Source organism: Nicotiana sylvestris, chromosome 9 (assembly GCF_000393655.2).
Source record: "Nicotiana sylvestris chromosome 9, ASM39365v2, whole genome shotgun sequence".
In the NCBI taxonomy this organism is placed as follows: Eukaryota; Viridiplantae; Streptophyta; class Magnoliopsida; order Solanales; family Solanaceae; genus Nicotiana; species Nicotiana sylvestris.
Window position 1 is genome coordinate 156,262,397 of NC_091065.1, and position 72,089 is coordinate 156,334,485.

Here is a 72,089-nt window from a genome sequence, read left to right on the forward strand (position 1 = left end):
AAAACAAAAGAAAAAATATCAGGAATGATAAAGAAAGGGAAACTGCATTTGATTGAATAATGAAAGATAACAAGGTTTGCACACTTCAAACAGACTGAAAGATAAAAATCTGGATTACAACCCTGGAATAACCCAGACAAACTGAAGGAAAATCAAAATAAACTACCAAGACTCCTTTCAAATGGGGAGAGGGGTGGCTTCCCAATTATTAAGCTTTGTTTCTAGCCCAACGAATTGAATTTCTGCGTTGCTAGGACCTTCACCACTTTCCACCATGTTCACAACGTCAAACAACTTCTCAAATTGAAAAAGACTTTCAATTAACTCTTTATCCAGCTCAATCATAGGACTGGGAATTGTTGTTACTGGGTGACTTTTGGTACCGGACTTGACAAATGATTTGGAAAGACGTGGGACTGGATTTGGAAGGACCCATGCCTTCTGTTTTAGCTTTCTGGCCCTTCTTATGTCTGCGACAGTGGGCTTGAATCGTAGACCAAATGTTCCCAAATTTTCAGGAAGGGACACCGGTTGTATGATGCCTTGCAAAGATGAGCCCAAACCTTTACCGAGTACAAAACCATTCTTCAATATCTCATAGGCTACCATGAACGATGCGGCGGTTATCTTCGAATTTGGAATGTATTTCCCCTCCAAAACTTTCTCTACCAACATCGTGTCAGAAACCTGGTAGACCCATGGTCATCTTCCACCTCAATGACCGGTACAATAGCATTGCTGTGAGCGCATAAACTGTATTCCCCATGCACAACTATTTCTTGTCTATCCCATTCAAATTTGACTACCTGTTGTAGTGTTGATGGGACTGCTTTAGCGGCGTGGATCCATGGTCTACCTAATAGCAAATTATAGGAAACAACTATATCCAGCACCTGAAACTCCATTGTGAACTCGACTGGCCCTATCGTCAGCTCCAGCACTATGTCCCCAACTGAATCTTTACCTCCGCCGTCAAATCCCCACACACAAATACTGTTCTTATGGATCCTCTCATCTTCTATTTTCAACTTTCTTAAAGTGGAGAGAGGACAGATGTTTGTGCTTGACCCGTTGTCAACCAATACCCGAGTCACCACAGAGTTCTCACACTTCACTATAAGGTAAAGGGCTCTGTTATGCTCAGTACCCTCTACAGGCAATTCATCATCGGAAAAAGTAACTCTGTTTACTTCGAAATTTTTGTTGGCTATTTTTTCCAAATGATTCACGGAGATCGTATCGGGAACGTGCGCCTCATTCAAGATTTTCATTAAAGCTTGACGGTGCTCATCCGAATGGATCAATAATGACAATAGGGAAATTTGAGCAGGCGTCTTTCTTAATTGTTCCACGATAGAGTAGTCCTGTAGCTTCATCTTCCTCAAGAATTCTTCTGCTTCTTCTTCAGTTACGGCTTTCTTTACCAGCGCCGGATTGTATTTTGTTCTTCTTAACTCCTCGGGAGTGAAACACCTTCCCGAGCGAGTCAAACCCTGGGCTTCACAAACTTCTTCTTTGACCTCCTTCCCTTTGTACATCATTGTTACCCGTTTATAATTCCATGGAATAGCCTTGTTGTTGATTATTGGTAACTGGGTTACCGGCTTGATAATAACTCGATCTGCGTGGGCACCGTCCACAATTATGATGGGTTTGCTGGCCGCTCCTGGTACGATTACCTTCACCCCTTCCTGTTTTGTTGCAACCTTGCTTGAAGATCCCTTCTCAACTGCCACAGATGGCTCAACACTCTTTCTGCTCGACTTGAGCACCGACTTCTCACCCTCTGATTGTTCAACTACTTTGACTCCACTGGACCAAATCATCATGACGGTCTGTGATGGCTTCCTGGGCTCTCCCTCCATATGCACTATTTCAATCATATTTGCCTCTTGGTGGGTTGGCATAGGATTCCTGCTAATATTCGGTGCCACGGGAGCTTGAACTTCAATTCTATTGGTATCAATGAGTTCCTGTATCGCACTTTTTAAGTGCCAGCAATTCTCTATGTCATAACCTGGAGTACCAGAATAATACTCATAGTTGATAGTATAATCAAGATTTTTTGGAGGAGGATTTGGCAGTTTGGACTGTATCAGCCTTAGTATATCCAGTTGTATTAGCATGTGGAACAGACTAGTGTATGATTCTCCCAACGGAGTAAAGGTTTTCTTTTTCTGCAACCTTTCACCCTTGAATGCTTGACTAGGCCGGAAACTTGGTCCGGGAGTGTTTTGGTAGGCTCGTGGATGTGGGTAAGTATTTTGTGGAACGGGAGCACGCCATTGCGTGTGGGCGGGAGGTTGGTTGTATGCTTGTACATGATGGACGGAAAAATGAGGTTCTGGTAGGGGATAGTAGTGTTGTGGTGGATTGTGGTGGTAAGTTTTTTGGTGGGATCGAGGTTGATTATAGTGGTAAGGTGAGCCTCTGGGTCCGGACCAAGTTCCTGAATCAACCATTGTCGCATCCTCTCTCTTCTTTTTCCCAATCCCTCATATTCTTCCCTGAATAGCCTGAGTAGTTGTTTTGATAGTCGAATAGCTCATTATTTTATTCGACTTGAGGTCTTCTTCTACCATGCCCCCCATCTTTACCACTTCGTTGAATGACTTCCCCACAGTTGAGACTAGATGGCCATATTAGGTAGGTTCTAAAGCCTGTAGGAAGTAATCCAGCATCTCACTTTCCTTCATTGGGGGATCTACTCTTGCTGCTTTCTCCCTCTATCGAAAACCATATTTCCTGAAACTTTCGTTGTGCTTTTTCTCCAGTTTAGTCAAGGATGGTCGATCTGGAATGATCACAAGATTGTACTGGAAGTGACAAGCAAACGCTTATGCCAGATCATCCCATGTGTACCATCTTCCGTGATCTTGGCGGTTATACCATTCCAATGCTGATCCACTCAAACTCTGACTGAAGTAAGCCATTAACAATTCATCTTTTCCTCTTACTCCCCTCGTCTTGCTGCAAAAACCTCTCAAGTGGGCTACTTGATCACCGTGCCCGTTGTATAGATCAAACTTGGGCATCTTAAAACCTGCCGGCAATTGCACATTCGAAAACAGACATAGGTCCTTGTAGGTCATACTTACTTAACCTCCCAATCCCCGCATGTCCCTGAAAGATTGCTCTAAGCTTTTAACTTTCCTGAACATTTCTTCTTGTTTGGGATTTTTGGATTGTTTATCAGCTTCTATCGGAAAGTCAAAGCGAGGAGTATAGGAATGGGTTTCTGGAGCTTTGAAAGTGGGCTCCGAGGGGTAGTATTGGTTGTCCTGGGCCTGGAACATTGGCTCGCTAGGAGATTTGTGGAGTGTAGCTGGTGGAGGTGCTACGAAGATAGGAGTTACTGGTGGAGGAGGGAATTGGTTTAGGGGGTGGTGACTGTGGCATATGAGAAGTGGCGCCCCGGTAGTGTTGGTAAATGGGAAAGCTCAGGGATAGATCGGTAGCAGGATGATCCTGAGGTTGAGCCGGTGGTGGAGTGAAGGTAAGATTAGTCGGGTAAGCTGATGGTGGTTGTCCTTTAGCCCAGGCCTAATACATTTCCTTCATTTGTTGTTTCAATTTGTACATCTCTTCTTTTATGGTATTGACATCCAACTCTTTCCCTTCTCTCGAAGGATCGATGTCACTGGTGTCTACATCTGGGATGGACATGATTATTTCACCTTTGGATCTGGTTTGGTATGGGTGGGTTGCCAGTATGCTGCTTGAATTCTGATATCAACAACAAAACTTGTTAGTGATTAGAGCTTTAACAAATAGGCAACCGCACATAGGAATGCAATGCACATAGGCAATTAGTCATTTCTATCATGCATTTGCTTGGTTGCTTGTGTCATCCTGGCTTTTCCTATTTATGACCTTTCCCTTTTATTGTTAGTCACGCCTATCCTTTATTCCTCCCCTTTTTTCCATTTTATTCTTTTCTTTTGGTTGTGGTCTAATCCTATGGAGATTGCCTACGTATTATGACCCCGCATGAATCAGACCGAGCGTAGTTCTGGCGCAATAAAGTGTAAAAATGAATAACAAAATATTTTCAATTCTTCTCATAAAAAGGAAACTCTTTGCAATACAACGATTCAAAGCTAAGAGACTCAAAAAGGAAAACAACAGACTCCAACAGAAAAAGAAAGGTACAGACTCAAGTAAAATCAAGAATACATTAATGCTCCTGATGCCCGCGGGACATCATTCGGTCTCTCCGCGAGCCTAAATGTGAGATCCCCTTGCAGTCGCTCCAAATCACTCATAACTTGGCGGACGAAAGTTATCACTGCAACAAAAAAGGTGGTACGAGTCATGTCCTCGCACGCTTGTCACTTCATGCTAATGTAGTCAGCGATGGTTCTGATCCTTTCTCTAATTTTGCCTTTTTCCTGAAGCAACCGCCCTATCTGCTGATTCCGGGCTTCTAACATTTGAGAGTCATGAAGGTGTTGATTTTGCAACTGCTGCATTCCTTCCTCCATTTGAGCCATCAGATCATAACAGTGCTCCCTATCAGCTTTGAAATCTTTAGCCTGCTTGACTGCCTCATTCTCGAGAGTGGCTATCTTTCTTCTTAGGATAGTGATGGTCTCTTCATAGTTCCTCTTCATTTATTGCATAAACCGTGCCCGCTCTTCTTCCTTCTTTGTCCACTTTGCCCGAATTTTTGCTAGACTAGCTTCAGATTTTTCCAGGTCTTCTTGACACTCGAGGGCTTTCTTTTTCAGACCGCTTATGAGTCTTTTATCAGCCCGGCTTCTTTCCGGGTTTCTGGCCGCTATTTTCATCTTCTGGATCCGAGCTTTGAGGGCCTCATTTTCCTGAGCTAGTTTTTTCTTTTCTCTCTTGTCTGCAGTGGCTTGAACACCATTTTCAAACTGAAGCTCCATGACTCGCCTTTCCAACTGGCTTATTTTGGCCTTGTAATTGTTTTCTTTGGTCAACCAGTCCTATTGCACCTATGCCCCATCGATGAATTGTTGGACATGGGGTCTCTTTGCGGGCCTCTCGGGAATCTGGAATCTTTTGCCGAACCAGGCAATGTACTTAGGGTCCACTTCACCTCTAGCTAAATCTCGCACCATGGTCTTAGGTTCAAGAAACCTACATTCATTCCATATCTGGTGAATTTTCCCTTTTGGAAATGCGGTTTTTGTGCCCAGTTCAATGGCATATTTACTCAAATCTTCATCATTGGGGACAGTTTGAAATCTTCCTAATTGGTGCAAAACCCTGAAGGGAGCATAAGGCTGGATGATCTGGATGCCCATCAAGACGATATAACATACTTCAGCTGACGTGTACACTGCTACGGTGACAGGAAGCCATCCAAATGCCCACTAAATTTTATCAGCAGTCAAGGATCTCAAATGTGTAAGCCAAGCTTTAGTATCTTTGGAGAATTCAATACCTGCCACTCGGCTTCCGAATTCTTCAATGCAGCTCAAACCGGTAAAACTGTAATTCATATACCCAACTCGGTGGCAGAGATGTTCTTGCATCCATAATTGTAGCAACAGATTGCAGCCTTGGAAGAACTTTCCCTTCCCGACAGATAGTCAAGGCTCGGTAGATTTCAGATAAGATTAGAGGAACCACAGTGCTGTTGACTTTCTTGATTGCAACATCGATCATTCCCATAAGACCTATCTCTATATTACCATCTTTTCGCGGACAAACCACAACACCCAAAAAGGCTACCATAAAAGCTAAATCTCGCCTTGCCTCCTATTTGTCTTTATTTCCGACATGGGTTAGACCAGTGTTCGGCTCTTCAAAACCTTGGGGGTTACCATATCGATGATACAAGAACTGGAGCGTGCAATACCCTTTAGATAAATTTCCGTCCTGAATATCCCGACTAATACTCAGCAAATCCAGAAATCTATGGGGGGATACCGGTCTTGGTGCCAATGGATATCGACTTCTAAGGTTTCCGTTAAGGCCCGTATAACCCGCAACTTCCTCCAATGTAGGTGTGAGCTTAAAGTCAGAGAAACGGAACACATTGCGAGTCGGGTCCCAAAAAGGTATTAAAGCTTCAATTATGTCCAACCTTGGCTTGACATTCAATAGTCCGACGAGGCCTCCCAGATCCTTTACCGCTGTTTCTCTATTGCCTTTTCCTAGATCATTCCACCATATGTGGAGCTTTAAGGGGATCTCATTAAGGACTGCGAAGGGTTCAATTTCATTTGTGCTCATCCTGCACATTTATTAAGGTGATTTAATAACTCATTTTGACCTAAAAAAAAAGTAACACCATTTTTCAAAATTTTCATTTCAAAAACAAAGCCTAGTTTTGCAGATACGGCCTTTCAGCACTCCGGGGAAGAAGATTTTAAGGTTGTGCCCACTAACCATTAAAAAATGACCCAAGGTGGTTGTTCTTGCAATAACAGCCTTCCGACGCCCTTTTGGGGACACTCGGCTTATTTTAAGCAAGAATGGCATCACCTGACTTATGTGTGACACAAATCAAATTTTTGTTGTTTTTGGGTTATTCTTGCAAAAAGGGAAAGTTGGACCCGATGAGGTTTGTCTACGTATCCCACATCCGGTGAGAATCAAACTGGTGTAGTTCGGGCAAATAAACTATTTTTGAAAACAAAACTCTTTTGTTTTTCTCAAAAAAAAAAATCGGCGGAGTTTTAGTACTATTTGGACATTGGTTTTTTCAAAACAGGTGATTAACTCACTCAACCCTTATACCGCTATTTTCTTTTCCAATTTTCTCCCATCATTCAAAAGTCGGTCAGCATGCAAACCCAAAGCAAATAAATGCACAAGTAGCACGTAAAATATGCATCAGTATGGTCTTTGATTATGGGTACACCTGTCCTAGACGGACCCAACCCCTGTGTTGAGTCCCCTAAGTCAAATGCACATGATACAATCAAACGTTCCTACTAGGGATCCGGCATGAGGCTGAGTTATTCTAGGTTTAAAACCTCGATTTATTGTTCTATACCTGGCTTACCCGAGCGGACAACTCGAGCCGAGGGGTGGCAGCGTACCGGGAATACAGAAGCTTCACCGGCTTTGCAACTTGTCCGAACCTCGTTCTAAAATAGGATAAGACTCTAGACAGAAGAGAATCCACACGAAGTGCACACTTCCCAGATGATTTAGAAGACTCAGAGAGGAGGGAATCGTAGCAATTTTATATACAGTTCAACAATATCAAAGCGGTAAAAAGCAACATTTAGCACATTAGGCCCAAACATGTGAATAAAACCAGATAATAAATAAAGCCAAATATAACAGTTATTCTAATCTCAAATTCTTGAACCCTGAACCAGAGATTCTGGGTTCGTTGGTCCCCAGCAGAGTCGCGAGAGCTGTCACACCTCCTTTTTACTAATCCCGGAAGGGATATAAGGGAGTTTTTTCAATTAAAGTGACAATCGAAACGAGATTATCTATTTTAAATTTAGTGTCACCACTTGGGATGATTTATTGTGTCCCAAGTCACCGATTTAAATCCCGAATCGAGGAAAGATTGACTCTGTTTTACAGTCCGCGAAATAAAGAAATCCGGGTAAGGAATTCTGTTAGCCCGGGAGAAGGTGTTAGGCATTCTCGAGTTCCGTGGTTTTAGCACGGTCGCTCAACTGCTATTATTGGCCTATTATCTGATTTTGGTACACTTTTAAACCTATGTGCATTTTTATTTTAAAACAGCTTTTATTTATTATTTTTTAGGAAGATTCAACGTTATTTAAAACACGCCTTGAACCATGCCACATGAAATGCACCCGTGGCCCAGGACATATTTTATTTAATGTTGTTGAGAATTGAAGTTGGGTCACATGAAATGCACACCTGAGTTTAGGAAGGTAATATTATTAAAATAACGCGCCTAAAGCAACTACGCGTTTTTAATTTTGCGAGGGCCATGGGAAATTTGCTAAATGGCACGCCTCAAGTTCTAAGGATTTAAAAGAAATAAATAAATGAGGGCCACGCATTTGAGATTTTATTTGGCGTGGCGCACCTCGACTTATTTTAAAGGAAAACTAAAAAATTTGAAGGGGCCATAAGCTATTTTCATTTTATAATATGGCTCGCCTTCACAAATTTAAGAGATTTGATTGCTTGAATATTAAAGGATTCTGGGTTCCATTCATCTATGAAATATTAATCTAAAACTTGATAATTAATGCAGTGACGAATGGCCCAAATGGTAAAATGTAAACAGTCTTGTTCGTTGCAGATGCCTTTGGGCCCAAAATCGGAATAAGCCCAAGTCTGATTCTAATCCTCTCACTGACTGAACTAACCGTAGAGCCCAAACCACAAGTCAATAAATTGTACCAAAATCATTTAAACACAGATTAATTGAAGTTTTAAACCACTGAAAGTTGAATTAATATTTGTAAACCAAACTTCCATCGAAATCCTAGTGCTATTAAACTAATCAGATTTTTCGAGCCCATGGGCAAATACTGAAACCCGGGGATCTGGCATCGAGCTCTCATGGAAGCAATATTTCATGGCTATGGGCTAATTTTCGTAGTCTTCAAATTAAACCCACCAGCCTCAAGCCTTGGCATTTAGCCTATGTCTGAAGACAAGGCAGCTGACCCTTTTTTGAAGATATTAGACCCCTAGCCTTTTAACTACATGACAAGCTTTTATGATAAAAAAGTAATAAGAAAATGCTCTGTCTTTCAATACAAGAATAAATCTCATGATTAAATACATTCAAACTACATAGATTTGAAAATCAGGAGCATCACCACTTATTACTGAAACTAGAAATGCTAAATAAAATTTCCATAGAGTCCTATAACCAATCATCCTAATAGCATTACTATCAAGACATGCCAACTTCTATTTTCAGATTCCATCAGAACACTTAATGGTATTTTAAATATGTCCATATGTCATGAAGATATGAAGACTACTCTAGATCCTAATACCAAGAGTACCATATTTTGCTCAACAGAAAAATCTTAAAGTTGTACGTGCTGATTCATATTAGTCTCATAACAGTACAGTGATCCAAATTCATGGGAAATGATTAAACAAAAACTAAATTAACAAGCACAAAGAAGAGTCCCATTATAGTCTTCACCATAGGTATCAAATGTTACTAGTGTGTCCTCATTTTACACATGCTAAAAGAAACAGAAGAAACAAATTAAGCATATTGAAAGAAAACAAAGAACATAAGACATCTAATAAGTGCAAGGATCTCCATTTCTTCAAATCACATGATCCATTTCTATATGTTCAGAATCAGTAATGCGTACCTGAATATAGCAAACAAACAACAAAAATCTGGAAGTTATGAAGCAGCAGCAAGATTAATTCAGCAAGGAAGAAATAGGCAACAGGAGCAGTAAAGCCTAGATTCAACCAGTTGAACAATGAAATCAATTCATGAAATCCAATGGAACAGTAACCAGGCAACAAAACTCAACCAGAACTTTCAAAAACCAGATTTAAACCATTTCTTCGATACCAAAGAGAAATCAGAAACTATTTTGAAATGTCAAAAACCTCCAGATTCAAAGGAAGATCAATGGAACAGTAGTTCCTTTGTAGTATACTGTATTTTCTAGGAATTTTAAACTGAGCGAGCTGTAAAGGTAGAAAAAAATAGATCAATCAAGAGATAGTGGTTCTAAGCAAGGACGGACGACTGAGGATTGGCCGGGGAGAGTCGTCTCAAATACTGATACCATTTTAGAAATAAGCCAATAAAAAAAATGGGGCCTTTTAATTTAACTAATTTGAACTTAATTAAACTAAAGAGTCACTCTCTTTAAACGCCCTATAAGAAAAGAAGAAGAAAGAGGCTTACCCAGCTTTTAAGGTGAGAACAGTGGATTCAATATCAATAAATACTATCCGAAATAGTGAAGGGTGCTTGATAATATTCCATTCCTTGAAAGCCTATGAATACTAGAGCCAGTGAAACGGTAGCTACTAAAGCGTCTCAAAATCTCTTCAGTATTTCTTTTAGTATTTTTCAGAAAATGTTCTTCTTCATTTCCAGTATTTTCAAAATCTCTCATGTCCTCTCTGTATCCTTCAGTATTAAGAGTACCAGACTGCTCTTGTGTCTTTATCCTCTAATTTTCATCCCCTTTAATAGGCATTCAGCTTAGTGCATTCACCATCATCACTTCATCTTTTTAATTTTTAATTATCCACTTTTAATGCAATTCTAACCCTACCATCCGTTAGAAGTTTCTTAAGTAGGTGAACACCCTTTTTATTAAACAATTCTCAAGCTACCCCTCACAACCACCTGTTAATTACTTCTTCTTCCTAAAACTAACAATGAGTCAATTTTGAACCAATAGTTCAGACCTAAAGTATGGGTCAATCTTGAACCCAAAGCCTAAACCAAGAATCAGAAACACAAACATGACTAATTCGAGTGAGAAGCAATCACAAAAGCCTAAAACACAAACTAATCATTGATTTCTTTTAAGCTAAATACCAAACTGGAATCAAACTAAATTAATCATATTAACAAAGGTCCAATTCAAGCTAATTAATCAGAAAGTGCCAATAATTTAAAATAACATTAAGAAAACGAAGAATATCAAATAGCAAACTTGAAAAAGAAGGACCGAAAAACTGACAAAAATGGACCCTAGATTAGTCTAAAGGGAATGACCAGGTTCAAAATTTTCAACAAATTTAGACGAAATTCATGCCATTCGAAGAATTATAGAAGAAGAAAAGGAGCAAAAGAATAAACGAACAAAAACTGGACGAAGAGAGAAAAAGAAACTTACCGATTCAAATCTTCTAACTTGACTGCTCTTATAATTCAATCCTCAAGTAACGTCATCCACTTGTTCTTGAGACGTTAGTTCAGGATTAAATGAATCTTGACCGCTAAGAAAACCTCAAGGGATGAACGAACTTGGCTATGATTTTTAGGGCTTGAAAACCTAGATTGAAGATTCGAAGAGCTCGGGCCATGTTTGAGGGAAACAGAGTAAGGTTTTGAGAAGAGGGGGTTGAGGTGGTTATACGGTGTGATTTTGGTGGTGAACGGAGCCGGCGCCACCACCCTAAGGCGGTGAGGGTACGGTAGTAGCGTCTCTAGGGTTTGGTTAGAGACGAAGGGGTTGAGGGGTTCTAGGGGGGGTGTAAAGGAATTGGGTATATTAAATGGGGGGATTAACACGAGCTGTTGGATGTGGGTGAAATCAATGGCTTAGATCAAAGGCCGTTTTAAACGGCATCGTTTGGTTTAAGTGGGAGACCGGACTAGGTCAGGGGACGGGTCGGGTTGTGGGTGAGACGGGTAATGGTTGAGAATCTGGACCATTTGATCAAACTAATTCAACGGTCCAGATTAAAATGCCTGAAACGGCATCGTTTGGATGAGGCTGGAGACGGACCGGGTTGGGGGCTAGTTTTGGGCTGGACTGGGGCGGGTTTCAGGTGTATTTGATTTGGGCCTCTTGAATTAAATTGAATTTGGCGCAAATTTGATTTCCTTCTCTTTTATTTAATTTTTTCCTTTTCTATTTATTTCCAAACTATTTTTTAAAACTAAAACTAAAATCCTAAATTAAATTATAAAAAACCCAAATTAACTTAAAAAATACTAATTAACTTTAAATAATACTTATCACAAATAATTAAATACCAAACTAAAAGAAAATCATAAAATTTTGACATTAAACACTAAAATTCAAAAATACGTTATTTTTTGTGATTTTTTCATTTTGTAAAACAACAATTTACTAAATTAACCCGAAAAATATAAAAAATCAAATCCTAAGTGCAGATGCTATATTTTTGCATTTTCTAATGCATTAATAAAATTAAACATGCACACAAAAACATGCAAACAATCAGGAAAATCACACAGTAATTCCTAGAATAACACATAATTAAAGAAAAGACCTAATTTTGGGAATTCTTTTGGAGTAATTCGTGTGAGGCAAAAATCACGTGCTCACACACTGCCCTCATGTTATGGATCCAAGGCCTTCCGAGCAGTGTGTTGTACCTCATATCACCCTCGATCACATGGAACTTCGTTTCTTGGATGGTCCCGGCCACATTTAGTGGCAAAACGATTTCTCCTTTGGTGGTCTCACTTGCCATGTTGAAGTTGTTAAGTACTCGAGTTGCGGGCACAATTTGATCTTATAGGTCGAGCTGCTCTACGACCCTTGATCGAATAATATTTACCGAGCTACCTCGATCAATCAACACATGTTTAACTTGATTTTTATTCATAAGGATAGATATTACCAGTGCGTCGCTGTGAGGTTGTTCGATCACTTCTGCATCCTCATCGTTGAAAGATAAGGTCTCTTCTGGTAAGTAGTCCCGGGTCCGTTTTTCTCTTGTGATCGTCACCTTGGTGCATTTGAATACCGGTCCTTGAGGAAATTGACCCCTCCAACGATCATATGGATCACATGTTGTGGCTCTTCTTGCTCGTTTGTTTTTAAAGCGGTTCTTGGCCCGATCACTTAAGAATTCTCAAAGGTGCCCCTCGTTGAACAACCGGGCCACTTCCTACCTTAGTTGTCTGCAATTTTCTATTTTGTGCCTATGGGTACCATGATACTTGCATATTTGATTTGGGTTTCTCTGGGCCGTATCGATTTGTAGAGGTCGAGGCCACCTGGTATCTTTGATGCACCCAATGGCTAATACTCTGGCAGAAGCATATATGCTGAAGTTATATTCTGAAAGTTGAGGCTCTTCTTTGGACCCGACATCCCTATCGAAGCCACTTTTGCTTATGAGCCCTCAGGATCTTTGTCCCCGATCATTCCTTCTATCATTACGAACGAGGTTGTGTCCAAACTCGCTATTTCTATTATCACTCCCGTATGGCTGATATCGGTCTCTGTTCGATCGTGGTTCTCGATCAACTTCCTTTTAACTCTATCCACATGACTGTTGGGATAAATCAAACCAATTGGAGCCCCCAGTTGATCGTTTTCGCCCTAATCTTTGACTGATACCGATTATGAACATTGGACCACGTGACGGCTGGAGATTCAATCAAATTCTGCTTTAATTATTGTGAAGCTATGGAACTCCATTCGTTGAGACATTGAGTGAAGGCTTGAACAGCCCAATCATCGGTGACCGGAGGCAAATCCATTTGTTCTATTTGAAAGCGAGATACGAATTCCCTAAGCATCTCGTTGTCATTTTGCCTTACCTTGAATAAGTCCGACTTTCTAGTTGCAACCTTAATGGCTCCAGCGTGTGCCTTTACAAAGGAATCTGCAAACATAGAAAATTAATCAATAGAGTTAGGTGGTAAATTATGATACCATATCATAGCACCATTTTTCTCTGAATTTCTTCAGTAACACAGATTCAATTTCTTCATCTTCCAAGTTATTTCCCTTAATGGGGCACGTATAAGAGGTGACATGTTCGTTTGAATCTGTCGCCCCATTATACTTCGGAATCTCGGGCATACGGAACTTCTTTGGGATTGGCTTCAGAGCCGCACTTGGGGGGAATTTTGGACAAACTTTTTGGAATCAAGTCATTTCAATACTAGTGGTGCCCCCGGGATTTGGTCGACCCTGGAGTTGTAGGTTTCCACCTTCTTATCATTTTTCTCGATCTTTTTTTCCGGCTGTCTCGATCCGCTTCGTCAGTTCTTCGAGCATTTTTACGATAGCGGAATTAGTCTCTGACTCTCCTTCATTTGATCTCTTTGGCACCGGTTCGGCTCTATGAACAACTTCTAGCGATGGTTCGACCCCGATCCTGCTTGGTGCACGATTCTGATTTTGGAGTTGTGCTATTGCGGCTTGTTGAGTCTGCAACATCTTGAATATCATTAAAGGCTAATTCTGCCGTCTTCACCGCTTTGCGCATTCTGATCGGTTGTTCGAGCATCTATGCGGACGCTATTTTCAGGGTCGGTGCACAAACTCCCATTAATGGAAATATGGGAGCTGACATCGACTAGGTCTACGGCCGTCGGTCCATTGGGGTTGATTGAGGGTACTTTGTTTCCCGGGGCAGCTATGTTTTCGTTCTCGCCATGAAGACCAAGGCTGTTGTTTGTGTGAGTGGGGTGTTATTCGAGAGTTTTACATGTTGATTCTTGAAATCAAAGACACTTATGAGAACAAACGTAAAGTAGTGTGTGTGTTATGAGAATTAATACCACACAATCACTATTATCCTTAGCCCCATGGTGGGCACCAAACTGTTTACCTTTAAAATCGGATAATAATTAAACTTATAAGTGGTTTTAAAGATATGTAATTTGACCTAGCACCAATTGATAAATATGGTGATTAATAGTAAAGATAAAACAACAAAATAAACCAAACTTGTATTGAAATGTAATTCAGCCCTCCAGCTAGGTTGCCCTCGAACTGAGTGAGTGAGAGTAGAGTTATGAAACCAAATTATGAACAAGAGAATATAGGAGAAAAGAGTATTGTATGGCTTTGATATGCGTGAATGTAAGGTGATTACAAAATAATTAGAGCCCTCTTTATATAGTAGAGGAATCCTATCAATGGTACCTTTCTAATTACATAAGTAAATCCCATGATTAGCTAAACAATCGCCCTTGATTTGATTTATTCCGAGATTTTTGCCTTGATCTTTGACAAGTCACGGATATCTCGCATTTTCGTTATTATGCTATCTTCGGTCTTGCTTGATGTTTGTCCCGTTCGACCTCGATCGTTACTGGTTTCGACCTTGCTAGGTATCTCGAATCGCGAACCCGATACATTATCCTCGTATCTCGATCTGCCAAGCTATGGGACTGATCCTCGATCCATCCTCCTAGTCTTGGTTAATTAATGAAATCGGCTGAGCCCAATTTTGACTGTATACAATGATTTAGATGACCAACCACTGTTGGGCGTGGAGTGAAAGTAGATTGGTATCTTCCATTCTTAATTATAGGTTTTGGATTCGTATAGTCAAAGGCGGATTGGATCGAGAGTTTATCGATATCGAATTCATCTAAACTCAGTACTTTCGGCATGAAGATAAATTTATGTGTAAAAATCCATTAAAATTTCAAAAAATAATAGATATGAACTTATAATTTTAGAAATATAATGAGTACAAGGCTAAGAACTTTAAAAATTAAACTCGTATAGCTTAAATTCTGGATCTGCCTTTGCGGATGTGATAGTCAACTTATAGCCTATAGGTACGAAACTTTCCGCCCCCTCCACTTTAGTGAACATATCTTGGGTAAATCTGGATTAGCCGAGCCACTTGACTACTTAGTGAACTTTACTATTAAGAAAAACCCTGCAAGAACAAAAAACATTTAGGGGATCGAACAATATAAAAATTATTATATACTGTCAAAGTTTTGAATTTAAACTAAAAACCAAGCACTTGGACTGCAAGCAGAACGTACCTGATCGCTCTTCGGGTTGACGAAGCTAAGCTCCTAATCTTGACAGTAAATCTTAGGGTAATTGAGGAAAAGGTCGGAGAAAGACACCATCCCCTTTTAATTAAAGAATTAATGAGCTTAAAAGTTTATCCTTCCTCACCGTAAAGATGGAGATTTTATGTTTGTAATGCCAGTACAAAACCAGGCAATCGTACTAGTACATTATTATTTGAAGAGTTAATACCTTAAAATTCCCCTAAACTATCATGTTTTTGTCCGTTTCCTACTTAAACTATTCAGTGTCCCCAAAACCCCATTGAACTATATTGCCCTTCATATTAAAACCTCTCATTGCATTCTTAGAGGTACGTGTAGTACAATCCTAATTATTTAAAAAACGTGTCATGTAGCACTACACATGGCTATTCAACACAGCCTAAAACCCGCCTAAACTTTCACCATTTTGTTAGTTACCTACTTAAACTATCTGATGTCCCCAAAACCCCCATGAACTATATTCCCCTATATATTAAAAGCCCATGTTGCGTTTGTCTAACTATATTAACTTATAGTTTTTAAAGAGTTTTTTATATAGTTTACTCATGATGTATTACTCTGGGATGATTGATTAATTTTATGAGTTTTGGCCAAAATAATATTTAATGCCCTGTGTTAATTTTAGATTTAGTTGTGATTGTGCTTTATGCTAAACTCCAATTGAATAAGTCATTTATATTCACTTTGTAGGACATAAAAATATAAATAAAGGCATATAGTGTTTCTTAAAAATCATCTTATATTACATAAAAAAGATTACGCAAAATAAAATTTCGAAAATAAAAAATTAATTGGCCAACAAATAAAATTACATTTTCTAATTCCACATTACATAAAGAAGGTTCAAAATATTCAACTTTATTCTCTACAAGGTGTTGAGTTTAATAAGAATATTTAAATTGGTATTCTTTCAATAATATGTGTAAGAAATGAACGAAGACTAAAACAAGAAAGAGAATAAATTATTTCAGAGGAAACAAGAGAGGGAGAAATTTTTTCAGAGGAAACCCATATGGCGAACTGAAGAAAAGAGGTTAAAAATGAAGAAGAAGGTGAAACATAAAGAAGAATGTAAAAAAATGGTAAATTGTTAAAAATGAGGAAAAAGGTGGATATAATTGAAATATGGAGAATATTTATTAAAAAAGATAAATGTGAAAGAGGGTTAGGCTAATTAGCCATTATTTTCTGTTATATGAGCCATTTATATGGCTTTTTTCAGCTGACACGCGCTCCCAAGCGAATGTTTTCATACGTTATGCCAGGTCAGCGACAAGGGAGTTTTAATACGAAGGACAATATAGTTCAAGGGGCTTCTGGGGACACCGAATAGTTTAAGTAGGAAACTGACAAAAATATTATAATTTAAGGGGGTTTTAGGGTATTAACTCATTATTTGAGAGATGGAAAGTACAAACAAAGGTAAATTTGGAGTTTGGATCCCACAATTTAATCAAAATTTAGTGATAGTGGTAGTTAAGTTTAGTTTATGATTAATAGCCTGCTTGGCCAAGCTTTTTTTTGTCCAAAAGTGTTTTTTTTTTTTGCCAAAAGTACTTTTGGCAAAAAATTGAGGTATTTGGCCAAGCTTTTGAAAGTAAAAAAAATGCTTTTGAGGGGAAGCAGAAGCAGTTTTGGAGAAGCAAAAAAAAGTAGCTTCTCTCCAAAAGCGCTTTTTTGAGAAGCACTTTTGAGAAAAATACACTTAGAAATAATTTTTTAAAGCTTGGCCAAACACTAATTGCTGCTCAGAAGTGCTTTTTCAAACTAATTAGTCAAACACAAACGGTTTCTCACCAAAAGTACTTTTGAAAAAAACACTTTTGAAAAAAACACTTTTTAAAAAAAACACTTCTCAAAATAAGCTGATTTTTGGAGCTTGACCAAACGGGCTATAAAACTTAAAAGAACTCTTAAACAATAGTAGTACCTTGATTTCTTTTTTAATTAATGACAACGATACTTCTAGGTAGGACTAGGCTGGTTTAAAATTTACAAATAGGTCTCCCCTAGATAGTTAGTAATGTACTTTTACATTTTTCTATTTTAGACCTGTCTTTGCGTGGGGACAGAGACTTGTAGGTTCAGTTTACAAAATCTGCAAGTTGAAGCTATGGCTTAGATTTCTATTCTTGACCTAATTAAGACTTTAAATACTCACCAAGTCTTTTCTACTAGGGCTAATAGTGCAAGTAAGAAATTGCATGGGGAAGATCTGAACTGGGGCTTGAAAATGACTGAATTTTTTTTTTGAGATTCTTGCTTGGACAAACTTATTAAAAATGTAACGAACGGGAGTCCATTTTACTAAAGTGAAACTCTATATTTAGAAGCAGATATAGCATGTTTGTAGTGGATTAAACGAAATTGGATAATTCAGACTAAAGAATACTATATGTTTTATGTAAAAATTATTAAAGCTTTAATAAATATTACATTTAAATCCATTATCTTTAAATTATGATGTGTTCGGTATTAGAAGTTGAATCCTTCAAGTTCAAATTTTGAATTTGCTTCTATATATTGAACTAGTCAAAATCTGTTTTGAAATAAGTCAAAGTTCTATTTTGCACCAAAACCACCGAAAAGAACGGGTTGGATTTATCTGAACTTCATTCAACCACCATAATGAGGCCATATTACTCGTAAAAATTTCACCCAGTATCTAGGGATGGCAATGGGGCAGTCCGAGTTTTGTTTGATGCGGAGCGAGACGGGTTTATTTTTATGCGGGTGTGGGACGATGCGGGGCAAATTAAACTAATTTTTAAAATTTTTAAAGCGGGGCGGATTGCAGGTTCAACGCGGAGCAGTATTTAGTATCGCTGAATTGATATTGGTTGCCGAACACGTACTGTGGCAATATTTAGTATTTGAGTTCTGTTGTTTAATTTTTCCCTTTGTGAATAATTGCTCTCCCTTATTTGTTTGTTCTACTTTTCATTGTTTTTTGCAAAAGCAGAACATACATATCCTTTTTAAAATTACCTTGTACAAAATACATATCCTTTTTAAAAATACATATTCGATGTTATACATATCCTTTGTAAATTTTTTCTTTGCTATAATAATATATTATGCATATAGAATTATACGTACATAAAAATTATAGAATAACTAAATGTATAGTTCGATTTTACTGCCGGCACTTTCTCAATTTCTCATGTTTTTCCTGACATGGACAACTAATTTATTTTTGAAAACCGGCATAATACTTTCTCAGTTTTATGGTTATGTGATTCTATTAAACTCTTCATTTTATAAAATAATAAAATATCAAACTAGTTTGTTGTAAAAAAATAAATTAAGTGGGGTATGGCGGGGCGGGGCGGGTTGAAATTTTTGTGGGTTTTGCCAAACTCGCCCCACCCCATTGTCATCCCTACCCGTATCCAATTCTTTCCCCTGCTATTTAAGTTGTATTTTATTTTTCAAAGTTATTTACCTGGTACCGGTAGTAATTAGAGTTGTCAAAATGGGCTTGACCTGTGAGACCAGCCCAACACAGCCCGCTATTTCGGTAGGATTGGGCTAAAAAATTTTAAGCCCATTTAAAACTGAGGCTTATAAGTCCGGCCCAAGTCAGCCCGTTGGCCCTTGAGGCTTGATCAAGGCTGGGCCTGGACCGGCACATGGGCAAAAAATTAATTAAATTAAAATTATTAACTATAATCTCCATTCCTCAAACGTTGACATGCATGTAATATGACAAAATTAATTTTTCTTTTACTTAATTAATAATGAACTTGAAAAGTTTTTGGTGGCTAATAATAATTCTTTTTTCAAAAGAAAGTATTACTTTAAGTGGCCAATGATCAGTTTGGATTACTTTAATATATTATTAATATTTAAAATGCTCATCAACATAGAAAAGATCAATTTTAAATCCACAAAAAAAAATTGACCACTAGCAAATTTCAGGAATTTTAAAATTTTATGGACTATAATGATAAAATCATCAAAATAATGTTAATCCTAAATTAAAAAACCTCAGCATATAAACTTATTGAAGCAATTCCTGAAAATGAAGAAAATGGAAGAAAAGTGTTAAGAAAATATTCATGTAACTTTAAAAAAGAAGAGCTAGAGATATAGAGAATTTGCATTTCAATTACGAGATTCCTCGTTAAATATCAAGCTTTTTGTACGCACTAAGCAAACAAAAGTTATTTACATGATTAATCGATTATATCACAAAAACATAATTAAGGATTTAAAGAAAAAAAAATTCTAAAAAAAAAATTGAAGGGCCGACCCGCTCTAGCCCGCAACCCTTTTAGGGCTGGGTTGAACTAGCCATTTTAAGACACATTCAAATGGCGGGCCAACTCGTCCTAGCCCATCAAATTTAAAAGCCCACAAGACTTGGGCTGGGCTGGCCCATTTGACACCTCTAACAGTAATACATTTCAGAAAAAGCCTCCTCCTTTATGTGAAACTCAAATGCCAAAAGAAAGGAGGAGGAGGAGTACAAATGTTCCAACACAGATGATTGTAGATGGTATTATTGTTTACCCCTAAAATGGTACAGTTGAATTCATGGCGTAGTCTATAGACAAGTCAATCGATTTGAATCAAAAATAGTAAATATTATAAGAACAAAAATAAATTTTATGAGATTAAATTAAAGAAAATACAAGTGTGGCTATGAAGTTAGCATCTTCGGTAGCTGTAAGAACGATATTCAAGAATAGAGACTGAGAATAGTGTAATAAAATGAGAGCAGAATGTAGCTTTTTTGTATACATAATGTTTCATTTCTACAATAGATGTTACTTCCCCTATATATACCTCTATTTAGGAAGACAAGATCTCCAAATCAAGCTCCTCTTGAATGAGAATAAAACTGTCACTATTGGCTGCATAATGGTTAGATATAGCTACTCTCTATAACAACTGCTTATTGAATGCTACCCGATGTCAATACTTTGAACCTTTGTCGTCAGCTAATCTGTCTTCGGAACTCATCTAGCATTGGTCACATGCTTACAACCAGTATTGATTATTTGTTGACTCACATCCTACATGTCTTCAGCTCCAGGTGTCATCCCTTCATTCGTCCAATTGTTGCTAACCAATTTTACCGTATACAGATAGTTCCCCTACTTTTTGGTGACAATACTATTGTCACTGGGAAGTAGAGAAAACCTCATATCTCCTTTTTGTTCTCCTTAAATTGTTTCCCTCCTGGCGTTGGGAATTTCAACACTTGATGCAGAGTCGAGGGTACTGCCCTCATATTATGGATCCATAGCCTTCCGAACAGAGCATTGTACCTCATATCTCCTTCGATTACATAGAACTTGACTTCTTAAACGGTCCCTGTGACATTCACTGGTAATGTTATCTCCCCTTTAGTGGTTTAAAATGCATGTTGAATCCGTTTAGAACTCGGACTACAGGCACGATTAGATCTTGTAGACCGAGCTGTTCTACGACCCTCGATATGATGATGTTGGCCGAGCTACCTGGATCAATTAACACACGCTTAACTTAAAATTTATTTATGAGTATAGATATTACCACTGAATCTTTATGGGGCTACACGATCCCTTCGGCATCCTTGTCGTTGAAAGACAAGGTCCCCTTCGGCACATAATCCCGATTCTATTTCTCCCTAGTGATGGATACTTTGGTGCGCTTTAGCATCGGCCCCTGGGGAACGTCGACCCCACCGATGATCATGTTAATGACGTGCTGAGGTTCTTCCTGCTTGATTTATTTATTAGAATCTCTATTCCTGAAATGATTCTTGGCTCGATCGCTCAGGAACTCTCAGAGATGTTTGTTGTTGAATAGTCGGGCTACTTCCACTCTTAATTGTCAGCAGTCCTCTGTTCTATGGTCGTGAGTGCCATGATATTTTCACATTAGATTAGGATCCTTTTGGGCTGGATCAGACTATAGAGGTCGAGGACATTTGGTGTCTTTGATGCGTCCAATGGCGGATATGATGGCGGTAGCATCGATGTTAAAGTTATACTCTGATAGCCTTGGCGCTTCCTTAAGCCTGATGGGCCTGTCGAAACTATTTTTGCTCATGAGTCCCCAATTGTTTTGACCTCGATCACTCCTCCTTTCACTTCTCACAGGGTTTCGCCTAGACCCACTACCTCTTCGGTCTCCATTGTACGGCTGATACTGATCCCTGTTCTATCTTGGTTCATGATCAACGTCTCTCTTGACTTTGTCGACGAATCTGACGGGATAAAAGGACCCGGAAGGGGCCCCAAGTTGATCATCATCGACCCTGATTTTTGATTGATACTGGTTATGCACGTTGGCCCAAGTGACAGCTGGATATTCTACCAGATTTTGTTTCAACTGTTGTTAAGCCAACTAGCTTCGAACATTGAGTCCTTGGGTGATGGCTTGACTGGACCAATTGTCCGCGACCAAAGCCAAGTCCATCCGTTCCATTTGAAATCGGGACATGAATTTCCTGATCATCTCTTTATCCCTTTGTTTTAGTTTGAAAAGGTCTGACTTCAGGATCTTGACCTTGATAGCCCAGGCGTGTGCTTTGACGAAGGAATCTGCAAGCATAGCAAATGAGTCAATAGAATTAGGAGGTAGGTTGTGATACCATATTATAGCTCTATTGGACAGAGTTTCCCCGAACTTTTTTAGCAGGACAGACTCGATCTCATCATCCTCCAAGTAGTTCCTTTTGATAGCGCATGTGTAAGAGGTCATATGCTCATTTGGGTCGGTCGTTCCATTGTACTCAAGAATTCCGGGCATGCGAAACTTCTTAGGGATCGGCTTTGGAGATGCGTTCGGAGGAAAAGGTTTTTTAGCAAACTTCTTGGAATCCAGGCTCTTTAATATTGGTGGCACTCTTGAGATTTGGTCGACCCTGGAATTGTAGGTTTCCACCTTTTGTTATTGGCTTCAATTTTATTCTCTCTCGATTCTATCCGTTTTGTAAGTTCTTTGAGCATCTTTATGATCTCGGGGATGGTCCCCAATTCATTTTCATTTAGCCTCTCCATGATCAGTTTATTTTTGCAGGTGACTTCCCGGGATGGATCGGGCTCAATTACGTTTGGCGCGCGGCTTTGATTCTGCAACTGGGCTATTGCTTCCTATTGAGCCTGTAACATTTCGAAGATCACCCGCAAATTGGTCCTGTCACTTTCACCGATGTGCGTATTCTGGGCGATCAATCGGACTTCCCTGCAGATGCTGTTCTCTGGATCGGTAAGCAAATTTGCATTGGTGGCCACATGCGAGCTAACGTCAATCGGGTCCGCGGTTGGATCTCTGCCGAGATTGACGGGGAACACCTTGTTACTGGGTGCTACATTGTTGTTCTCACCATGGTGGTCGGACTAGACATCTACGTTTAGAGGGGCAGACTGGGAGTTCGACATTTCAAACTTAACCTGGAATCAAAGATACTCCAAAGAACAAGTGTAAAATAGGGTATGTTATGGGAATTTGTACCAAATTTCTGCTATTATCCTTAGCTCCACGGTAGGCACCAAACTGTTTACCCTCAAATTCGGATAACAATTAAATTTGTAAGTAATTTTAAGGATATACAGATTGATTCGATACAAAGCAATAAATTAAGTCAATATTAAATAAAAAGAAAAATAAATTCAAACCACACGAGTAGGATAGTTCCAGCCTTAATGAAATATTTACTCTCGATTCGGGCTTAATATGGACAACACTGATGAACAAGAGAAAGAGATAATAACAGAGAAAATAATAATGTATTCTTTGGAATGCGTGTTACAATGTGTGCTATGAATTATTAGATCCCTTTTATATAGTAGGGAGTCCCACTCTAGGTACAACTCTGTAAAAGGTAAAATAATTTTCTGATTAACTGATTGTCGGTTCCCCATCGATACGTGCCGAGATCCCCGCCGTGATCTCCTGCCAGTCAAGGATATCACGGCTTTCTGTTGGCGCGCTTGATTGCCCGACAATGTTCGTAGTCGTTCAAGGCTAGGACCGATCCCGAACCATGACCCCGATATTCTCAAGGGTGGGCATCATGCCCTTGGACTCCGACTCGATGAAACCTTTGTCTCGATTTTGGCCCCTTGTTATCATGTCTCGAGCTCGGCTTCTCATACCAGGGACCGGGGTGTAACATGAGCCCGGTTTCACCCGTATACACAACTAAAAGAGTACTTATTCTCCTCGCCATACTGCTAATCTCCCAAATAAATGTAAATAAAATTGTATGCATAGTGTTGTATCTTTTGGTCTAAGAAAAATTCGGCCGCCCAAGTCATCGAATCGAAAGATAAATGTATCAGTTTCTGGTCGACAAGGTCCGAGTGTGTCTGTCATGACGAAAGTCATTTTTCATAAAAGATGTACTTTATAGCATTTGGTTGAGTGAAATTTTCAGAAATAGATGTAAACTAAAAATTAATTATGATATTAGTGATGGACAGTATGTAGACATATAAATTTTATTGGAATTAAATCCGTAAAATAATTGGTACTATATTTTAAATTCAAGATATATTAGTTCAAATAAATTTATTGGGCTAATATAATTTGATTAATTATATAAGTCCAATATATATAGACTAAATAATTAAGTCTCAATCCATTGGGCTAGTCCACTTAATTGGGCTACAAATGATAAGCCCATTTCATTAGGCCCAAGATTTCATTTTCCTAGAGGCCCAGTTTGGTGCCACATGTCAAATGACGTGGCACGCCAAGTCAAACGAAAGAGACAATAGGATTGTGCCATGTGTCAAAATGGCAAGGAATTCCAAGCCAAATTAAAAGGCCAATGAAAACGTTCCACGTGTGCAAGTAACATGTTCTGGCCAATCAAATGCGTCCTTGTCACAATTCAATTTGATTGGTCGTAAAGAGTTTGTTCTTATCACAACTCTTCCCTCCCACAACTATAAAAAGGGGTCTTCACAACTCAGAAAAGGCACCAAAAGTTATAACAAGAAGCAAGAGAGAGCTCCTGGATCAAACACTGTAAATTCCTCCGCAAGTTTCAAGTTTCAAGCAATCAAGCTCAAACTCAAGAACGAAGAACAAATCAAGTTCAAGCTCAAGAATGAAGAACAGATTAAGGTCAAGTTCAAGCAATCAAGCTAAAGCTCGAGAACAAGATCATCGTTCGTGGCGACAACTACATATTCAAGATCAAGCTCAAAAGCCCTTGAATTTATTTACTATTGGAAAAAAGAATCAGAGGAACCATAGAGATTGTAACACTCAAATATTTGAAATAAAATACTACGATTGTTGCAATATTTTTCGGTCTTGATTTTATTTTCTCGAAGCAATTTATTGTCTACAAATTCTGGCATGCCCAGTGGGACAATCTCTACCTCTCATCTCAACTTTTCAATCACCTAAGTTCAAGAACATCGAAATGGCTTCAAAGAAAACCAACTCCAGCTCAACTTTCACCGAGGCTGCTAATTCAAGGTTCTATGCTGATGCGGAAAACATACTCGAAGTTACCTTTGGAAGCTTTGGACCAGTTACGAGGAGCAAAGCAAGCTCTTTAGGACTACAAGCACCCTAAGTGTCGTCCGCATCTACCCCTATTTTCGGATCTTCATCCTCAAAAGGAGCAAGATCTTCCACAAACGCACTCGAAGGAGGAAGAGATGTTGCTAAAATGATCAAGAAAACTCTTGCTCTGCTTGACCTCTCCAGATCCAAGCACTCTGCTGTGAAGGAAGATGATGATGCTTCAAGTTATGGATACTCCCCACTTACACCACAAAGCATGAGCCAATCAAGGATCAATCTGTGTGACAATCCATGCTACTCTCCATCTCCACAACAATCATTCAAGCCATGGTGACAAACACTTCATCTGTGGATGAGCAGTTGGCAAACTTAATGGAAGCAATCGCTGGCTTGACCAAATTCATGCAAAATTAAGATGCTAGAATTGACAAGCTAATAGACAGGGTGGGAATCTTGATGGAAGAAGAATCCACCTATGCACCTGGAAAACTCCAAGAAGTTCAAGAGATTGATCCTCCCCTACGACAAGTTGCATCCACTAAGGAAATCCCAATCTCTACGGAAGGGATGATTCCAATCAATCAACTAAAGGAGTTCATTGAAGGGGCTATAAAAAACCAATATGAAGTTGCTTCCAAGTCCTCATTTACCTACGCAACTTCAAGCATTGATATGTTGAACATGCCTATTGGCTATCAACCTCCAAAATTTCAACAGTTTTATGGAAAAGGCAATCCAAAGCAATATGTGGTGTACTTCGTTGAGACATACAACAATGCTGGGACTTATGGATATTACCTCGTCAAGTAGTTTGTCCGCTCATTAAAAGAAAATACTTTTGATTGGTACACGGACCTCGAGGTTGGATCTGTTGATAGTTGGGATAAACTAGAGCAAGAATTCCTCAATCGCTTTAATAGCACGAGATGTACTATGAGTATGATAGAACTTACAAATACTCGTCAACGAAAGGGTGAACCAATTCTCGACTTTATCAATCATTGGAGGAATGCAAGCCTCAACTGCAAAGATAGGCTTAGTGAAGCTTCGAGCATAGAGATGTACATCCAAGGCATGCATTGGGGACTACGCTACATCTTGCAAGGTATCAAGTCTAGCATATTTGAAGAACTTGCGACTCGTGCCCATGACATAGAGTTGAGCATGGACTCCGCTAGAAATAAAAGGTTGCCTATCTGTGAGCCTCGCAAAGGCAACGACAAGCAAGAAGTCAGGAAATAGAGCAAGTTTGTACCCAAATCTGGAAAAAAGAAGCTATAAATGTCAATACATCACCTGTGAATTTCACAACGAAGGTGAGCAAGAAGCAGAGTACGAAATCAATTCTTTTCAAGATAAGCCAAGTGGAAAGTTGACTCTAAAACAAATGCAAGAGAAGGAGTACCCATTTTTGGATTCTGATGTGCCAGCCAATTTTGAAGAACTCCTCAAGTTAAATCTTATTGAGCTTCCGGAGATGAAGCGACCAAATAAAGTTGGGAAAACAAATGACCCAAATTACTGCAAATATCACCGACTTGTAAGCCACCCTCTAGAGAAGTGCTTTGTCTTCAAGGACAAAGTTATGGACTTGGCCCGTGAAAAGAAGATCGTGCTTGAAGATGGGAAGGCATGTGCGAACCAAGTCTCTATCACCTTTGGCTCATTCAGCCTCTTGTTGCTATGCTGACGAAGGGAAAGAAAAGAGTGATGACCTACCGTTGGCACCAACTTCGGAAAAGCTCATCGAGTCCACTCCTCAAGAAGTTAATCTTGTGAGGAAAAAGTCACATTCATAAATGACGATCTTCTGCTAGGTGACGCTGTTCATAACCGCCCATTGTACCTAGTTGGCTATATGCATGATGAAAGGGTAAATCGAATTTTGGTTGATGGAGGATCCTCATTGAACATTTTGCCAATTCGCACTGTGAAAGAACTTAGTATTCCCATGAACAAACTCTCAGAAAGTCGTGTGATGATCCAAGGATTCAACTAAGGGGGGCAAAGAGCCATAGGCGCGATCAGGCTGGAAATCATCATTGAAGATATACAATCAAGTGCATGGATGCATATGATCGATGCAAAGACTTCATACAACGTCTTGCTTGGAAGACATTGGATACATGAGAATAAAGTGGTTCCATCTACCTACCATCAATGTTTGAAATACTATGAAGGTGAAGTCGAGAAGAAGATAATTGCTGATAACGAGCCATTCACCGAGGCTGAGTCACACTTCGCCGATGCAAAGTTCTACTTGAAGAACCGCATTGTTTTCTAGTAAAGAACTTAGGTAGGTGGGTTTTGGTTCTTCATCAGTGCTAAGGTTAACTTCTTTTAAGGCGTCAATCGTTGCCTTCATCCCTTATTCAAGTTCCGGCGAAGCATCTTTTGCATCTTCATCTTCTTGAGGGTCCCCATCATTGAAGGATATGTGATAACATGGTGAAACATCCTCCAATTCTGCATTATCCTCCATTGAAGATGGAACACTATTCTCGCCTTGTATAGTAACACGATATGAGAAACCCACACTTTCTTCATCTTCGTCACGTTCCTTAGTGTAGACAATAGCATATGGATTTACCTTCAACACTTCTTTACATGAAACCACAAGTTTTGTTTGTCGCCTTAATGTAGAAGGAACCAAACTTTGGAAATCCTTAGAGATCTTCTGGATTTTGGGCGAAGCGGGTGTTCTTCTACTTTGAAAATTTCTCTGAAACTTGTTCCCCTTCTTTAATGAACCCAATCTCTCAAATACGAAAGTCCTCACAGTTGATTTTCCAAGTCGATCAAAGACAGAAGACTTGTTAGAAGTGGCAGATTCATCTTCTACAGTGATATAATTGCTGCTCGCTCTTCTTATGGAGATGTACGCTGGTGATGGTCTCTTGTATCCCAAACCTTCACGTGGTTGTCTCTTTGCAGCTTCTGATGGTAGCTTCCCTTACTTTGAAGGCTCATTAGGATTGTATCCAAATTTTGCAAATAGCCTGTAAGCGTTAGGATCAAAACCTTCATCTATTCGCTTTGTAGGGAGTGCCATATTCTGCAAACGATTTTGGGCCACAAACCTTGCAAGCGACATTGAGGACGACTTTACTACCTAATTCGTTTGACCGGAAGAGTTAACCCCTTTAGCATGTTAGTTTGGAGATTAGATGATTCACCTTCATCCTTCTTCTTTTTAGGGACGTATTGGATCGGAGGAGTTATTTTCTTGCCGTGAGACATAATGTTCCCTTTATGAGACTTATTTGGGTTGGGGTGTACCTTCTTAGCAACAACTTTGGTTTTGTCAGCAACCACCTTAGCTCTCTTAGCCGTGTACTCATCATCTTTGTCATTCGTGACATTATCAGCTTTTAGCTCCGTACTCAGAGTTTGTTGGCTTCCACCAAGTACATCTTCAGTCCATTCCAAATATCCTGGAATATGATGATACTCGCCCTCGATTGTTATTGTGTTTACCCAACGTACTTCGCCTTTAATTATGCAACGCCCTAAGTTTGGAAGGGTGCTAGGAATGTTTGTATGGCGATGGATTGGCGCTTGGAGAGAACACATCTGGGACAATGGATTAGAAGTAGACTTGTGCTCCAAGGTCCAGTTTTCTACATGAAGGGAGTTCCTTAAAGAAGGCCATGAGACTGCATACCGGCCAGCTTGTGGGGTGTGAACCAAAAGCTTGGTTTGTGCTATGCCGTCATCAGTCTCGATTACGAGATATCTAAGTTTGGAGAAAGTTGAATGGATAAAATGGCCTCCAATATTTGGGCTACATTGAGATTATTCTCTCTGATGGTCGGGCCACATTGAGAGTAATCTCTCCAATATTCAGGTCATTTTGAGAATAATCTCTCCAGTAGTCGGGCCACATTGATAGTAATCTCTCCGATAGTCGAGTCACATTGAGTGTAATCTCTCTGTTAGTCGTATCATTTTGAGAGTAATCTCTCCGGTAGTCGGGCCATATTGAGAGTAATATCTCCGGTAATCGGGCCACATTGAGAGTAATCTCTTCGATAGTCAGGTCATTTTGAGAGTAATCTCTCCGATAGTCGTGCCACATTGAGAGTAATCTCTCTGGTAGTCGGGCTACATTGAGAGTCATCTCTTCAGTAGTCGAGCCACATTGAGAGTAATCTCTCCGATAGTCGGGTCATTTTGAGAGTAATCTCTCCGATAGCCGAGCCACATTGAGAGTAATCTCTCCGATAGTCGAGTCACATTGAGTGTAATCTCTCTGTTAGTCGTATCATTTTGAGAGTAATCTCTCCGATAGTCGTGCCACATTGAGAGTAATCTGTCCTATATTCGAGCAAGAATGAGTACTCTTCTCCTCACACCCCAAGACTATCTTCTTCATACATGGATCATCTTGTTAAACAAAAACACACCCTTCTCGTTTGACCTAAAAAACAAAAGACAAAAAAAAATGCAAGAAAAAAAAAAGAAGAAAAACCTTACCTGTCAGATATGAATTCGAGTAGGTTCGCAAATTGCAAATTGATGTTAAATGAATACAAAGACATGAGTTTATATAGATCTTGTAAGGCGGCTATTCATAGACATATTTCAATGTGGGACAAGCAGCTAATTAATCTCCTAGTTGAAGTGGGTAATGGACGACTGCTGCTCACGAAAAGATCGATACGTATAAGCTGGCGTGGACTCCTCTTTTGCATAGGGTAAGGAAGGCTGCATGTTCATCACTTTGGTGACAAACAGTGAAAAGGGACTACTCGGCCGTTTGTGAGCCCGTAATATATGTTTGGACAATGAAATATTTGCTCAGTTTTAAGAACTGTTGATTTAGAAATTTAAGTTTCCAAATAGTAAACCCTGTGCAAAGAACATTTTCTATTCTTTATAATTTACATATTGACACACATCTACCTAAATCTAATAGATGCATAATATTATCTTTATTTCAAATTTTGAATTTAGTGGTAACTTTTTAAGCTAAAGAAATTTGCCGGCGGCGAAAATCAGAGGCAGGCCATTAATTTTCCGATCTGTTAAAGGCAGAGTATAATCTGTTTTGTTCTTCTTCACTCAAAATAATATATACGCATTATCGTTCATTTACTTTCTTAATCCTCTGATTTTAACTTCTCTATCTCTTTCTCATTACTTTCTTCTCTCTTTTGCAAAGATCTCTGAATTTTAATTTTTGGTCATCCATTTTTACTTTTGGGGTTCGAAGTTGACATTGTTCTTCTTCTTAAGAGATCTGATTTTGATCGGCTTTCTTCCTTCAAATTTGTTGATTTTTATTCTATTTCACACTGATCCTTTCTGGGTTTTTCTGTTTCTGAGGTAAAGATTTGCTTTTTTCTATTTTTATATGATTTTCTTGACTTTTCCTCCAGTAGGCTGCTTTCGACCACAAAAATCCAAACTTTGGTTTCTGCTTTTTTTTTCTGTCGCAATTTATGAAGAACTTAGGGAAGACCTTATTTTTACTAAGTTTATAGTGGCCTTTTTATTCATTATTGACTGTTTTTAAATCAACTTAAAGTTTTATTTCATCATTTTTTTGTGCTCCTTTGCTACGGGTGGGGCCTCACCAGTGGTAGCGGTGACAACCCATACTTTCTTTGTTTGGCTTCGTGGTATTTTGTGTGTATTTCAGGTTAGGACTTGCGGCTATTAGCGGCGAACGGGACGTGTGTGTGCAAACATTAAAGAACAACCTGGGCGAGTGCTAGCAAGGGGAAGCAGGAGTGGGACAAGAACGTGCGAAGTGGCCGCAACATCGTCGTATATAGCAGGACAATTCCGAGGTTCTACTCGCGGGAGTTGGTACCTCCCGTTTTCCTATTTCCACTTGTTGTGTTAGTTATATTGCTGCTATCTTAGTTCGTATTAGTTTATTCACTGTATTAGTGTGCATGTAGTTGCATCTTGTCTTTCTCTAGTTCGGTATGCTGCCTTGTGTGTGTTAGTGGTTCCCCTTAGTCTGTTGTAGATATAGTGGTTGTGGTCTGGGATGGTCGAGTGAGGTCATGTCCTCGGGGGGAACGGGGGGCGGGGTGGGAGGTAGGGCAGGGGATAGGGCGTGGGTCGGGAGGCAAGGTAGGTAAAGGTAATAGGGGTGTCTATACGTTGAGAATTGCATCATGGAATGTAGGTATATTGACGGGTAAGTCTATTGAGTTGGCGAAGATCCTCCAGAAGATGAGGGTCAATATAGCGTGTGTCTAGGAGACAAGGTGGGTAGGGTCGAGGGCGAAGGACGCGGACGGGTATAAACTTTGGTACTCAGGAGTCTAGAGAGGTAAGAATGGAGTGGGTATCTTAGTGGATAGGGAACTTAGAGAGTCTGTGGTTGAGGTTAGACGAGTGAATAATAGATTGATGATTATTAAGTTGGTGGTTGGAGAGTGCACCCTGAACGTCGTTAGCGCCTATGCGCCGCATGCGGGCCTAGATGAGGAGGTTAAACAATGCTTCTAGGAGGGGTTAGATGAGATTATGCGCCAGGTTCCGTCTGCTGAGAAGCTATTCATAGGAGGGGATTTCAATGGTCATATTGAGTCGACTGCAGGTGGTTATGGCGAAGTGCATGAAGGCTTCGGTTTTGGGGAGAGGAACGGAGGAGGTACCTCGTTGTTGGACTTTGCTAAGGCTTTTGGTTTGGTGATTGCAAACTCTAGCTTTCCGAAAAAGGAGGAGCATTTAGTTACTTTTCAAAATGCGGTGGCGAAGACTCAAATTGACTATCTCCTCCTCAGGAGGGAGGATAGAGGACTGTGCAAGGATTTCAAGGTGATCTTGAGTGAGATACTCGCAACGCAGCATAAGCTTTTGGTGATGGACGTTGGTATTATGTTAAGGAGGAGGAAAAGGTCTGCTTGAGGAAGACCGAAAATCAGGTTAGGAACCTTAACTAAGGATAAAGCCCAAGAATTGGAGCGGCAATTGTCGGCTATGGGAGCTTGGAGGAGCAGTGGTAACGCGAGTACTATGTGGTCAGCGACATCAAACTGTATAAGGGAGGCCGCAAGAGAGGTGTTAGGGGGATCGACGGGCACCTCTAGGAGGCACAAAGGAGACTGGTGGTGGAATGAAGTGGTCCAAGGTAAAGTGGAAGCGAAGAAGGCGGCGTACCTGAAGTTAGTGGGGAGCATAGGTAAGGAGAAGAGGCGAGTGTGCATGGAGAGGTATAAGGTAGCTAGGAAGGAAGCTAAGCTGGCGGTGACAGAGGCTAAGACTGCGGCTTATTGTCGTATGAATGAGGAACTGGGAAGGAAAAAGGCGTGGAGAAGAAGTTATTCCGGTTGGCCAAGTTAAGAGAGAGGAAGGCTCGAGATTTGGACCAAGTAAGATGCATCAAAGACGAAGATGGTAGAGTATTGATGGAAGATGCCCAGATCAAGAGGAAATGGCAAACTTACTTTCATAAACTTCTGAATGAGGAAGGGGATCAGGATATTGTGCTAGGCGAATTAGAGCATTCCAAGAGTCACCGTGACTCTGGGTGCTGCAAGTGCATCAAGGTTGATGAGGTCGTAGGAGTTATGCATAAGATGAGTAGGGGCAGAGCGACCGGGCCAAACGAGATTCCGGTGGAATTTTAGAAGTGTGTGGGGAGAGCAGGTCTGGAGTGGTTGACTGGGTTGTTTAATGTTATTTTTAAGGTGAAGAGGATTCCAAATAAGTGGAGGTAGAGTACGGTACTTCTAGTGTATAAGAACAAAGGTGATATCCAGAGTTGTAACAATTATAGGGGTATCAAATTACTGAGTCATACCATAAAAGTGTGGGAGAGGGTGGTTGAAGCGAGGGTACGGATGACAGTGTCTGTATCCGACAACCAGTTTGGGTTCATGTCGGGTCGTTCAACTACAGAAGCTGTACACCTTGTTAGGAGGTTGGTAGAACTGTATAGGGATAAGAAGAAAAAGGATTTGCACATGGTGTTTATTGACCTTGAGAAAGCGTATGACAAGGTTCCTAGAGAAGTTCTCTAGAGATGCTTGGAGGCAAAATGTGTGTCGGTTCCATACATTATGGCGATTAAGGATATGTATGATGGGGCTAAGACTCGGGTTAGGACAGTAGGAGGCGACTTTGAGCATTTTTCAGTTGTGATGGGGTTACACCAAGGTTCTGCGCTTAGTCCATCCTTATCCGCCCTAGTGATAGACGTGTTAACAAGCCATATTCAAAGGAAGGTGCCATGGTGTATGCTATTCGTCAATGACATAGTTCTTATTGATGAGTTGCGAGCCGGTGTTATCGATAGGCTGGAGGTTTGGAGACAAGCTCTTGAGTCTAAGGGTTTCAAGTTAAGCAAGACGAAGAAGGAATACCTGGAGTGTAAGTTCAGCGTTGAGCCGGGGAAAGTGGGCGTGAATGTGAGGCTTGAATCACAGGTCATCCCTAGTATAGGCAGCTTCAAGTACCTTGGGTCGGTTACTCGGGGGGGAGGGGGGGGAGGGGAGAGGGGAGATCGACGAGGATGTCACACACTGTATTAGGGTAGGATGGATGAAGTGGAGGTTAGCATCTGAAGTCTTATGTGACAAGAGAGTTCCACCGATACTTAAAGGTAAGTTTTATAAAGCGGTGGTTAGACCGGTCATGATGTATAGAGTTGAGTGTTGGTCTGTTAAGAACTCACATATCCAGCAGATGAAAGTAGCAGAAATGAGGATGTTAAGGTGGATGTGTGGGCATACTAGGATTTATAAGATTAGGAATGATGCTATTCGGAAGAAGGTGCGCGTAGCTCCCATTGATGCCAAGATGCAGGAAGCGAGGCTAAGATAGTTCGGGCATGTTAAGAGGAGAAACCTAGATGCTCCGGTAAGGTTGTGTGAGCGGCTGGTTGTGGAGGGCACGATAAGAGGTAAAGGGCGGCCTAAGAAATATTGGGGAGATGTGATCAGGTAGGATATGACGAAGCTTCAGATTTTCGAGGACATGACACTTGATAGGAAGATGTGGAGGTCGAGTATTAGGGTTGTAAGTTAGGAGTCATTTGAGTCATGCATTGCTTCGCACATTTGTAAGACTAGTGTAGTAGTTTTTTTTGTCTAAAATAGTTAATGACAATATTGTGTCTTACTATCTCGCTTTTCAATGCAGGATCTTTTTATTAGCTTTCGCTTTAGCTTTGCATCTTTCTTCTACATTTCATATTGTTCCTATTTTTCTTACGATTTATGTGGATTACTAATATTGTCTCCTTTTGTTTTTTTGTTTTCTTGAACCGAAGATCTTCTGGAAACAGTCTCTCTACTCTTTTGGGATAAAGGTAACGTCTGTGTACACACTACCCTCCCCAAACCTCATTAGAGAGATTTTACTGAGTTGTTTTAAGAAAAAAAATGACTTGGACAAAGACATATTCAAATGGAAAGTCAAGAACTTATGACATTTTAGTCATCCACGTATGTCACGAGACTTTGGAATTGGTTTCCATACTATCTGATCAAGAATGTAGCCCCTAGTGCTTCATTAATCATATGTAAAATGTTTTGACGTCACAAACATATCAATCTTTACAAATTTTTAGGGGTTGTTTGGTAGGATACATTAGATAAAATAATGTTTGCATTAGTTTTATGTATTAATAATACCTTGTTTGGTAGATATTTTGAACCTATGCATTAATTATGCAAGCATTAGTTATACATCCTATTTGGTATTATCCTATGCATAACTAATGCATAGAAAACCATGGTATTAGCAATGCAATGAGTTTTAATGCATATATTAGCTTAGTTAAAGACAAAATTGTCCTTCAAAATTTATGTTTGATTAAAATATGCTAGTTATTATATTATGCAAGTTTAAAATAATTCAAATAGTGAGAAATAAAATTATATATCTAGTAAATAAATAAATACTTAGAATATTTCCTTTTTTATAAATAAATATTTAGTTTTATTTTACAATATAGGTAGACAAATCAAATAGTTTTTTTAAACTTTTTCATATAAAAATATTTCTCAACATATGTTTCTTTTAAAAAGTTTGAGTGATGGACTAGTTTTGAGGGTATTTTTTTTAAACAAGCAATTCTTTTAGAAATTCTGCAATGCTTTAATACATCAAACCAAACAATAGATAAGAAATATGTCAGCATAACTAATACCAGCATAACTAATGCAAGCATAACTAATACCAGCATTACTAATACACCATATTCAGCATTATTGTTATGCACCATACCAAACGACCCCTTAAAGTTTGAAGTTTGGTGGCTTCGAGCAATTGGTTTGATAAGCAAATTACAACGGGCTCGTGCTCGAGTATAAATACTCCAAGCCTAGTCTTCAAAAGTTTACAAATTCGACAAGTCTTGAAGTAGGGAGCATTTATAGACATATAAATTTTATTGGAATTAAATCCGTACAATAATTGGGACTATATTTTAAATTCAACATATATTAGTTCAAATAAATTTATTGGGCTAATATAATTGGATTAATTATACAAGTCCAATATATATGGATTAAATAATTAAGTCTGAATCCATTGGGCTAGCCCACTTAATTGGGCTACAAATGATAAGCTCATTTCATTAGGCCCAACATTTCATTTTCCTAGAGGCCCATTTTGGTACCACGTGTCAAATAACGTGGCACGCCAAGTCAAACGAAAGAGCCAATAGGATCGTTCCATGTGTCAAAATGACAAGGCCTACCAAAACAAATTAAAACGCCAATGAAAATGCGCCACGTGTGCAAGTGACATGTTCTAGCCAATCAAATGTGTCCTTGTCACACTTCAATTTGATTGGTCGGAAAGAGTTTGTTCTTATCACAACTCTTCCCTCCCACAACTATAAGTAGGGGTCTTCATAACTCAGAAAAGGCATCAGAAGTCATAACAAGAAGCAAGAGAGAGCTCATGTATCAAACAGTGCAAATACCTCTATAAGTTTCAAGCTTCAAGCAATCAAGCTCAAACTCAAAAACGAAGAACAAATCAAGTTCAAGCTCAAGAACGAAGAACAAATTAAGGTCAAGTTCATGCATGCAAGCTAAATCTCAAGAACAAGATCACCGTTCATGGCGACAACTACATATTCAAGATCAAACTCAAAGGCCCTTGAATTTATTTACTATTGGAAAGAAGAATCAGAGGAACCATAAAGATTGTAACACTCAAATATTTGAAATAAAATACTACGATTGTTACAATATTTTCCGGTCTTGATTTTATTTTCTCGACGCAAATTTATTGTCTACACAGTAGTTTCATTTTTTACTACTACTAAAGATTAAATCAGTATTTTAAAAGTGTAAGTGGGTCGTGTTTCGAGACGCGTACTAAGGCAAGGTAATGAAAAGTAGAGGTGCAATTCTGTATGGGCATTTGCATCTATACCCGCTTTTTGTATCATGTTTTAACTTGTACCCTCTTTGCACAAAAAATTGCAAGAGTACCCGTTTTTTTCACATAACTTCAGCATACAGGGCTGAAGTAGCAAAGGCAATCACACAAAACTTCAGCATTCTAGTAGCCGGGCCTAAAGTTCAGCTCTAGAGCTGAAGTTTTTGTTTTGTAACTGGCGAACTTTAGCTCTAGAGCTGAAGTTTTTTTTTGTAACTGGCGAACTTTAGCTCTAGAGTTGAAGTTTTTGTTTGTAACTGGCGAAGTTTTTATTTTTGTAACTGGCGAATTTCAGCTCTAGAGCTGAAGTTTTTGTTTGTAATTGGCGAACTTCAACTCTAGAGCTGAAGTTTTTGTTTTTGTAACTAGAGCTGAAGTTTTTGTTTTGTAACTGTCGAACTTCAGCTCTAGAGCTGAAGCTATTTGGAAGCTAGCTTTAGAATAGGATTTGCTCAAATAAGTTGGGGATCCACCCATCAAACAACTTGCTAGTTTGTTAAAATCTTTAGGGTAAAATCTCAGCACGTGAAAAGTTTTATCTTTCAAGTCATTAATGAAGGAAGAGATCTATTCCACGTGAAAAGTTGGCTAGAGTTCTTGATACATGTATCTAATCGCTACTGACCTTTTCCCATTCATCTTGCTCTACTTGAAGGCTTCAGATGGAGGAAGGTTTGGAAACCAGTGAACAGCTTCCTGAGGATGCGGGAAGTGATCTATGTATTAGTTTGTTAAAATCTTAACAATGGTATCTTGATAGTTTTCACTCACAAAAGGAACTATGGAAAATAATTTCTTTTTAATCATATAAAGGTATAAAAGAAAGTTTTAACTTTTATGCACCAACAGTTTAAAAAAAAAATTTACCTAAAAAATAATCTGCACCAACAGCAGCAGAAGAAAGAAGAAGAAAACGAAGGAGGAGAAGAAAGGGGGCTGAAGTTATTTAAAAAGTGGGTACAAGTTAAAAGTTTTTAAAAAAATTGGTATAGATTAAATGGGGCAACCAAATAGGGCACCCCGTGTAATTTTTACGATTGTGTAAGGCACAGGCTCCGACCAGTTAGGTGTACGCCCAAGCACGCCTTGGGCTTCACCGGAGAGACGCATGCCCGAAAGTTCGTAAACAAATTAATTCAAATTTCGCAAGGAGTAGAAGGATCATAGTAGAAGTAAGATTCATTCCTCGCTACAAACATGTATACACGTATAAGGAAAGAAAGAGAAAGACCTGATGTTAATCCAAAACAAAAAAAAATATATAGTTTATGTTCTTTACTTACCAAAAATGGATAGTTCTCACGGATCTCACTCTTTTCCTCTTTTCTTTTCTTCCGTTTGGACTGGGCTTACAGCAAAATAAAAAGACTCATTCAAAGCCCTAAAGGCTAAAATATCGGAAGAATTTCAAAAATAGCCAAATTTATAAATGGTCATTCAAAAATAGTCATAATTTCAAAAGTAATCAAAATTTAGTCACTTTTCATATAAAGATAAATCATAATGAAAATACTATTCAAAATCCGAAACATACTCCAGCATAATATACGGGAGTTCCAGCATAAGTATAATAGAGTTCCAGTATAATATACTGGTCCATCATAATATGCTGGAAATTCATACGTAGGTGCTCCAATCTCCGGCATATTATGCTGGAACTTTCCTCATGTTGGAGTTCTAGCATAATATGCTGAAAGTTCATACACAGGTGCACCGATCTCCAGTATATTATACTGGACCGGTCCCTATTGCAGTAAAATAGTGGCTATTTTTCAATGAGCAGTCCGAAAACTGGCTAACCCGTATTATTTTTACTAAAATATCATATGGTGCTCATCTCAGCATATCACGTGTATCATCAATGAATTTTTTCTTTTTCTACTTACTCAAAATATTTTAGTTTCTCTACTTTATTTATTTTAATTTTTCTTTAACAATTTCTCAATGCAAGTTTCGCAATTTTAGTGTGTAGTTTTTTGACTGATCTTTTCAAATCTTGAGTGAACTAATTGATGACTATCAGAAAATATTGACGGTTGCAAGTTATAAAACTTTTATGCACTTTCATATTTTTGTATTTTTATCTGTTATAAAAATTAATAAATAACCAAAGCAATAAAGTTTCACGAGGCTTACGCCCCACTTTTCGGAGCTTACGCCTTACCCATACTTAGTAAAACGTCTTGTGTCACGCCTTTACCTTTTAAAATATTGAGATTAATAATAATATTTAAGTGTTAGATGGAATCAGTGATATAAAGTCAAAAGTAAAAGGTAATTCTATGAAAATAACCTCATAAGTGAGGAAAGGCAATTTCCCCATTTTGATTAAAAAAAAGGATCATTAATTACCAAATAGCAGAAAACAACTTCACGTGAAAAATATTTTTCTGAAAGATGATTTTCTGTCATATCAAATGCGCCCCGAGGTACCGTTCGTTCTCTCCTTTCTCTCTTTTGTTTAATTGCTCTAAACCCAATATGAAATGTATGTTTTGTTCCAAATAGTTTTCGCCGATATTTATTCTAATGCGGAAATTAGCATTATGGAAACTTAACTTGTGATCATTTTTGGCCAAAATATGAAACACACACAATTATGGGTGTACAAACCGAACAAAAAAGTTGCACCAAATTGAAAAGTCAAACCAAACCGATTAAAAAATCCGATTAGGTTTGATTTGATATTGAGTAAAAAAAAAATCCGAACCAAACCGACATAAATATATAATTTTTATATATACTTTTAAGAGTTTTTATAGAATTTTCTTTTAGAAAAATATCTAGCAATATTTACAATTCTCTTATGGGATGTAATATTTAGTTAAATATGAAGTACTCTATATTTATTAACATTAAATAATGGGTTGTATGATCGCTTTGTTATCAAGTGTTAGTGAAATGTGTCAATCTCTTTGTTCTTTTATATTTATATGTCAAGATCTATTAAATTTCTATATTTTTTTTGAATTTAAAATGATATTTTGATAATCTAAAATTAAATAGAACATATAATTGTATAGGTTCATATTTATTTTTATGTTTAATGTTAATCTTGAAAGTGTACATCAACGTAAAATTATTGTCAGACGACTAAAAATTAACTATCATGCATTACTAAGAAAATTCTTCCATAAGAAATTTTATTAGATCATATATTTGTCAATTTTTTAAATTTTTACTAAGCATATATTTACTTATAAAAAATTTAACAAATTAAGATTAAAATAATATTCATGTAAAAAAACTCGAAAAATCCCGAAAATCCGACAAAACTGAACCAATTCAAACCAATATAGTTGGTTTGGTTTGATTTGATTTCATTTTGATAAAAACCGAATCAAACCGGTCCATGTACACCCCTACGCACAAGTAACTTTAGAGAGACGTTGAAAAAGAAGTAACCTTAGTGAGATTATTACTTGTTTCCTTACATGATTTCAAATTTAATACGAGTGACAAACTTTTGATCCACATAAATGCAGAATTATAAACAAAGCTAAAATTATGTTACTTTTAAAAGAAAACATAATTTAAGACGTTAATAATTTTTCGAAAATCACATTTTCGTATCACAATTTTGCGTCTTGGTGTAATTGATACAACCTCATTGCGATTTTGAGGAATGGAATCTGCTGCATATGGTGTTACATTCAAGCTGTATCTGATTCCTGCTGGAACATATCTGCACACCTGTTAAATTCTTTGTAATACATTGTAATATTTAAAAGGTTAATTTAAGTAATTCAATTGATAAGCAAAGTTCAATCTTTAACAAAGTTGTAATATTGTACTTTGTTTTTAGTCTTCCAAATTCAATTTCATTTTATCTAACAACATTCAAATTGTTTACCTCGAAAATACGAGTAACAATTAAATTTGATTAGTGATTTTAAAGATATATAATTTAGTTCAATACCAATTAATAATCAAGAAATATGAAGTAGAAATGAAAGATAGAAGTGAATCAAGCCAATGTTACTCAACATCAGTGACCTCGAGCTTAGTGACCTCGAGGTGGCTTAGGGCAATAAGAATAATTAAGCAAGAACAGTAGAGCTAAAGGATAATTCTGATGAACAGTAGACAAAAGGTAGAGAGTATATTCTTTTCTTAATGATTAGATGATGTTACAAATGATTGGGGTCCCCTTTATATAATAGGGGAACCCCTAAACAAGGTATATTTTTATTTACAGTAAGGAATATTATTGGTACAGTTGTCTAATCGCCTAGTACGAAATCGTACAATCCTATTCCAGGATTTGCGCCACGATCTTTGGGGACGTGGCAGGAATCTAGCTCATTTTGTTACAAATCCGTAACGGTACTATTTTGGGGTCGAGCATACTTGGCCCCGGTATTCCTCGTTCCCCTATTTCCGGGTATTGCACTCTGTCTTCGGGCTCGAACCTGGTCCACCGATCTTCGAACTCGATCTCGCCCGGACTCGGGCCTAGGATGGACCCTCGAGCCTATAAATCGGAGGCATACGATTTTGATCGTATACAGATAGTCCCCGCGTTTCTTAGAATAGGATGATAAGAAATGACTTGAACCTCGATCTCCTCGATGTCTCGATCATGATGCCGATCTCGTGATGTCAGCGTCTGAAGTAATTGAAAGGTCGCGTCTGCACAGTTTCCAAGGTCATTAATTAGAGGCGGTTGACGGTCGGCTTTCTGGCTTCCCCAATACGCTTAAGTGACTTCTATAAATAAGCCAACTTCACAATTTTGCATACTTTACTTCTCAATTCGTTCCCAATCTTGTTAGCTCATTCAACTTCCCTAAGACCACACTTCTCTCAATTTATTTTTTACTCCATCATCAACCTTTTCTTCTTCACTTGAACCACAATGGCTAAAATATCCAAAATCGTTCCCCAACAAGAAAAAGCCTCTTCGTCATCACGGCCATCCAGAAGTAAACTGGTGGTGCCACCTCGCATCGAGGAATGCATTCCCCCATCGTGTGAAATATCGTCCGATTTCAAAATTGAAAAACCTATATCGACACCAGGCCAATGTGAGCCTATGTCTCGATGCATCTGTTTGATAACCAAGGATGAGCTTGAGCAGGTAAAGAAGGATTGCAACTAGGATGACAAAGATGTGGTGATTCCTTCCCGAGAAGAGGATATTACTACCCATAAAGCAGGGTACTTAAGTGTGTACACCTACCCATTCACACTGGGCCCTGCAAATCCAACTTCGGGTCCCATTGATCCAGCTATTCTCGACTTCTATCAATGATACCAATTGATGCTTGACCAGATCTACCCTTCATTCTGGCGAATCGTTCATTTGATCAGATTCTTCTCGAGCCAGGTCGAGGGGATGCCTTTCACCCTCGACCATCTAACCAGGTTGTACAGTCCTCGACTATACCGAGGTGGCTTGATAAAACTGCAACGCCGATCCTCTAAATCTCTTTCCTCAGCATCGATGAGGACAAAGACCGAGGATGGATGAGCCGATTTGTCCGAGTCAGGACCTCTGACCTGATACCTGTTGAGAGAATGTCATTCCCCGAGGAATGGAATATGAAACATAAATACACAGTAACTTTATATCTTGCTTCCCTTTTTCTTTCATGGTTTTATCTTTTTCTCGATGTAACCGCTTTCCGATGGTGCAACTTTCACTTGGTTTCCTGGAGCGGTCCCGGACCCCGAGGGTTGGGTTCACAAACTGGCCTCTGCTTCTTCATATGCGGAGCATTGCTGGCGTGATTTAGCTAAGGGCCGATGGGGGGCAAAAAACCACTGTGAGTTTTCTTGTTTGCTTACTTGTGTTTCTCAATGCAATACTTACTTCATCTTTATGCAGGCCTCGAAGACGTTGTCGCAATGCGCCCCCCCCCCCACCTGGTGAAGAAGAGGTCTCAAAACCTCCCAAAGAAAAGAAGAGAAAAAGGGGGTCGTCTGCAAATACCCCTAAGCCGAAGAAGAGCACGGTTCGAAAGCCTAAGGCCGATACTGTGGCCTTATCTCCAGAAACGGCCCAACGCCTCTGGGACCAGGAAGAAGAAGATGATGATGACTGCCTGTTGGTAGCTCGTAAAAGAGGAAGCACTGGTGCTTCGAAGTCTGCCGAACCGGTGGTGGTAGATGCGGTTCATTCTAGAACCGAAGAAATATCCTAGGGAAGCAAAGTCCCCGAGCCATCGGGCAGCAAAAGAGCACCTCGTTTTGGAGGTCATTTGGAAGGTGAGATCGAGGGGCCTGGAGCCCCTTAGAATAGAAAAGAACGCACCAAGTGGATCACTTGGGGTAATCAATATGGATAATTCGCCGCCTGGCCCTGAGTTCTCCGAGAGGCACTTCCGAGATGCTCGGAACATGAGAACTCCCGATGTGGGGACGAGCCACATAGGGCATGATATCTTTTGAGAATTCCTAGTTAGGATCGAGGATGGCCCCGACCCAGATGCTTCTTTTATTTTCGATGAGGCCTGGCGGCTCTTCAAACAAGTAAGTTTTGGTCTTTTGAAATTATGCTTGTAGTGTATCCTTGTTGTTCTGAGTCTAACCTATCCCTATTTGGGAAAGCCGTCGTGCTCCATAAGAAATAATTCTCTAAGTCTCGAACTGAGCTTGCTAGATGTGAGGGCGAGCTTAAGAAGATCTCAGAAGAGAGGGACAGTCTTAAAATCCTCTATGTTAAGAAAGAGTGGAGATCAACAATCTCTGAGCTGAATTGATGAAGTCTTGTCAAGAATGGACTGAGCTCGTTGAAAAGGTAATATAGACTTTGAGGGTCCACTATGTACTTGTTTGTTTTGACGACTAATGCTTCAATTTCGCAGTTTCAGCAGAAGGTCGAGTTGGTGGAGCAGCTTCGGGAGGAGCATAAGATGAAGGAGGCCAAGACCCTAGGGTGGAGGCAAGGCCTGGACAATCTCACCTCTGAGAAAGAAACTCTCCGAGAGCATCTGGATTCACTCGAACGCCAGTTTCAAATGGTGAAGGAGGAGAGCATAGCTCGAGGCCGCATAATCGAGGAGCTTAAAGCTAAATCTGCTACTGAGCTAGCCAAGGCCAAATTTGACACTGAGGCAATTATATCTTCGTACCGAGCCGACACTGAAGCATCTAATACCCGGGCAAAGGAGATCTCCATTGCTGCCGAAGTCAGGTTATCGTATGCACTTGACCATGCCAGGCGACAGTCTCGGAGAAATACCCTCGAGGAGGTGCATGCTCGCGGCTTAGATCTCTCGGCCGATATTGAAAAGGCTAAGACTTCGGAAGATGAGTCCACCACTTTGCTTTCTAATGATGAGGATTCAACCAGTGGCTCCGACAGTGAGGGAGACAAAGATGAAGGCCCTGAGGATGAGGCTCTCGAAGACGCAGCTCCCGAAGGAGATGCAACTGCCGAATATGTGGCTCCGGAGTAGTTTTTAGGTTTCTTTATTTTGCCTTAGTGTTTTTGTGTAAGGACCCCTTGCGGGTATCTGTAATTATCTTTTGGAAATACAAAGGAACTCTTTGTTTCAACCTTGGCTTGTGATGAATCCCATTTTTTCTTTATTTATGGATAATTCAATTGTATAACCCAAATGATCGGTCCGAGTATTGGTTTGAACTTAGAACATAATAACCCTTAGGTTTTTATTGATCAATATAATACCCTTTAAGGTTATGTTAATCCTCTAGCTAAGCTTAAATCAATTTGATGTGAGCTCGAAATAATGGGACTTTTGAGTCCGAGTTAAGTGAGAACGGAGTCTCGAACTCTATATGTTTTGGCCCTTAGGCTCTTTTAGTTCGGCCCTTACGCTCTTTTAGTTGGCCTTAGGCTCTTTAAGTTGGTCTAATTTGGCCTCTAGAACGGCTATATAATTTTTCCCTCTTTTCGATTAAAAGACTTAGTAAAAATTTTATATGCCTTAGCATGTATTTTTTGTACCTGTTGGTTTTTTTAAGGGATCGACGAATCAGAACCTTTATTAATAATTTGCTTGTGTATACATAATCGAAAACCTATTGAGGTTTTCCCGAAGGTTGATATTATCGAAGCCTTTAGATTATTCGAGAGCTGAATTTATCGAAGCCCTTAGATTATTCGAGGGCTGAATTTAGCGAAGCCCTTTATATTTTGCTTTTGCCGAGGGTAGCCTGATTCAACTGGTTTTTCAATGTTTGAAGGACTTTAATTTATGGTAGAAGTCGGACGACTCCAAGCCATATTATTTTGGTCGTAGTCTTTATATGATCGTAGTCTTTAATATGGTCATAGCCTTCAGGTATGTCACTTGGACTTGTTTCCCGATAACTTTTCAAACTTGTCCGAAAAGTTAGTCCCCGAGTATATTGGCCTTGGCCTTTGTTTCGAGGGGGTGCCTCTTTTAGGTCTTATGAGTCGGAGTTTTTGATGACTCGGATGTACTGACTGTCAATGACAATCCCTGAGTATTTCGGGGAGCATTTGTGTTTTGGCACTTGAGACGCTTCCTGTATGATTGTAAGTGTAGAGCTCGTATGATAGTAAACTTCTTTAAGACACAAAATGTTTTTGATATAACCAAAATGCTTCTTCAAATAATTGATACATGCGCACATGTTTTTCCATCGGGGCTCGACTATTCTATATGGACACAGTTCATTTGACCGTTTGGCCCATTACAAAGTTCTCCTATCGATGCCCTCTTAGGCGTGAAGTATTTTCCTCAAAATATAACCTCCGAGGGTGATGCCCCCCAGTATTCGAGGTTGATTGAAAAGAAGCCTTGGATACTGTTGAGTTTTCCTTAGGTAGCACATAGTTGTTGCCTCGTTAAAAACCTTGCTGGTAAAACCCATTTGGGACAAAATCCAATCTAAGGGAAAAAGAGTGCAACACATGCTTTAAAACCTAAGGTCTTCGTGTAAAAAGGGTGTCTTCGAGACCGTGTTCCTTTGGTAGTTTCGATCGAAAATCTGTATTAAGTTAGTTTTAAACTCAAATGGTCAAAAGGATAAAGACATACCTTAGCAGTAGTATCGTTTGAGTAGTGATATGTTCCAATTGTTTGGTAGTTATTCACCTTCCATTGTGCTAAGTTTGTAAGATCCCTTACTAACAACTCCGAGGACTCAGTACGGTCCTTCCCAATTTGGGCCCAATTTTCCTTCATTTGGGTCTCGAGTATTGAGGTGACTTTTCGTAGGACTAAGTCCCTGATTCCAAAGTGCCGAAGGTTGGTCCTTCTATTATAGTATCTTTCGATCCTTTGCTTCTGCGCGGCCATCCGAACAAGCGCTACTTCTCACTTTTCATCTAATAACTCAAGGCTAGTATTCATGGCCTCGTGATTTGTCTCCTCCGATGCATATAGAAACCTGACGCTGGGTTCTCCGACCTCGACAGGGATGAGGGCCTCGGAGCCATATACTAGAGAAAATAGAGTGGCCCCCGTGCTAGTCTTAGATGTTGTCCGATATGCCCAAAGGACCTCGGGTAGAACTTCACTCCATTTCCCTTTACACCGTCTAACCTTTTCTTCAGGTTTTGAATGATAGTTTTGTTTGTTGACTCGGCCTGCCCATTTCCAGTTAGGTGGTATGCTGTCGACAAAATCCTCTTTATTTTATATTCCTCGAGGAACTCCGTCACCTTGCTACCGATGAATTGTTTTCCATTATCACATGCAATCTCGGCAGGTATCCCGAATTGGCATATGATGTGATCCCAGATAAAGTCAATAACTTCTTTTTCTCAGACCTTCTCGAAGTCCTGTGCTTCCACCCACTTAGAAAACTAATCAGTCATAAATAAAATGAATTTAGCCTTACCTAAGGCCGTTGGTAGAGGGCCGACTATATTCATTCCCCATTTCATGAAAGCCACGGGGATAGGACCAAATGGAGTTGTTCCCCAGGCTGATAGATCATTGGTGCAAATCGTTGACACTTATCACATTTTTTGACAAATTCCTTAGTATATTTTTCCATGTTATACCAGTAGTAACCTGCTTTGATAATTTTGCAGACCAAAGATTTGGCACCGGAATGGTTCCCACAAGTGCCTTCGTGGATTTCTCATAGAACATAATCGGTGTCTCCTGGCCCTAAGCATACCGCCAATGGTCCATCGAATGTTCTTCGGTACAATGTTCCATCTTCATCTAATGCAAACCTAGCAGCCTTGGCTCGTAGGGCCCTCGATTCTTTGTGGTCCGATGGGAGTTTTCCACTCTTCAAATAGTCGATATACTTATTCCTCCAGTCCCACGTTAAACTAGTTGAATTTATCTCGGCATGACCCTATTCGACCACAGACCTTGATAATTGGACGACAGTCCCTGGGACGATGTTATCTTCTTCGACCGAGGATCCCAGATTAGCAAGTGCATCAGCCTCGCTATTTTGTTCTCGAGGTACATGATCTAGAGTCCACTCCTTGAAGCAGTGCAAAGTTACCTATAGCTTATCCAAGTACCGTTGCATTCTACCCTCTCGAACCTCGAAACTTTTATTTATTTGGTTTACTACCAATAGAGAATCGCACTTGGCCTCGATGACTTCTTCTCCCAAGCTTTTAGCTAGCTCGAGACCTGCAATCCTGACCTCATACTCGGCCTCATTGTTAGTTAATCTTGGAGTTTTGATAGATTTCCTAATGGTATCACCCGTGGGTAGCTTTAAGACAATGCCGAGCCCGAACCCTTTCACATTTGAGACATCGTCCGTGAAAAGGGCCCATCCCCACGATGTTGTACTCGAGATTACCAGGAGTTCTTTCTCCACTTCAGGTACGAGGGTCGGCATAAAATCGGCCACGAAGTCAGCTAGGATTTGAGACTTGATGGCTATTCGGGGTTGATATTCGATATCGTACCCGCTAAGTTTGACGGCCCATTTGGCCAATCGGCCTGATAGCTCGGGCTTATGCAAAACATTTCGAAGGGGGTAGGTGGTTAATGTGTATATAGGACGACATTGAAAATATGGTCTTAACTTTCGAGATGCGCCTATCAATGCAAGTGCTAATTTTTCTAAGTGAGGGTACCTAGTTTCAGTATCTCCTAGAGTTCGGCTTACGTAATAAACAAGAAATTGCGTACCTTGCTCTTCTCGAACTAGTACCCCACTTACCGCTATCTCGGACACTGCCAAATATAGGTAAAGTTTTTCATTTACCTTCGGGGTGTAAAGCAAAGGCGGGCTAGATAGATATTGCTTTAATTCTTCTAAGGCTTGCTGACATTCTGGGGTCCATGCAAAATCCCTTTTCTTTTTGAGCAAGGAAAAGAACCGGTGACTCCGATCCGACGACCTCGAAATGAATCGACCCAAGGCAGCTATTCGCCCCATTAGCCTTTGCACAGCCTTTATACTATCCATGAACGTGATGTCCTCGATAGCCTTGATCTTATCGCGGTTGATTTAGATACCCCGATTTGACACCACGAAGCCGAGAAACTTACCCGAGCCAAATCCGAAGGCACATTTCTCCGGGTTAAGCTTCATGTTGTATTGCCTCAAAATTTTGAATGTTTCCTGCAAATGAACTAAATGGTCATCTGCGCGCAGGGAGTTAACCAACATATCATCAATATAAACTTCCATTGTTTTGCCTATTTGTTCTTCGAAAATTTTGTTAACTAGGCGTTGGTATGTAGTTCCTGCATTCTTTAGCCCGAAGGGCATTACGTTGTAACAATAATTTACAAATTTAGTAATAAACGAAGTCTTTTCATGGTCTTCTGGGTTCATCCAAATTTTATTTTACCCAGAGTAGGCATAGAGAAAAGTTAGGGTCTCGTGGCTAGCCGTGGCATCGATCATACGATCGATATTTGGCAAAGGGAAAGAATCCTTTCGACTTGCTTTGTTCAAGTCCTTATAACCTACGCACATTCTATGTTTGTTTCATTTTATAGGAACCATGACAACATTAACTAACCACTAGGGGTATTTTACCTCCCAAATAGACCCTATTTTAAGGAGTTTGGTTACCTCGTCTTTTATGAAAGCATGCTTTACCTCGGACTGAGGCCTCCTTTTTTGCTTTGCCGGTTTAAACCTGGGATCGGTGCTTAGCCGACGCGTGGTGATTTCTGGTGAAATCTCTGTCATATCTAAATGGGACCAAGCAAAGCAATCCATATTATCAATAAGAAATTGAATGAGTTTTTTCCTAAGTTCTAGGTCAATCCTGTTCCCAGGTATACCTTTCTCTCGGGTAGTACTCGATTATAATGACCGAATCCAACTCCTCGATAGTTGATTTGGTTGCATCAGATTCTTCGGGAATAATGATAACTAGGGATTAGGATGCATTTTACACTCCTTCTTACTTGAGTTTTGATAAAAAATGTGTACAAAATGGTCCCAAAGGCTTACATGTTGTACTTGTTTGCAGGGTTTGGTCAACAAGGTGACAATTCATCAAAACTAGCTCAAAAAGGAGTGAAATATGCACAAGTACCAAGAACAAGTTCGAGCACAGTGCAACAGGTCCACTGCGGCCGCACTCCATTTGGTGCGGTCCGCAGTGAGGAGGTTCAGAGAGGTGCATATTTTAGGAAATCAAGCATTGCGGCTACAAAGCATTTTATGCGAACCGCAATGGACTCACCGCGGCCATACTCGATATTGTGCGGTCTGCAAAGAGGGAGTTCAGAGAGTTGAAGAATTGGAGCTTAATAGCAATGCGGTCCGCGGTCCTTTTTGTGCGAACCGCAACAGAAGCCACCGCGGCCGCGGTGCATTTGGTGCGGCCCGCGGTGGCCAAGTTCAGAGAGCAGAGATTAAAACCAAGAAGCCTCATTGCAGCCGCACTCGATTTTGTGCGGACCGCACTACACCGGGTATTTTTGACTAGAAAATTTGGGCTAGTATAAATAATTTCTTTTGCCATTTTTAGGTCATCAGATATATTTTTAACTTCCAACTGCGCTTGTGAACAGTGTTTCTTACCCTTTTTGAGTAATTTTAGAATAGTTTTATAATTAAATCTTCAAGTATTAGCTTGTAATTAAATATTATGGATTTTTCTTCATCTATTTCTTTGTTTTCTTTTATTATCATGAGTATCTAGACCCATTAGCTAGGGTTGTGGCTCAATCCTAATGTGGGTATTTGATGGGTCTTGTGTTTTAAGGCTTGAATGTCTTTGGATATTTGATATTTGGACTAATTTATGGTTTCAATGTTGAATTAGTGGTTGCAAACACTAATTTGTGCCTATTTGACTTGGGTTCTTCTTGAGAAAGAGAACCTGAGTCTAGGAAAATTAGTTCAACAAGGAGTTGGGGCATATTCGAGAGATTTATAGCCGCAATTAAAGGGTTAAACCTAGAGATAGTAATACCCGACTTGAACCTAAATTGCTTGCACAAATTATCATTCCCAATTGGTCTTGAGAAAGTCAATTAGGACAAAATCACTCAAACTATCGAGAGGTATAGAGTGAGAAGTTCAGTGCATTGGTTATATCGTAATCCCCAACATGACAACCTAGCCTTAGCCTCGAGAACCCGTCAAGTATCCATCTAGGAGAAAGTCACTTCCCTAGTGCCTTCTTAACTATTTAGACAACCTTCAAGTATTTCACTCTTAGCTTAATTTAGCATCTTATTAGCATAAAATTAGAAGTAAAATCAAAAGACCAACTATGATTAGAAGTACAATTATGAGCAATTACGCATCTCTAATTTAGATAGAAACTCAATTCCCATTTTTAGCTCCCTGTGAAAATTGATCCCGACCTTCTCGGGTAAAACCTACTTCTACCACTCTCGCTACTTTGTAGTAGTGCAGCGTTGACACCGATAACTTTTTTGGCGCAGTTGTCGGGGAGCTAACGGTTTTGGCTATCTATTTAAATAGTTTTATGTATTGTTCTTCTTTCCTTCTGTGTTACTAATTTGTGTGTGTCACAACTTCAGGTACAAAATGGCAGCAAGCAATGCACCTCTTGGAGATCTTCCGCCGGGGGAGGAGGTAGATGACAATGTTGGTGATGAGGTTCATATTGTACCTCAAGGACAAAGGAGAGGCCGCCAGTCCAATGATAATATTCCAGACCCTCCCCCTCCACCTCCAAGAGTGTCTCCTTGAGTGCTTCCCAACCAAGAATATGCTAGTGCAATTGTCCCACCCCGGATCCGGGTGGGCAATTTTCAAATTACCAATGTGATGCTAACATTGCTGGAGTAGCATGGATATTTCACGGGCGCTGTCAATCAGAATGCTTACAAATATCTCAAGGGTTTCATGGATACCTGTTGGGGGAGCAAGTAAACTAATGTGTCGGAGGATGCACTTCGGTTGAGACTATTCCCTTTCTCACTTAGAGGGAAGGTATTGGATTGGCTTGAGCGACTTCCCAACCATTCCATCACTAAATGGGATGAGTTGGCGGACAATTTCATTGCAAAGTTTTTCTCACCGGGGCATATGGAAACATTGAGAGATGAGATCTTAGCTTTCAAGCAAGAGCCCACCGAACCACTACATGAGATTTGGGAGCGATATAGAAACATGGTAAAGGAATGCCCCAACAATGATATGACTGAGGCAATGATCCAATAGACTTTCTACCGGGGCATTAACACAACAAACCAATGCATAGTGAACCAACTTGTTGGAGGCTATTTTTTGAAGCTGTCTTATGATGAGGCTTGTGACATTTTTGACGAGATGGCTGACACGTCCTCCACTTAGCAAAGTAGAGCCAATGTTCCCTAGGGTGACCCTACAGTCACTCATTTGCACAAAGAGCTACATGACCATGGGCAGGCCATAGCAGAGCTGACAACTACAATGAACCACTAGCGAAGGCACAGTTGCAACAAGTTCAAAATCCACGCCAAGTAAATGCTATGGAGGGTGTCAACACTCTAGTGAACAAAAGAAGACAAAGAGGTCAACAGAATCAAGGGAGTTAGGATCAATTTGACAATGATTGTGGTGGATTCCAAAATGATGGTTATGATGGGCAGAATGAAGAGGTGCAATACGTGAATAACTACCAAGGCCAAAGGGGCAATTCTTCCAATCAACAACAATGGAGACCCCAAGGCAATTGGGGAAATCAACAACAACAAGGGAATAGTAATTGGGGGAACAAAAACCAAAATTCCAATTGGGGCAATCAGAACAATATTCAGAACAACCAGGGTAATTGGAATGGCAACAACAAGAATTGGGGTGGTAGCAACAATCAGGGAGGTTAGAACAATGACAATCAAGGAAATCGGGGGCAAGGCTTTCAAAGGCCCCAAATGTATCAACAACCGAATAATCCACCCCCATTTCCATCCCAAGGTCCTAGTTCTTCCAATAACGAAATGGGGAGAATTGAAATGATGTTTGAACAGATGATGAAAAAGAATTCAGACTCTGATGCTCAGTTGGCTTCCTACAATACTTCAATCAAAAACTTGGAGGTTCAATTAGGCCAAATATCACATTCCTTGAATACTCGTCCTAAGGGGCTCTACCAAGTGATACGGTAGTTAAACCGAAGGGTGGAACAATAATGTGATGGCGGTGACTATAAGAAGTGGAAGAGGCGGTAATGTGAATGTCTCCAAGCAAAAAGCAATTTTGAGTGATGAAGTTGAGTTGCAAGAAGATAAAATTTCTTTGGTGGTTGAAAATGTGGTTGATGAGAACGTGAATGAAGAAGTGAGGATTGATATTCAAGATGCCGAGGTGGATACTCAGAATGACGTGAACCCATCTAGGGAACACGTAATAGACATACCGGAAACGGTTGTGCCTAAAGCCAAGGATCCTTTTCCAAGGCCACCTCCACCTTATCCTCAAAAGCTCCCGAAGCAGAAAAATGAGAATCAGTTTAAAAAGTTTATTGACATGATGAAGAGTTTATCCATTAATGTGCCACTAGTGGAGGCTCTAGAACAAATGCTAGGCTATGCTAAATTCATGAAGGACTTGATGACAAAGAAAAGATCCATGGATTGTGAAACTATCAAGATGACCCACCAAGTTAGTGTAATAGTGCACTCAATGGCCCCGAAGCTTGAGGATCCTGGTGCTTTCACCATTACTTGCACCATTGGGAGTGCGGACTTTGCAAAAGCTCTATGTGATTTGGGGGCAAGTATCAACTTGATGCCCTACTCAGTTTTCAAGACTTTGGGTATTGGGCAACCAAGGCCGACTTCTATGAGATTGCAAATGGCGGATAGAACTATGAAGAGACCATTGGGTATTATTGATGATGTTCTTGTCCGGGTGGACAAATTTATCTTGCCAGCTGATTTTGTGATCTTGGACTATGAGGTAGATTATGAAGTTCCAATCATATTTGGCAGACCTTTCCTTGCTACTGGGAAGGCCTTAGTTGATGTGGAAGCAGGGGAACTCACCTTCCGGGTGGGTGATGAGAAAGTGATCTTTCATGTGTGCAAGTTAATGAAGCAACCCAACAGTTCTGAGATATGCTCTTTTGTGGACCTTGTCACAGCAGTGATAGTTGATAATACCAGTACAATGATCAATGTGGAGGACCCTCTAGAGGCAATATTGTTGAATCTTGATGTAAATGAGGATGAAGGACGAGCGGAGTGCGTGAATGCTTTACATGGAATGGGCTCTTACTCTTATGAGCCTAGGAAACTCTCTTTGGACCTTGAGAATAGGAAGACTCCACCAACAAAACCTTTAATTGAGGAACCTCCGGTGTTGGAATTGAAGTTGTTGCCTCCACACCTCAGGTATGAGTTCTTAGGCCCTAGTTCAACTTTACTAGTTATTCTTTCTTATTGTCTTACTAACATGCAGGTTGATGCCACATTGGCGGTGCTTCAAAAGAGGAAGAAGGCAATTGGATGGACCTTAGCTGATATTCGGAGAATAAGCCCGCATTCTGTATGCATAAGTTTATTTTGGAAGATGATGCAAAGCCCTCCTTGGAACATCAAAGGAGGTTGAACGAAGCAATGCAAGAAGTTGTGAAAAAAGAGGTGATCAAGTGGTTGGATTCCGGGGTTGTGTACCCCATCTCTGATAGCTCTTGGACTTCATTGGTGAAATGTGTGCCGAAGAAGGGTGGCATGACCATGGTTGCAAATTCACAAAATGAGCTGATTCCTACCGTGACCGTCATCGGGTGGAGGGTATGTATGGACTACCGCAAGTTGAATAAAGTGACCCGCAAGGATCACTTTCCATTTCCTTTTCTTGATCAGATGTTAGATCGACTTGCTAGGCGTGCCTTCTACTATTTCTTGGATGGGTATTCATGGTACAACCAAATCTTGATTGCTCCGAAAGATCAGGAGAAGACCACCCTCACTTGTCCATATGGCACCTTTCCCTTTTCTCGGATGCCTTTTGGGTTGTGTAATGCACCGACTACATTCTAGTAGTGTATGATGGCTATTTTCACCGATATGATGGAATATATCTTGGAGGTATTCATGGACGACTTTAGTGTTGTGGGTGATTCATTTGAGGAATGTTTGAAAAATCTTGATAGAGTGTTGGCCCATTGTGAAGAAACCAATCTTGTTCTTAATTGGGAGAAATGCCACTTCATGGTGGAAGAGGGCATAGTTCTTGGGCGTAAAATTTCAAAGCATGGTATAGAGGTGGACAAAGCAAAAATTGATGTGATTTCAAGGCTCCCTTCGCCTACCTCTGTCAAGGGAGTTATAAGTTTTCTTGGGCATGCGGGGTTCTACCGGAGATTTATCAAAGACTTTTCGAAGGTAGTGAATCCCTTATGCAAGTTATTGGAAAAAGATGCCAAGTTCGTGTTCGATGAGAGATGTATGAAAGCATTTGAATTTCTCAAGCACATGTTGACCACCACTCCTTTTATTACCGCACCTAATTGGAGCTTGCATTTTGAGCTCATGTGTGATGCAAGCGATGTTGCGGTTGGGGAGGGTTTGGGTCAAAGAGTGAACAAAATGTTTCATCCGGTGTACTATGCGAGCAAGACAATGAATGATGCTCAAGTGAACTACACGGTGACCGAGAAAGAGCTTTTGGCTATTGTGTTCGCGATGGAGAAAATTTGGCTGTATCTCATGGGTGCCAAGGTCATAGTCCATACTGATCATGCCGCACTCTGGCCCTTGATGACGAAGAAGGATTCCAAAGCTAGACTAATGCGATGGGTCTTATTACTTCAAGAGTTTGATTTGGAGATTGTGGACTAAAAGGGTAGTGAAAACCAAGTGGCGGACCTTATGTCCTGCTTAGAGGAGGAGGGGGAGTCCTCGTGATGGCCTAGAGATCAATGATTCATTTCCCGACGAACAACTCCTTTCGGTGTCGGTGAATGGTATGACATGGTTTGCGGACGTTGCTAATTTCCTTGTGACTGGTATAATCCCATGTGAGCTCTCTTCTAACCAAAGGAAGAAGCTCAAATGGGATAGTTTGGATTTCTATTGGGATGAGCCGTACTTGTTCAAGATTTGCACGGATGGTGTGATCCGAAGGTATGTCCCGGAGGAGGAGCAATTGAGTATCTTAGAGGCATGTCATTCCTCTCCCTATGGTGGGCATCATGGAGGGGCGAGGACGACTTCAAAAGTTCTTAGTTGTGGGTTTTATTGGCCAACTTTGTACAAAGAGGCAAGTGAACTTGTGAAGAAGTGTGACGAATGTCAAAGAGCGAGTGGAATTTCGAAGAAAGATGAGATGCCTCTCAATACCATTCTTGAAGTTGATATTTTTGATGCATGGGGCATTGATTTTATGGGCCCGTTTGTTAGCTCATGTGGGAATACATACATTCTTGTTGCGGTTGACTATGTTTCAAAGTGGGTTGAAGCTGTGGCTTTACCCAACAATGAGGCCCGGGGTGTTGTTGCGTTTCTCAAGAAGAGAATTTTTTACAAGGTTTGGCACTCCTCGTGCAATCATAAGTGATGGGGGTCTCATTTTTGCAATAGAGCTTTTGACACTTTGCTTGCAAAGTATGGTGTCAACCACAAAGTTTCTACTCCTTATCATCCTCAAGCGAGTGGCCAAGTTGAAGTCTCAAACAGGGAAATCAAGAGTATATTATCAAAGACGGTCAATGCAAATAAGACCGATTGGTCAAAGAAGTTGGATGATGCTCCATGGGCTTATAGGACTACTTACAAGACTCTGATTGGTATGTCTCCATACCAGTTGGTGTTTGGGAAAGCTTGCCATCTACCGGTTGAGTTAGAGCACAAGGCCATGTGGACTTTGAGGAAGCTGAATCTTGAATGGGATGTGACAGCAAATCTTCGTGTGGAGCAGCTTAATGAACTTGATGAATTTCGATTCGATGCCTACTCCAGTTCGTCCTTGTACAAGGACAAGATGAAGTGCCTTCATGATAAATATGCTCGTGGTAAGGAGTTCAAAGTGGGTGATTTGGTTCTCTTGTTCAACCCTCGGTTACGTTTGTTTCTGGGAAAGCTTAAGTCGAAATGGAGTGGACCTTTTGAAGTGGTGTTTATGACTCCGTTTGGTGCACTTGACTTGAAGAACAAAAATGGGGAGGTTTTCAGAGTTAATGGGCACAGGGTCAAGCACTACCTGGACAAGATTGATGACAGTCACGTGGTGGCACTTCTTCATCTAAACTGATTTGATGGTAACCTGCGTCGTGTCGCGACGTTAAATCAGGCGCTTCTTGGGAGGCAATCCATGTGTCTTTCATTTTGTTTTTCTTTGATTCTCTTCTTAGTGTAGGATTTATTTTTGGACTGACTGGTTGTGAGATGTTGTAGGATTGTTTTGATGCAATGCAGGACCAAGTTGAAAAAAATGCACACTCTCTGAAGTTTGCAATGCGGACCGCACTTCATTTTGTGCGGCCGCAACACATTTTGTGCAGTCCGCGATGGACCACTGCGGCCGCATTGCATTTCTTGCAGTCCGCAGTGGCCATCTTTCCAGTGTCACTTGTTTCTGAGTACCGTGGACCACGGTGCCATTTTGTGCAGTTTGCGATGGGTAGGTGAGATGGGCCCCAGGTCCTTTTTCTATAAATAGGACCTGAGGCCCTCAGTTTGATCTTTTCGACCTTTTACTCTCAACAGCTTAAAAATTACTGTTCGTCACTCATTCTTGCGTGAATTTAACTGCTAAGTCTCGTTAATCAAGCTTGCCTCTCAATTCTGGTAACTTTAATTCCTTCTTAGTCGTTTAATTTTGTCATTTTCTTTTAATTTTTATTTTTCTTAGTTGTTCTTCTTTTTCTTCCCGTTTTTCTTTCAATTCTGTAGCATAGGTTTGTTTAATCATGTTTAGATTAGGGCTAGTTAGTTAAAAACAGTGATTAAACACTTAGGGGATCAAGAATAGATGAATATTTGGACTAAAAACATGAAAAACTTGAACCCTAGGTTGGTATTGCTGCTGGGTACTCACCGCGGACTGCGGTGGATTTTGTGCGGTCTGCGGTGCTTCTATGCGATCCGCAATGCTATTTTGTGCGGACGGCGGTGATAAAAGTTCTGAAAGTTGACAATTGAGGACCGCGGCCGCAATGCATTTTGTGCAGTTCGCGGTGCCTCAATGCAGACCGCAATTCATTTTGTGCGGTCTGTAGTGCCTGTAATCAGAGAGTGGGTAGTCTAAACCCCACCTCAGTGCGGACCGCAATGGATTTTGTGTGGTCCGCGGTAGCTTCTTTGCGGCCGCACTTCATTTTGTGCGGTCCGCGGTCTGCAACTTCTGAATATCTGCAATTTTTCTGCAATGCTTCACTGACTCTGCTAATACTAACAAAGTTCAATTGTATTCTCTTTGCAGATCATGGTGAAATCACGAGGCAAAGGTGATAAACAATCAGGGAAAGGAGAGTCCTCCTGGGGTAGGGGACGAGGCATGATAAGATTGACCCCGCAAGCCCGGAAAAACATCAAAAACACCAGAAGGCTCAAAAAGGCTGCTGATAGAGCTATTGACCAATCCAGGAGTGAATATGAGCCTTCCCGGGAGGAATCTGACTGAGACTCCGTGCCAGAGTATGTTCCTGACTGGCCGGAGAGGAACAAATTGAGGGATACACCTCCAGTTTCTCCCACTGCCCAAGCATCAGTGCGCATATCTTTTGAGCCATCTGAGGGCTCAGCTGCAGGCAGTGGCAATAAATATTCCACCTAACTTACAGCTTCACTATCCTGGGAGGGGCCCCTAGAAGAAGAAGGAGAAGAAGTCGGAGGGGGTGAGCCCCAAGTAGGAGGGGTAGAGAGAACCAGAAACCTGGAGGCCAAGTAGGACAGGTTCGTGAGTGAAGTGGCCTACCACAAGTTAAGAAAATGGTGGCCCGAGAGGAAATTAATACCTGAGCAAAAATTCATCACCCGGGACCTTTTTCCTCACAACCCCAATGTTTTGAGACAGTTCCGAGAGAGAGTAGGCTGGGACTATTTCATCGGCCATGTGGAGGATGCAAATGAGCACTTGGTGAAGGAGTTTTACACGAATGTTTCCCACATTAAAAAGGACACAACAATGACCAAAGTGCGGAACTTAAAAGTGAAATTTGATGGCAAAACAATAAATGATTATTTGGGCTTCCCGGAGGAGGACGAGACCTTGTACTTAGAAAATGTGGCATTGGGTGAGGCTGCTCGTCCTTGGTTAGTAGAGTACTTGGCAATCCCAGGTACCACCCCAGATTGGTTGACTACAGGAGTAAAGATTCTGAGGAGGACCACGAACTTTGAAGCAAAAGGGTGGGAAACATTTATGTGTAGCAGGCTAGACCCCACCACGCACGGCAACTCATTTCCTATACCCCGGGCTATATTGGTGGCATCGATCATGGCGAGGTACCCGATCAACATCGGGAATGTGATGTCGAGGGTTATTACACGGGTTGTGAACGAAGGTGATAGATCCTATCTCTTCCCCAATTTCCTGACCATGTCCTTCGAGAACCTAGATGTGGAGAAACGGAGATTCGATGTAAAAGTGAAAGCAAAGGCACTGTTCTCTTGGTATAGCACCAAGGGTCCCGACAACCCCAAGGACCCTAAGGGCAAAGCCACTACTTCAATTGGCCAGTCTGAAGAGCCAGTAGTAGTAGTGGCTCCTACTCAGCCTCCTTCCGCCACAATAGACATGGCCCCAGGACCCTCTACTTCTACAGCTCCAGAGATCCCCTCATCCACTACATATCCTTTGATTGCCCACCGCCTGAACCAGACCCTTTCCAGTATCAACAACTGGATGCAGACAGTCACTTCTAAGCTGTCTGTACTATCTACTTCAGTGGTAACCCAGTCAGTACCTCCTCCGCCATAGGTCCCACAGTCAGTGGAGGACACTCTCAAGGAGCTTCTGGACAACTAAAAGAAGCTCATAGATGCTGTTGATTCTTATGGAAAGGCATTGAAGGAGCTTGTTATGGAGGCAAAGAAAATGAGGAAGACTCGTGCTTCAAAGGAGTCGGTGAAGAAGTTACGGGTGGAGGTAGAGAGGTTGAAGGCAGATCACTTGCCTCTGGATCTGTTATTGCATGACTTGGCTCCAATAGCCCAGCCCCAGCCAGAGCAGCAGGCAGAGAGGCCACCCAAGAGGAAGAGGGTGATTCCTCGTACTGACGATGCTGTCATAGAGTTGGAGGACCCGCAGGGAGGTTCCTCTAGCCAGCCCCAAATTCTAGTACAGGCCTAGGACTCAGTCCAAGCCCAGGTCCCAGTGGAGACACAGAGTACAGGGAACCAGTCACAGGTTCTAGAGCAGACCGAGGACTCCGGGACCCAAACTCAGGACCCTATGCAGACAGAAGGCCAATAGGGAGTTTCTTTTTCCTCTTTTCCTTATTTTGTGCTTATTTTGGTTAGTTAGCATTGAGGACAATGCTAGCTTTCATTTGAGGGGGTAGCCCTATTTGGATGACTGTATGTATTACATTATTTTTTCTTTTATGCTTTCTTTTTACCTTTGGATTGTACATAATTTTATCATTTTATTGCACTTTTTGTACTTTTGCTTTTGGTATGTATATAAAGTTATGTTCCTATGTATATTCATTCTCCCTATTGTATATTCGACTAAATCCCCTTTTGTATATATTCATTTTACTTTCCATATTTTTTCTTTCATAGCTTCTTATTTTATGTTCGTAGCTTCTTGTTTTGAGTTTTTGCAATAAGCCTTTAGTTTTCTTAATGCCACGGTTCTTTTCAAATATGGAATTTGTGCGAACCGGGTGGCTCTTTTCGATGATGGATGGCATGACAACCTTCTTAAGGGTTTGAGTCTTTTTTCTTTTTGATTTTTAGTAGCTAGTTGGTAAGGGTGCCTCAAGCAAAGCTTCACTTAGGCCTAACACATTTGCCTTTGATCCTATGGTCAAAAATAAATCGTTGTGTATAGGATGGTGAAAGTTGTGACCTTGAGACTCTTGTGCTGGCCGATAATCATCAAGTGATTTTTTGGGACCATTGTGTTGCTCAAATATTAGCTGAGGTTGTTTTGGGCCCCTGACTCTGTTTATTTAGCAATCCCATAGCTTGTGTGGTGAGAATTTGAATTGCATGTCCAAGTCTCGAGCCATTAGTCTAGAACTTGCCCTAAATATTTGTCTAGGCGAAATCCTAAGTGTAATTTTACTTGAGATGTGATTATAGGCTCTCCTTGATCCGAATGATCTCTTGAACACTTCCATAGCTTACCAATGATAAAATCTCTAGTCAATCCCTAGTCAAGGCTTTTTATTTCAAGAACCACGATACAAGCCTTTACCCGTTCTAAAAATACTCTCTCTTGGCACCCGATCTTTCCTTAGCACAAGGCAAAAGCATAAGTTTGGGGGGAGACATGAGGAATGCAACAAAGTAGTAAAAGGTACAAAATGAATAAAAGGAAAGCCAATGAAAAAGAAAGAAAATCAAAAAGATAAAAAGAACGTCCAATGTAGAAAAGAATGAAGGGATTCAATAAAAGCAAAGAGATGAAAAGTGTGGAAAATTGAAAAAGGAGAAAAAGTTAGAAATAAACAAGAAAGAGTGACAGTGTGTCTCTCTAACCCCTTAGAAAGAAGTTAAAGGACTTAAAAAGTCAAGAGAATATGTGCCAAAATGAAGCAAAAGAAGTGCTAAAGGGAAGATGGAACCTACGTAGACTAAACATTTCCTACCCTGAACCAAAAGCCTTCACTATATCTCCACAAAAGCCCTATATGATCTTGAGTTGAATGAAGCTTACATTAGTGGTGACTCACATAAGGGGCAAGCTTATGGTACTTAGAGCCGGACTTGTGATTTTTCTTTGAGAGAGATGAGTGTATTTCCATTATCCTCGTTCTGAGTGCTACATTCCTAAAGGTGAGGTTTGCTTAGGGAGAGTTGAGGATGTGTGAGTTTGGGTTCCACAATGACCAAAGTAATAGAAAGAGTTTCTTTGATGTGTTGATCCAACTCTTGATACTCTTGTGTCGCACTAAATCCATGGTGCTTAAAAGAGTGAATGTTGTTAATGATTCATTTGAATTGAGGGCAATTGTTAGTCCCAATTGATGCAAGATGAGGTCACTTTAGGTCAGCTGAATTTTCTTGGATTTACTCTTAAGGGGTGGGTCTTATTTTGTTTGCTTGAGGACAAGCAAAAGCTTAAGTTTGGGAGAGTTGATAACTTGGGATTATGATGCATTTCACACTCCTTCTTACTTGAGTTTTGATTGAAAATGTGTACAAAATACTCTCAAAGGCTTACATGTTGTACTTGTTTGCAGGGTTTGGTCAACAAGGTGACAATTCGTCAAACCAGCTCAAAAAGGAGTGAAACATGCACAAGTACCAAGAACAAGTCCGAGCACAGTGCAACAGGTCCACTGCGGCCGCACTCCATTTGGTGCGGTCCGCAGTGAGGAGGTTCAGAGAGGTGCCTATTTCAGGAAATCAAGCATTGCGGCTGCAAAGTATTTCATGCGGACCGCAATAGACTCACTGCGGCCACACTCGATATTGTGCGGTCCGCAAATAGGGAGTTCAGAGAGTTGAAGATTTGGAGCTTAATGCCAATACGGTCCACGGTCCTTTTTGTGCGGACCACAACAGAAGCCACCGCACAAAAATTGAACCTAAATTGCTTACACAAATTATCATACCCAATTGGTCTTGAGAAAATCAATTAGGGCAAAATCACTCAAACTACCGAGAGGTATAAAGTGAGAAGTTTAGTGCATTGGTTATATCATAATCCCCAACATGACAACCTAGCCTTAGTCTCGATAACCCGTCAAGTATCCACCTAGGAGAAAGTCACTTCCCTAATGCCTTTTTAACTATTTAGACAACCTTCAAGTATTTCACTCTTAGCTTAATTTAGCATTTTATTAGCATAAAATTAGAAGTAAAATCAAAAGACCAACTATGATTAGAAGTGCAATTAAGAGCAATTACGCATCTCTAATTTAGATAAAAACACAATTCCCATTTTTAGCTCCCTGTGAAAATCGATCCCGACCTTCTCAGGTAAAAGCTGCTTCGACCACTCTCGCTACTTTGTAGTAGTGCAGGTTTGGCACCGATCAAATAACGAAGGTTCGAGGAGTAAGAAAATCCTCTTCTTCGTCTTTGATTACCTATTGCTTCGACTCCATCGAGGCTGGTGGCGGTGATTGCTATTTGGATGTCTGCTTACCTTTGGCGCTCGCTTTCTTCGAGATAGAAGGCTCTGGAGTCGACACCACTTCCTCGATTGCAAACATCTCCTTTGCAGAATGTTGCTCTCCATAGACCTTTTTTACTCCTTCCTCTGTTGGGAACTTTATCATCTGGTGAAGACTTGAAGGCACTGCCTTTATATTATGTATCCACGGTCTCCTGAGGAGTGCGTTATACCTCATGTCACCTTCGATGACATGGAACTTTGTATCTTGTACGGTCCCGTCTACGTTTACTGGCAGGATAATTTCTCCTTTTGTTATTTCTCTTGCCATGTTGAAGCCATTCAAGACCCGGGATGCAGGTACAATCTGATCTTGTAGGCCGAGTTGTTCTATGACCCTTGATCTGATTATGTTTGTTGAGCTACCTGGATCTACTAAAACACGTTTAACTTGAATTTTATTCAAAAGGATAGAGATTAGCAAGGCGTCGTTGTGAGGCTGAGATATGCCTTCTGCTTCCTCATCACAGAATGATAAGACGTCCTCGGGCGCATAGCTCCGAGTATATTTTTCTCTGGTGATTGATACTTTGGTGTGTTTGAACACAGGTCATTGAGGGACATCGACTCCGCCAATGATCATGTGGATCACATGTTGTGGTTCTTCTTGGTCATTTTTCCTTGCATCTCTTTCCCTGAAGTGATTCTTAGCACGATCGCTTAGGAATTCTCGAAGGTGGCCCTCGTTGAACAATCGAGCACTTCTTCCCTTAGCTACCTGCAGTCTTCTATTCTATGACCATGTAAGCCATGAAACTTTCACATCAAATTCGGGTTTTTTTTAGAAGGATCGGTCTGTATAGGAATGGGCCACTTGGGGTCTTTGATTCTCCCAATAGCTGAGACAATTCCAATGCATCTATGCTAAAGTTATACTCCGATAATCGAGGAGCCTCAACGGGGTCAATATGCTTATCGAACCCACTCTTACTCATGAGTCCCCAAGAATTTTGGCCTTGATCATTTCTCCGATCGTTCCGAGGAGTGTTACGACCTGGACCATTGTTTCTCCGATCGACGTATGGTTGATACCATTCTTTGTTGAATCTCGATTCCCGATTTGTGTCCGTCAGGGTCTTAGCTGCGAATCTATTAGGGTGTACTAAACCCGAGGGGGCTCCCAACTGGTTGTCCTCTACCCTAATTTTTGACTGGTAACGACTGTGAACATCTGACCATGTCACGTCTGGGTATTCGATCAAGTTCTGTTTTAGATGTCGAGACGCAATCGAGCTCCTTTCATTCAGACCCTGCATAAAGGCTTGTACTTCCTAGTCATCGGAGACCGGTGGTAATTCCATTCTTTCCATCTGAAACCTGGACACGAACTCCCTTAGAATCACGTCGTTCCTTTGTTTTATTTTGAAGACGTCCGATTTTCTCGTGGCCTCCTTTATGGCCCCGACATGCGCTTTCACGAAGGCATTTACTAACATAGAAAACGAGTCAATAGAGTTGGGAGCTAAGTTGTGATACCAAATCATAGCTCCTTTAGACAATGTTTCCCCACATTTTTTCAACAAGACTGATTTGATCTCATCGTCATTCAAATCATTTACTTTGATTCCGTAAGTGTATGAAGTAATATGCTCGTTAGGGTCGGTTGTCCTGTTATATTTGAGTACATCGGACATCCGAAACTTCTTGGGAACGAGCATTGGAGCTGCACTCGGGGGAATGTTTGTATGAACTTTTTGGCATTTAATCCTTTCAAGACCGGAGGTGCCCCTGGTATTTAATCAACACGGGAGTTGTAAGTCTCCACGTTTTTGTCATTTTCTACAATCTTCTTTTCCCCGGACTCGATCCTCTTGGCGAGCTCTTCAAGAATTCTCATAATGGTGGGGTCAGTCCCCGAATCATTTCTGTTTGACCTCTCTTGCGCTGGTTTAGCACGCCGAGTGTTTTCTGTTTCAGCTATACTCAGAGTCTTATTCTGACTTTGAAGTTGATCGATGGCGATTTGCTGAGATTGCAGCATTTCGAATATCTCTTGGAGGTTGATTCCCCCATCTCCCATTCCTTGTGCTCCTTGGCCACCAGATCGAGCCTTCCTGCGTATATTCCCTCTGGGGTCTGTGCCTGAATTTGCGTTTAGAGTATTGTGTGAACTAACATCAATAGGTTCCATATTTGGCACTTCCTCGGGGTTTATTGGTGGTACACCTACCCCTATACTGCTATTTTCTCCAAGACCTTCGTTGTCATGAACAGGTGCGTTTTGCGAGCTAGACATGTTTCAGCCTGAGAATAAAAAAATCTTGACAAGAAAAAGTGTAAAAACAATGTGTAATGAGAATCAGTAAAGAAATAATCACTAGTATCTTTAGCCCCACGGTGAGCGCCGAACTATTTACCTCAAAAATACAAGTAACAATTAAATTTGATTAGTGATTTTAAAGATATGTGATTTAGTTCAATACCAATTAATAATCAAGAAATATGAAGTAGAAATGAAAAATAGAAGTGAATCAAACCAATGTTACTCAGCAGTAGTGACCTCGAGCTTAGTGACCTCGAGGTGGCTTAGGGCAATAAGAACAATTAAGCAAGAAAAATAAAGTAAGAACAATAGAGCTAAAGGGTAATTCTGATGAATAGTAGGTAAAAGGTAGAGAGTATATTCTTTTATCAATGATTAGATGATGTTACAAATGATTGGGGTCTCCTTTATATAATAGAGGAAACCCTAAATAAGGTATATTTCTATTTACAGTAAGGAATATTCTTGGTACAATTGTCTAACCGCCTAGTACGAAATCGTACAATCCTATTCCGGGATTTGCACCACGATCTTTGGGGATGTGACAGAAATCTAGTTCATTCTGTTACAAATCCGTAATGGTACTATTTCAGGGTCGAGCATACTTGGCCCCGGTATTCCTCGTTCCCCTATCTCTGGGTATTGCACTTTGTCTTCGGGCTCGAACCTGGTCCACCGGTCTTCGAACTCGACCTCGCCAGGACTCGGGCTTAGGACGGACCCTCTAGCCTATAAATCGGAGGCATACGATTTTGACCGTATACACAAATATTCTTCCATAAACTTAACTCAAGCATGCACATACTCTTTTCACAAAAAAGGAGAAAAAGAAAAAGGAACCTCGAAATCAATTCTCACAAATCCAAATAAAAACAAGAACTTCCACTGCAAACGCATGTAATTGAATGACTCGGTATTTTCACTATGAGACTTAAACTATAGAAAAAAACTCAAGTTTCTGTTTTCCTTGGAGAGCAGATTTTATCACCAAAAATATTATCTTCATGTTCGGCTTCATCTTTAGCTTTCGAATGAACTGAATTACCACAATAATTTGATGATCTTCGATTCAAGATTGGTCTGGAACAGTGGGAAAATGTTCATTGATAAACTTCCTAAATCTCTTTTTATACTCCTTGGGATCGGGAAGTGAGGAATTGAACCAATTGAGGAGTTGTACGTCCCATGTGTACTGTCTTAGATAGTCAATGATCCCACAAACAAGTTCATTGCCCTCAGTATTCATTCCCACAAACAGAGAATAGTCCATCACATTGATTGTCTGCAATTCAGCAAATTAACACCAGTTTAGAACCTGAGCCACAATTAGGATTGAGTGGTTATTGGTTAATATAGTCAGACCTCTCTATAACAACATCCTTACACGACAATCATTCACTATAAAGGCCAAGTTTTTCTTGGAACTGATATTTATATTATGTTATAACATATGTCCTATATAACAACATTTCACTAAAGGACAGCCTGGTGCACTAAGCTCCCGCAATGCGCGGGGTCCAGAGAAGGACCGAACCACAAGGGTCTATCGTATGCAGCCTTATCCTGCATTTCTGCAAGAGGCTGTTTCCACGGCTTGAACCCGTAACCTCCTGGTCACATGCCAGCAACTTTACCAGTTACGCCAAGGCTCCCCTTCTATAACAGCTAAAATATATCAGAACGAACGAGAATGTTATAGAGAGGTTTAACTGTATGTGCAAAAAAGGCATGCTATTCAAGTGCTGTTGGTATTAGGATTTCATGGCAAACTTACACTGAGGAAAGCAGTGTCATTCCATACAGCTCTTTGCAAATTCCTGTTTGAGTTCTTACCAACACATATGGGATAAATATTCATGTCATTCACAAAGTTTTGGTCCTGAAAAATTCCTCCTGCTCCGTCGTTTGCTGAACTAAGTCGAGCATGCAATGTACCTTTTAGTTCATATCGTCGAGTAATATTTTTTCCAAACGAAAGGTTCTCCATCACCACGAGATCATGCATTTTCTCTTTCCCACTTGATCTTATTATGACCTGCAAAACATAAATATATAGAGAAAACTTCAATAAGCAAATGCACAGTTGCTAGCAAGTCTGTGCTGTGTTATAACAAGAAAATTAAGTTGATTTACTTGACCTGATAAATGCCGAGAATTTTTGCGAGGCAGGTTTGACTTCCTTTCTCTATGCACTGATCCATGTAATCAAAATAACAAGGAGCAAATTTCAAGAATGACTCAAATTCATTCCTCTTAATTTCCTTTACGATGAACCGATCATCAAGAGTTTTGGCGGAAAAAGAATTGGTTTCACGACCTTTTGGATACCAGCTCCTACACCTACTTAAGGAAGCAATAAAATCAACTTCAGATGGGCAACAACGATCTCGCAAATGAAGAAATGGACGAGCATAGGGACAGATCACTGAGTATTTGTGCGTTCTAGGCAAACTCGATGAGCATGATTCATCTTCAAGATCATGACTCGCGACAGGTAAATCCATCAGCAAGGCCAAAGCACAAGCAATTATGCTAGAAAATTCATCTTCATAATCAGACACGATATACTTATCACTTCCGAGGGGAATATAGAGGTTTCCAACTTCATCAGTAGTAAGTCCACAAGCTATAGTTTCTGCACCATAGGTTGCGACAGAACCTAATCTTGTTAAGTAACCTCTCTGAAGATTCTTCATGTATTCACGTCGAATTTCAGGGAAAGGACTCCACCACCCTTTGTTATGCTCTATGTTAGATAATATTGCTAAGATGGATCTACTCCTTTGAGGATTAAAATAACTGGCACCTGTAACATTAGCATCTAGCTTAGCGGCCAGTGCGTCTTGATTCTGGTCAATGGTTTTGGGATTAGTAACTTTATAGTCAGATGACATCAGGGAATGAAGACGTCGATCCCACACACACAACTCAAGCAGAAGCTCCAGCTGTATTCTGTTCAAGCTCAGAGCTTTATACACAGCCTCCTGCTTCTCTGTGTTTTTAATATCAATCTGAAAATTAGAAAAGGCAAAAGATTATATTTAGATGGCGCATACACATCAATATATTTGATATATGCTCATCTTCACCAGTAAATCAACAACTTAACTAATCTTGGTTCATGCATCGGTATACATTTGACATGTTAACATTACGATAGGGAACATCGCCTGAACACCGTGTGGTTGTGGAGTAACATACAAGGAATACAAAAAATGAGGAAACGAGATGGAAAAACGATGCACGAATCACCACAAGATTGATTAGATATTTAGATTAAGTGCTAGAAGAACAAGTAATCCTAGAATGAGAGCCCAGAAAGGAACTAACCTCAAATTGAGATCTCTCTTCCTTCAACATTTTCTCAACTTCAGAAAATTCCAAATTTGACCCTTGAATATTTATAGTTGTTCCATTAAAACGGGACTCTATTGCCTTTAAAGCTTTCTCTACATCGAGAAACTTCATAATCCCTTTCGTGTAAACCTACTTATGAAAAGAAAATCTCGGTCATCATAGACTTGCAATATATCATGTAATTTCCGCAGTAAACCAAAAACTTAAAAGCATTAATATGTAAAAAGAGTATACAGCTTCATAAAAGCACATACATCCTCAAAATCCTTCCTACAAAACTCTCCTTTGGTCGAACTGCTAAACTCCAAAATCGGAGGAGGAAGAGACACAGAATAATTAATAAAAGTTGAGTACTTGAACACTGCAACCATTGACCCTAATCTGCACATTAAGAGAATGACATGAATTTCTTTAAAAAAAGATGAAATCTGATCAAGGCTCAACACTGAATCGCAATGCATCTATTCAAATGATTGCCAGAGTTGAAAAAAGAAAAGCTGCAAAATCAGAGATGTAATAAGTCAAGTAAGTATGTCTTACTCCCAAAATGGTTATATCTGTATCCGTTCCGCCCTATTTAGGCAGTGGCGGATGTATGTCCTGGGTTATGGGTGCTCAAGCACCCATTACTTTTGGAGCCACGCACTATTATTTACGTAGAAAAGCTAGTAATTTATACAAATACATTATCTCAGTAGTAATTTTCAGATAAAAAAAAAGTTTAACCCGTGATTTAAAAATTCTGTATCCGCCATTGTATTACATAATACTGCCATAACACTCCTTGATTTCAACCATCTAACTTACTTTAATTTCTAGTGTTGAACCTAAATACGTAAAATAATAAACTTATAAGATGGATACCACAACTTTGATCATACCCGAAGAAGTAGAGGAGATCACTGTTGAAGGAGTGACTGCGGTCAGGCAGTCTACTAAACAAAGAGGAATCGGAGAAACTGAGCTGCAAAAATCTTCCAAATGAAAATCCAAGGGAGCCACTAGACATTAAAACTCTTTTTGTATTTTTTGAGCCTCCATTACAACGACTCCACATCCAAATTTTTCCTTCCCTTTCACCTGAGAGGGCCTTGTTTAATGGAAGAGAATGAACTTTAATAGTCAGTAGCTTCATGATGTGCATAACGGAAAATGTGAACTTTCGGGGATTCACCACACGTCCCGCATTGGTTCCTCTGCAACAACAGAGCTTATAGGTCAACAACCTAAAATAAAAGACACTATGTACAGAAAACAATGAACGGATGTTCCTAAAGGTAATCCGGTGCATGAAGCATCCCGCGTTTACACAGGATCCAGGGAAGGGCCTCACCCTAACGGGGTGTGATGTGGGCAGCCTATTCTGATGCAGGCATCATTGGCTGATTCCACAACTCGAACCCGTGACCTATAGGTCACATGGAAACAACTTCAAATATCGCATGTAAATAGATCCAGGGAACGGAAGTTCCTACATAGTAAATAGATTATAGAAGCAACTTCAAATATCACATTCTGCTAAATGAGCAACCAGCACTCTAGCAAGCAGTTTCAGAGTGGAAACACAGTGACACAAAGAAAGAATTTGTAATGGAGACAATTGATATCTATGCACCTGATTTAGCAGATTATCTCGCAAAAACTTCCCAAGGGGAATATCATAATCTTGATAGAACCTGATTCTAGAAAAATGATTGTTCACACAATTAGTGCCTCTTTTAACATTCCATCTTGACATCATTACCAAAGTACTCTCCCAATCCAGGGATGATGTCATGACATCGTTATTATGTTCTTCGTCTTCAGGAATTTCCAAAGACTCTTCTGCACTCGGAAATGGACAATGTAGTTGTTCCTTTTCAGGTGTTTTCTTGTAGACAGGAAGAGTGGCTCTCTGTTGTAGATCAATTTGATTAGCCACCCCTTGCGCATGAGAAACTTGAACATCATTTTGGCCGTGATCTTCTGGATTGTTTGGATTAAACAACAGACATTCACCTTCTTCCTCTAAGTTATGTCTTGTTATCATTGCTTTTTGATCTAGAAGGAAAGAAGTCTCAAGGATTAAATTATATGCCACGATGACAGCACGCCGGACAACATATTTAACTTTCTTCAATTCATTGCTGTTAGTTCCCATTAGCAAAATCTGCCGAAGAAATCACATCGGTGATCTGTAAATAAAGGCATCATGAATAGCAGATAACGGAAACAAATATCAGTCCATGCATCCTGGATTTGATTTACAACAAAGAGAATTGGTTTGCATTTACAAGTGCAAAAAGCAGTTATGAATTCTGTATCAGCAAAAATAAAACAGACAAGCTGCAAATATACTCACTGTACATCCACGATGACTAGAACAGCCGCTGATAAACATAAGTGTTTTGCTAGATCTTTTCCCATTATCACCAGAAGAGACATGTTCTTCTAGGAATTTCTCAAAATGAAAGGAATCACACTGCCTGAGGTCAACCAATGTTTCAGAGGATATGATTGATGAACCTGTGCATTGAGCAACTCTCTCCATTCGATGTGGCTTGATATCAACGACCAATGTCAATCCTTTATTAAGAGCATACTCTTGTAAGTCACGAGAAACAGACTTCTCTACTAAAACCACATTTGGTTCGTAGCTTTCTATCATGTCAATTATGGACTTCACTCTATCATTCTCCTGTTAATATGTAAGAACAGTAATCACAAACATATGAATATGCTCATCTTTTTTATTTGATACATACAACGGATTTCTAGTTTACCTGTCGAAAGGACTCAAATACCGACAATTCATTTGAAGAGAGACCAAGCGCACCCTGGATCAGCAGCAATCTAGGCTTATCATACTTTGTAGGCATGTGTTTGTGAGCAGCATGTTTATTGAAGACCAAACCTCGAACAAATTGACTACAAAACAGAAAAAAACTATGATTTACCCAAGAGAACTAAGGGCTCCCTCTGTCAAAAATTTGTAGCTATGGTGTGAACAGGCACGAACAAAGCGATAAAGGTAGATACTGAAATTAGGAGGATCGAGTAGTATTTAAATGAGAAATGAAACCTTTTGGCGAGGTTGAGGTTTTATAAAAGTAAAAGATGATATCCTGTAACTTTTAAAGAAGTATCAGTCAATCAATATACATATATGTTTTGTATCCATTCTGCTCTATTCAAGCCCAACTTAAAGTCGTATAACATTCAAAATTAATACAGAGAAGGAAAAAAGTTCCCGTTCAAAAGAGAAGACACCTTTTGGAAGTTCACAGAGAAAAAGAATACAGTCTTATTAGATGGGAGTAAGCATGAGAAATGAAATCAAATTTTAACTGTCTAAATATTAAGCGAGTGAGGAACGACGAACACAAATAAAGATAAGAAAAATCGGTTGATGTTTAATACCTTTGGCTGCGAGAACCAGTTGCAATACATTTTATCTTCAAATATCGATTAGGATCCATAGCATTTCCTTCCGTGGCAGTAGGCATCAAAAATGAAGCAGCCTCCACGGACAAGGAAATTACTATGTCAATCCAATTGTCACCCTCTTTCCCTGAAGAGACGACACCAGAAGAATTAAGCATGTCATTGACAAAGGGCTTAAGCCTCTGGTCCATCATATCCCCTAATAACTTTTGTTTTTCCTCTTTAAACTTGTGACCGCCGTCTTCATAATTAGCCGCATGAAATTCCATATCATCATAACAATGTTCTGGTTCAGGGGGTAGCCAAAAGCAGGCATCAAGGTCACAACTAGAAGAAGTCCCACTTTCATCTGTTTCCATTTTGCAATAAGACATATTTCTGCTTTGTAATGATGTAGGACCGAACAAACAAGTTATATTGTCAACCTACACCATAGTAGCAACACATAAAATCTAATCCAGTGACAATTCAAAAATGTTAACTACTTGAACAAACAACATTAAGTTGTCTTCTTCTCAATCATTGAATAGGACTAATCTATAAGAACGTATCATCTTCATATCACGCATTAACATTAGTCTTGTTAGGTGTAAGAACAAAGTTCAACATTCAGATACTCTTAAAAGTTGAGGCCTTTTGGGAAAAACCATGTTGGTTTGACCTAAAGAGGATAATATCACACTATGTTAAGAGTATCTTTAGGCTGATTGAGCTAAACAACTGGTATCAGAGCCTATGGTTCGGCGGGACAAGTATGGCGATAGCAGAGAGATAGTGTGTGGCTCGGTTTACTTCCCCTAACGAGCTTAGAGACGCAACTCTGACTAGTTGGCACACAGTAAATCTCAAAAAGTGACCCATAGATCATGGTAATGGGCCATGTGAAGCTTAATTTGAGGGGGGAGACACATGGATCGTGGTGATGGACCATGTGGAACTTAGTTCAAATGGAGACTGCTAGGTGTTGAACAAAGTCTTACAATAGTAGCTGAAAAGATTGGGAAATTGCATATAAGGTGTAGGATACTCTTAGGGGTCATTTGGTACAACGGTGGGATAAACCAGAATATCCCATAAGATTAGTTATTCCACCTTCTATATGGGATAGCTAATCCCACCATTTTAGTGTAAAATTTATCTCGAAATTAGCTAATACCTTTAACCAAACATGAGATAAATACAATCCTAAATTCTATCCCGGGACTATTATCTTTATCCCAT

The 72,089-nt window shown here is 40.1% G+C and overlaps 2 protein-coding genes and 1 pseudogene across 2 annotated transcripts; 2 read left to right on the forward strand and 1 right to left on the reverse strand.

Annotated features, from left to right (window-relative positions):
* The first annotated feature begins 31,366 nt into the window (after window positions 1-31,366).
* Window positions 31,367-31,750, forward strand: LOC104223499 (uncharacterized). Its single transcript, XM_009774953.1, has one exon. It carries the CDS (start codon window positions 31,367-31,369, stop codon window positions 31,748-31,750), a length of 384 nt encoding a protein of 127 aa, XP_009773255.1.
* Window positions 31,751-31,822: 72 nt separating this feature from the next.
* On the forward strand, window positions 31,823-32,185 carry LOC138878465 (uncharacterized). Its single transcript, XM_070158147.1, has one exon. The coding sequence runs from the start codon at window positions 31,823-31,825 to the stop codon at window positions 32,183-32,185; it is 363 nt and encodes a 120-aa protein (XP_070014248.1).
* Window positions 32,186-64,847: 32,662 nt separating this feature from the next.
* LOC104223498 (putative 1-phosphatidylinositol-3-phosphate 5-kinase FAB1D) overlaps window positions 64,848-72,089 on the reverse strand; it is a 7,888-nt pseudogene continuing 646 nt past the window's right edge.

What these genes read in the sequence shown, in the direction of transcription:
- LOC104223499 (XM_009774953.1), top strand. Translation starts at nt 31,367, where the DNA reads ATGCGCCAGGTTCCGTCTGCTGAGAAGCTATTCATAGGAGGGGATTTC.
- LOC138878465 (XM_070158147.1), top strand. Translation starts at nt 31,823, where the DNA reads ATGGGAGCTTGGAGGAGCAGTGGTAACGCGAGTACTATGTGGTCAGCG.